At 40.6% G+C, this 54,924-nt stretch overlaps 1 protein-coding gene across 1 annotated transcript; it reads left to right on the top strand.

Moving 5' to 3' along the window:
- Positions 1-1,361: 1,361 nt before the first annotated feature.
- Stil (STIL centriolar assembly protein) lies at positions 1,362-49,118 on the top strand. Its single transcript, XM_057784440.1, has 17 exons — positions 1,362-1,492; positions 4,388-4,472; positions 6,362-6,469; positions 8,475-8,587; positions 8,889-9,076; positions 11,141-11,388; positions 13,709-13,792; positions 15,320-15,406; positions 18,750-18,900; positions 20,488-20,597; positions 24,170-24,281; positions 26,330-27,268; positions 33,110-33,275; positions 35,881-36,109; positions 43,081-43,273; positions 45,348-45,598; positions 48,018-49,118. The coding sequence occupies exons 2-17, from the start codon at positions 4,462-4,464 to the stop codon at positions 48,802-48,804; spliced, it is 3,777 nt and encodes a 1,258-aa protein (XP_057640423.1). The 5' UTR covers positions 1,362-1,492; positions 4,388-4,461; the 3' UTR covers positions 48,805-49,118.
- Positions 49,119-54,924: the final 5,806 nt, after the last annotated feature.

The following is a 54,924-nucleotide window of genomic DNA, read 5'->3' as shown; positions in this document are numbered from 1 at the left end:
TCCACTTTCCCTTATTTTTAGCATCCTATATTAGTATGTACATATGTTTCAGTTAATTCAATATTGATACATTATTACCTACAATCTTTAATGCATTTAGGTTAGTTTTCACCTGCCTTTTAAAAGATAGACAAATCTTTAATGTTACATGAACTAATCGTTAAGCACACGCTTGCTACCTTCCCCTAACATTATAGATGTACTTTCTTCTTTTTGATTTTTAAAGATTTTTACAATGCCTGATCATCTCTTAAAAATAGCCAATATAGAGCCGGGCAGTGGTGGCTCACACCTTTAATCCCAGCACTCAGGAGGCAAAGAGAGGCGGATCTCTGTGAGTTCGAGGTCAGGCTGGTTGGTCTACAAGAGCTAGTTCCAGGACAGGCCCCAAAGTTACAGAGAAACCCTGTCTCGAAAAACAAAACAAAACAATTATCAAAATAGCCAACATGGACGTCTGGCTTCCACGTACGAACGCAAAGGTACACGTACACAAATCACACACCACAACTGTCCCCAATATTATTAGCACTGGAAGTAAGTATAAATTCCACAGGTTTTCTTGTTCAATGAGAATTTCTCAAAATTGATGAGTCTACTTAGGAAACAAATTGGAACAAACATAACCTTCTTTATCTTTATCTCTTTCCATTAAAGGTCTTGAAAACACTTCTTTTTAAATCCTGAGACAGGGTTGTAAACCAGGTTGTTTTTGGATTTGCTACGTAGATGCCTTGAACTTCGTGCAGATCCTTCTGCGTCCACCCACCTCTAGAAGGCTGGGATTATCGCGGTACACTACTACACCCGACGCTAGTCTTTTTGAGGCAGGGTCTCTAAAACAATCCCAATCTGTTTGCCTGGAACTCGCGGCGGTCCCCCTGCCTCAGCCCCTGACTCCAGAGAGTGCAAGAATAACAGGAAAAGAACCACCAAGTTCGGATGAGAGGATCCTAGCCATTTGAGCACAATCAGCGCAGGAAGCAATTCTGACTAGTCAGCTGGGATTTTTTTTTTTTTAATTGCGCATGCGTTTGGGTTTGGCCAACCCATCCCGGAACTTAACCGTTGATGAAATGTAGTTTTAAATCATCGGAGTTGTGATCCGGTTCTTTCGTGGCGCCCTCGGTTCTCCAAAGAGCCTTGGGATTGGGCAATCGAATCCCAGGCCGGGATCCGATTGGTTGTCACAGCAGAGAGCCGCGGAGACGTTGCGTGACGCTATTAGACCGCCCTGTCGCGGGACTGGCCGGGCTTCTAGCCAATCAGCAGGCGCGGCGCGCCCTTCGGTTTCCTGCTGCTGGCATTTGCCGCCTGGGTTCCCGCGACCCCAACGTCCCAGAGGCGGGGCCACAGTCGTCTGGGACGCTTCTTGGAATCGGCCTTAGGGTGCCTAGAAACAAACCCCGGCTTGGCGGCGGCCGTGACGATACCGACGGTGGATCTTCGTGCTCCTGGTCCCCCGACGCGCCCGCCGGGCCCGGGAAGCACGGTGAGTAACAAGTGGCCTGGGAGGGACGGTCCGCGTTAGCGCGCTGGGACTGGTGACCACAGGGCCGCCAGGGGAGAAAGAAAGCGGACGTCAGAACCTTGCCTCTTGTCTGCTAAAGAACGTGAAAGAGGTTTATATTTGTGACGTGCCTCAGATTGCTTTCACTGTAAAAAATTTCTTGGGGACTGAAACCGTGATCCTTGTTCTTGCATTCATGACGTTATCTGACCCGGACTGTTAGTGTTTATAGTCGGTGACCTACAGGAAGTAGACCTATGTCAGAAGCGAGGTGTGAAATACCGTGTCAGAACACAGGGGCAGTGATGTCACCATAAGAGATTTAACATTCGAGGTGGAAGTTGGATAATAGGGTTTAGTAGGAAATTCGAAGTAAAGGAGGAGGACCGCCTGTGCAGTCCCATCGAAGACTGCTGATAGATGGAGGATGAATGACGAGGAATTTCGGGTGCAGATTGGGTAGGCCTTTTTATTCTGTATATGAAGAAAAGCCATTGACTTTCTAAGCAGGAGAAAACCTGTTGTTCAAAGACACTTTTGTGTCTGCCCTGGAGGGACTTGTCCTTGAATCTGGCAGGTGGGAGGTCAACTAAGGTGGGAGGTTGGAAAGAACTTACTCTGGGTAAGAGGGAGAAGAGGTGAGGACGACCTAATGGTTCTTGTTTGCTATAGGATGATAACATCTATCTGAGGAGAGTATTTTTCTACTCTATTTTATATAGCTAGGTATATGTTTTGTGCAGTTTTGGCCATTAGCTTTACATAATACTGTCAAGATAAACTAGTTTATCAAATCTCATTTGATCGTTTTCAAATGAAAAAGGCCTAATGCAAAAAAAAAAAAAAGAAAAAGAAAAAGGCCTAATGCATGAAAAAGGAGAGACAGATAAGGCCTTTAAAAACACTCCTGTTAGTGAAGGAAAATGGCACTTTATATACTACTTTGTGAAGGTAGAGTTATCAATGTGATTACTGTTGCCATGACAACCAAGTGCTAAAGAAAGGCTCTTCCTCTTCTTCTTCTTCTTCTTCTTCTTCTTCTTCTTCTTCTTCTTCTTCTTCTTCTTCTTCTTCTTCTTCTTCCTCTTCCTCTTCCTCTTCCTCTTCCTCTTCTCCTCCTCCTCCTCCTCCTTCTTTTGTTAAAGTTTGTATTTCAAGAAGTTGAAATATCTCTATGGGGGACATTTAGTTGATCTTTAAAGGTCATATCCTGCAGAATTTTGTTCTCTCGGGTATTTTCAGCCTTGGATGTTATGGAAAAGGTATCTTCTAAATGACTTAACTTTTGTGTTAGTAATCCTTTAGTAATTGAGTCAGATAATTCCTTTTAAAATTTTTATTAGAGTTTAAAATTTACTCTCTGTCTGTGTGTGTGTGTGTGTATGCCTGTGTACCGCTCGCATACTACAGTATAATTGGGAGATCTGAGGATAACTTGCAGGAGTTGGTTGGTACTCAGGTTCCCAGTTGTTTTGGCAGCAAGCACCTTTATCCTCTGAGCCATGTTATTTGCCATAGATTTTTATCTATTGTTATTATTACTGTTGTTGGTGGTGTATGTGTGTGTGATATGTGTATGTGAGAGCAGGAAACCGTGTCCCTCAGAGTGTGGTGGGCGGGTGTCAGAATACAACTTCCCAGAGTCTGTTCTTTGTTTCCATCTTGCCTTCTGGGAATTGAACTCAGGTCCCTAGCCTTGTTCAGCAAGTTCTAAGCTGCCTCATCTTCCTCAGACAATATCTTTTTTGCTAAAATTGAAACAATGCACAAAAGTTAAAAATTAAGACTTAAAAAATACAATGAATGCTAGCTGGCATTGGTGGTGCATCCCTGTAACCCAGAACTTGAGAGACAAGCCTCATAACCCCTAGGAAACCACACACACATACCAAACAGGAAAATCTATGAATGAATTTATAAACAGCTATAATGAACTCAAGAAACTCATTCTTGGGACGATAAGTAGGAAATCTCTGTCCCCACAAACTGACTTGTGAAAGACTCTGTGTTCATAGTTTGGATCCAAATACAAACTTGCTGGGTATTCTCACTGATATTTTATGCCTTTTCATTCACACAGCAAACCTTTAGTTTCTGCCTCTCTTGGGTTTCAAATCCATATGTCTAAAATCCTACTGGATAGTTTCATTAATTACTAATGAAGCAAACAAAGTACAGACTGTTTAGTCCTTTCTACATAGGTCAGCATTTACTATTTTGTCTTTTTTTTTTTTTTTTTTTTTTTTTTTGAACAGGGTCTCTGCAAACACTGTCTGCCTTGGAACTCACTGTGTAGACCAGTCTGGCTTCAAACTCACAGAGATCCATCTCTTTCAGCCTCCCAAATTCTGGGATTAAGTCCTGTGCACCGTGAGACTTTGTCTTTTTTGTTTGTTTTGTAAGACAGGCTTTTTCTGTGTAACAGCCCTGGCTATCCTGGAACTCACTCTTTTGACCATGCTGGCCTCAAACTCACAGAGATCCACCAACCTCTGCCTCCCAAGTGCTGGGATTAAAGACATGTGCCACCATCACCATCAAGACCTTGTCTTAAAAAAAAAGAAAATGATTTTGGGATAAAATATGCACCTCATTTAATGAATATGTATACCAAATTAAATATTAAAGTTAGTGTATAGACTGAATGACTTAAGTATGAAAGCAATCAAAACCTATTGCTGACATTTAATCTTTTATTTTTCTGTGTATTGAACATAGGACCTTGCATTTGTAGGCAAGTATAATATATCCCAAGATTTACAGTACTTAATTTTATTATTCCATAGTTACTTTTCATAGAAGCAGCTTAATTTTGTTATTATGTATTTAAGTAATGTTTCTTTTTCTATGTTTAACAATATCCTTTTATTTTTGTAGGATACTGAGTACCAGAAATTGAATAAATCACTCACCAAGTATAGAACCTGTAGTTCCTCTATAAAAAGTACCAGATGAATACCAGGTATAGACACGTTATTTGATTGATTATATATTTAACTATTTCTTTTTATTATATGTATGAATGTTTTGCCTGTATGTATGTATTTGTACCACATACATGCTTGGTGCCTAAGGAGGCCTGAAGAGAGTATCTGATACCTTGGAATTGGAGCTACAGATGGTTGTGAACTGCCATGCATGAGCTAAGAATAAATCTGGGTCCTCTGCTATTTGAAGCAAGTACTCTTAATCGCTAAGCCATCTCTCCAGGTCCTATTTTATTTTTTTTGAGTCAAGGTTTTGATATATAGCCTAACTGGCCTCACACTCACCCAGTTCTCCTTCATTCTCCCAGATGCTAAGATTATAGGCATGTTTCACTGTGCCTGATTGTTTAGTTATTTGAGATGGAGGTCTTGCTGTGTTACTGAGGCTGGTCTTGAAATGTGGGATTCATTTAAATACTCTTTCCTTAGCCTCTCAAGCTTTGGGACCTCAGGCACACGCCACCATGCCTGGCTTTAAAATATTTTTCATGCAGTGTTTTCCTAGAGCTACCCACATTAACTTGGGACAGAACACTGGAAGAGAAAAGAGAACACAGTCTTCGGAATAGGAATATCTGGTCCTACTTTAGTTAGGTGGATCCCTTGATCTAGTTCCTTCACTGTAAGATGAAGATGGGAATCATTTTTTAATCAGTTACCAGGAAGGTATTAAATATGCTGATTAAACTAAAGGATTGGGCATATAGTGAGCACTTAGTAAATATTAGCTCTCTTTTTCTCTCACTTAATGACATTGATGTTTTATTGGTGAGAAATCACTTGAACTGAGGTTGTAAATTGTAAGATTGCTTACTTCTATCCTAGAGGAATGGAAGTGTTGGTTTCTTCTTTCTGAGCACTTAGTCCCTGCAGGTAACCATCTCACATTGGCTATCCCAATTTTCCTCATGTTTCCCTAAGCCATGTTTTCCTAAGTGGAGTAGGAAGGAGGAGCTGGCCACCTGTCCCTGCTTTTCTTAGTCTGTTATTACATGGAGGACCTGACACACTGACTGGGTGATTTAGTTCTTTGGATCATTTTATTGCCCCTAGAGAGGAACAATTAATGGTGGCATATGGATTTTCTTTTTCTTATAAACTACAGTTATGCCCATGGGTAGCTTTTCTATTCCCTGTTGCTTCCTTTGTGCCAGATGTTCTTGATAAAGACAATAGGAAACATGATCAGGGAGGCTATCACATTCCTTTTCATCTTGACCCTTCTGTCGTATCACACTACTGAAGTATTTTTATTCGTTCTTCTCTCTCTCTCTCTCTCTCTCTCTCTCTCTCTCTCTCTCTCTCTCTCTCTCTCTCTCTCTCTCATGTATTTTGAGCAGCTCCCTACATAGCTCTTGCTCTATTGGAACTCACTATGTAGACAAGGCTGGCCTTGAACTCATAGACCTGCTTGCTTCTGCCTCCCAAGTGTGTGCCACCATGCCTGGCCCTATGCAGTATTTTTTAATTATATAAACTACAACATAGAGGTATTGATCAATCTATTATATAGTTAATGAGAGTTATAGTTAGGATTTCAGCTGGCATGACCCTTTCTTTACTGTGCTGAGGAAAGTATTATTATAGATTGATCTTTAAAGGTGCTGTAGAGTGGAAAATGAAAGAAAAAGACATTAAATACTTATCAATGAATTAGAAATTATTTTGAAGCATTTTACATATGTGTTCAACATTCAGCATAACTCTTGAGAGAAAGCACTGCTGTTCATGACCTTCACATTGCTCCCTTCAGCTGTTTTTTAGGCTGGCCTGGAATTTTTAGTCTTGGCCTCTTAAGGACTTGGAATGCCTGGCAAAGAGAATTAACTGTTTCTTTTTCCTTGTACTTTAATTTTTTTTAAAGGTTTTCTTCAAGCAAGATGGTACCTTTTCACTTTCCCCCATCAAAATTGGCTCTTTGGAACCCAATGCCAATTGGAGATTTCATCTGCTTGCATCTCTGTTACTACAGGTATGTTTCTCTTTTCAATCAAACCAGTATAGCATGAATCATTAAAGAATATTAAGACAGACTTGATTGTTATTACTAATTATAAGTTGGACTGCCTAAATCCCCAAGTTCACTGTTTTTCCCTTTGATTTGTGTGTGTGTTCACTTGTGGAAGCCAGAGTTGATGTCCATTGTCTTCCCTCTTGCTCTCCACTTTAGCTTTTGAAACAGGATCTCACTGAATATCAAATAATAAACAGTTGTATACCTGTTTCCAGTTGATTATGTAATCATTTGAATTTTTATTTTATAATTTTTATTTTATGTGCATTGGTATTTTGCCAGTGTATATGTCTGTGTGACAGTGTTGGGTCCCCTGGAATAGGAATTACAGACAGTGTGAGCTGGGAATTGAACCCCAGTCCTGTAGAAGAGCAGTCAGTGCTCTTAACTGCTGAGCTATCTCTCTAGCCCCAACCCTTTGAATTTTTAATCAATTTAATCTTTTATTTCTATAAGTTCTGAATGATTCTTTTTCAAGTGTGTCTAAACTTGGCTGGGGTGTTGCTCATTTGGTAGAGTGCTTTCCTTACCTGCTGAAGCTCTGGTCAATCTGTAGCACCACATAAACCCCCTGCTGGTACATGCCTTAATCTCAGGAGGAGGCAGGAGGATCAGAAGTTCACGGTCATTCTTGGCTACACAGGGAATTTGAGGCCAGTCTGGGGTGTAGATATCCTGACTCAAAAAATTAAAATATGAGAGAAAGTAAAATAAACCCTATAGAGTTCATTTGCTTAGGACAGGGTACTCACTCTGTAGACCAGACTGGCCTTGAATTCAGAGATCTCCCTGCCTAGCAATGGTATATGTAACCACTGCCTGGAGATTTATTTTAATTATGTTAGTGCTCATTTTTAACCCTGTTAGTGCAGTTGCCAGAAGAGGCTAGATCTCTTGGAACTGGAATTACAGGTGGTTGTGAGCCACCTGATGGTGCTGGGATTGAACTCAGGACCTCTGGAAGAGCAGGATGAGCTCTTAACCTCTGAGCCATCCCTACACACACACACACACCTTTTAGCTCTTAAGCACTGAGCCATCCCTACACACACACACACACACACACACACACCTTTTAGCTCTTAACCACTGAGCCATCCCTACACACACACACACACACACACACACACACCTTTTAGCTCTTAACCACTGAGCCATCCCTACACACACACACACACACACACACCTTTTAGCTCTTAACCACTGAGCCATCCCTACACACACACACACACACACACACACACACACCTTTTTTAAAGATAGGAACTACATAGCTCTGCCTGGCCTGAACTTACTATGTAGACCAGCTTGGCCTCAAACTTACAGAAGTCTGCACCTCCTGAGCTCTGAGATTAAGGGTGTATGCCACCATGACCAGCTCTTTTGTTTTAAATGTATTTATTTATGTTTGGTATTCAGGAGTATTGTTACTGGACATAAATGATATGTAAACAAGTGAATGTGACTATTTCTCTTAAACTTTATTTACAGAAACCTGTTGTCCTCTTGGTTTATCAATTTGTGCTCTGGTCCAGGGTAGGCCAGAGCCTGGGGGACATTTGTACCTTTCTTGTCAGTTTATGGCCAATATGGTTTTCAGGTGGCCTTGTCTATTATGGGGTTACTTGGCAATAACTAGGGATCTCCTGATGGTAATCTTTGTGTACATTTTTTAGATTCTGTGGTATATGGTTTTTGTTTGTTTGTTTTGTTTTGTTTTTCGAGACAGGGTTTCTATGTTTCTTTGTAGCCTGTCTTGGAACTAGCTCTTGTAGACCAGGCTGGCCTCGAACTCACAGAGATCCGCCTGTCTCTGCCTCCCGACTGCTAGGATTGATTAAAGGTGTGCACCACCACCTCCTGGCCAAACTCTGTGTTATATTTTAGTCAGTCCTTTATAGAAGGGTTTTATTTTTAGGGCATCAGGTATGCCACATTCTTAAGAGACTTTCTTATTTTTCAGAAAGCCAAAACTTGTGGTAACTGAAAAGGCCATCCGACTTGCTTATCGTCATGCTAAGCAGAATAAAAACAATGTGCCATGCTTCTTACTTGGTTTTCTCACAGTGGATGAAGGTAATATGTTGTAAAAAAAATATTGTGTGGCTATTATAGAATGTACATTTGTTTCAGCCAGCTGCTGTATATGCTTTTGCTAATATCTTTGCTACACACCATGGGTATGAAAATGAGTGAACTACCCATTACAGAATTCATGGTGTAGTCAACTGAAGACTATCAGCAAATCATTTTTTTTTTAATGTAAGATTTTAATATACTACCAGTATGATCAAAGTACTTTGCTGAAATGTGGTTTGGTTTGGTGTTTTCTGTGTTTGGTTAGCATGCTATGTAACAGCTGCTGTTGTGTCTGCAGATGAAGAAGGTGTGACACTGACAGTGGATCGCTTTGACCCTGGCCGAGCAGTCCCCGAGTGCTTAGAAAGAGCTCCTACTGCGTCTCTTCCTGGAGATTTTCTGATCCCCTGCAAAGTTCATACTCAAGGACTTTGTTCAAGAGATATGATAGTTCATAATGCAGATGACTTCAGTTCAACTTTAAAGGTGAAATTCACTCATAACATTTTTATAACAATTTTTATTTTTTGAAATTATAATTGCATCATCTCCCCCTTTCCTCCCTCCCATGTTCACTCCTCTTGCTCTCTCAAATTTATGGCTTTTAAAAAAAATTATTGTTACAGATCCCACACACATAGACACACACAGCTTCAACCTACTCCATCTGTATAATGTTATCTCAGGGCCAACCACTTAATATTGGATAACCAATTAGTGTCCTCTTCCCTGGGGAAGACTTCCCCCTCCTCCCCCCAACATTCTCAGTTGCCTGTAGCCCTTTGTCTAAGGTTGAGGCCTCACAAGAGTTCCGCCTTCCATGACAGCGTGTTCATTGGTGGTGGTGTCATTCTTTGGGACTTATTTAGGCGGCCGTGTTGGTGAGACTTCATTTGTATACCCTCTCTGACATTTCTAGTAGAGACAATCTCACAACAAACGTCCTGTTTTCTGGCTCTTACAATCTTTCTGTCCTCTTAGGCAATAATCCCTGGGCCTTGGGTACAGGAGTTGTGTTATAGAAGTGCCCATTGGAACTTAATCTCTGCATTTTGATTGGTTGTGGTTTTCTGTAATGGCCTCCTATTACAAAGACAAGTTTCTTTGATGAGGGGTGAGAATTACAACTTACCTATTTGAGGAAGGGTAAATATTTAGATTGTACTTGGGAATTATGTAGTTCAGTAAACTTGAAGGTTTTCCAGAATCCATGACTTTTCTAGCCCTGGGCAGTTGGCCATGTTTCCAGTACCGACACAATTTCTTTCTTGAGTGGGTTTGAAGTCCAATTAGAAAGCTGTTGGTTACCACCATGATATGTGTTCCACTAGTGCTCCTGTATGGTTAGTGTGCCATGCGTCCTTGTTGTGGTCCATAGGTGTCACAGGTGGGGAGGACTAATTGCTTGCCTCCCTTGGAAGTTGGCACGGCACCTCTAGTAGTTGAAAGCTAGCCCTCTGGGAGGAGGCTTTGGGTCATGTCTAGCTCAGGGCCTCTGAGTCCTGTGTCTGAAGTGCAGGTGATGTTTTTAATTATGTATAAGAATCGTACTGTATGTGGTTTATAGTATTTTAATAAGTCTGTAATGAGAATTATTTGTAATGATCTGTGATTGAGTTATTGTGGACATAAAAATCCAAGGTAATGTGGTTTCTGAGGCCAGAGATATGCATAATATTCCAGAAGAGGAAGAGATGTGATCAAGACAGGAAAGTTCAGGAAGTGCTCAAGGTTGCTAGTAGTATATAAACTTCTGCTAAGGGCTATTAGACTGGAATAATTGTTTAATCAGATTATAGAGAGACTTTTTTAGGTAAAGGAAATTTTTGTGTAGTTATTGGAGGTTTCTGAAAAGACGATTCTGTCAAATCTGATCAGGAAAGCTGACTGAAGCCAGAGAGAATGGTCCACTAGGTTGGATGTGTGTTGGGTGTGTCTGTGTGTGTGTATGTATACATCTATCTCACATGTACAGACAGTGGTAGCAGTAAGGATAGAAAGGGCATAGTAAAGAAGGATAAATATGCAAGAAGAGTTATTCTAATAATTTGAAAAAGGAACCAAAAAGGAATGATTGAGATTCTCTAAGGCTGAGTCATAATTAATTTACTTACTCCACCACCACCCACCCCCAGTATAGTAAAATTTATTAGAGGTGATAATTGCCCAGCAAGAATTAGAGTACCTGGGCAGTATTAACACATGCCTTTAATCCCAGCACTTGAGAGGCAGACAAACCTCTGTGAGTTTGACAGCCAGGGCTGCACAGAAAAACCCTGTCTCGAAAACAAACAAACAAAAAAAACAAATAAATAAAATTGAAGAGCTGTTAGACATCCAAGTTGGAAACTTATGTTGGAGCTTAAGACTGCTGATTAAATTACTCACATAATCTTTTGATCGTGTGGAAGAAATGAGAATTGAAATGTTAATTAGAACTAATTTAATTTTGTCATTGTAAGATATTACAGAGGTGTCTATAACAATGTTAAGAACTTTAAAGTTATGGATGCATTTCAAAGTTATAATTTTATGATATTGGTTCCTCAGGCTTTGCAGTACCATGTATGTAGCAAAGATTGCTTGGACTGTGGAAAGCTGCTTTCCCTGCGAGCTCAAATCACCTCCAGGGAGAGTTTGGATGGTGTGGATTTTGACTTGCACTGGGCAGCAATAACACTAGCAAATTCCTTCAAATGTGTGCCTGTGAAGCCTGTCCCCATCATTCCTACAGCTCTGGCAAGAAACCTGAGTAGTAATCTGAATATTGCTCAAATTCAAGGAACCTATAAACATGGGTAAGTAAAAAAATCCATTAGTCAAGCTCATAAATATTGATTGAATTAATATATTTCTCAAGATACCCACATAGTACTAAATTCTGTAGTCTTTTTCATGTTAGAGATCCAGCCATTTGGTCAGCAATAGGGGAGATAAAATTACTTATTCCTAATTTTTTTAAGAAGATTTTATTTATTTATTAATTATACTGTTCCTCCTGCATGTATGCCTTCATGCCAGAAGAAGGCACCAGATCCCTTTATAGATGGTTGTGAACCACCATGTGGTTACTGGGAATTGAACTCAGGACCTCTGGAAGAGCAGCCAGTGCTCTTAACCTCTGAGCCATCTTTCCAGCCCAAATTACTTATTTCTAAATATTTGTTCCTGTTTATTCAATCTACGGTTTTGCATATGCTAAGTATGCAATCGGCTGTTGTAGTATAACAGTCTTATTTTTGTTACACAGTTGTGCTTCACCCTATAAAAAGTTGGTAATTAAAAAATTATATTAAAGTATATTTCAGGGCACGATGTCAGACTCCTTTAATCTCAGCATTTAGGAAGCAGCAGCAGGCAGATTTCTGTGCATTTGGGACCAACCTGGTCTACATAGTGAGTTTCAGACATAGCCAGGGCTACATAGTGATCCTCCCCAAAAAAGAAAGAAAATATTGGCTGTGGTGTTAGAATTATGACTCACCGATAGCGTACTTGTATGTGTAAGTCTGAGTCTAAATTCAGTCTCCAAGTCCCCAACACCACACAAAATATATCAGTTGATATATAATTTGATTTAAAAAAAAAAAAAAGTGGAGGGAAAAATAAATTGTATTTTGCCTACCTTATAAGTTATTTTCTTTTTTTTATTAACAAAGATCTGATAGAATCTAAAAAATGCTGAAGAATTTATGCATAGTGTGTGCTTTAGCTGTTGGTAATGGGCACTGCAGGTAGAGAACAAGGCCAGGAAAGATCTGCCGTGCTCCTGCTCACCACATGCTCACCTGCTGAAGGGTGGCCTTGACTTCAGTAGCAGAACGGACTCCTGTGACTCTGTCCCTGAGTTCCCAGGTCAAGATGCATGCCTTCTGATCCTCCGCAGGACTGCTTCCCTGGATTGTCATTTACTTAACATCCACTGGACAGGGTTCCACAGTGGAAGTACCTGGGCTTGAAAGTTTGAGCAGAAGTGGCTGTAAGCATTCGTTACACTTTTGGCTTTATTTCCCACTGACTCCACCCTAGTTCCTGTTAGGTTTCTAGAGCCAAAAACGCTTGCCATGATACACTCTACTCTTCTACAGAAGAAGAAGAAGAAAAAAAGGACTTTTTCCTTTGAGTAGCAAGGATGTCCCATTTTGAATTCACATTCTGACTAGAATCATGCCTGCTGGTTGAAATGGCACAGTAGGAAATGTATTAATTATATTACAAATGATCAAAAGCCACAATGACCAAAAACTACTTGAATGAAGCACTTATATGTTCTGGAATAATAAAGTGTTCTTTAACATGAGAATGTTTTCTTTTAAATTGACCATCAAATTATTTTCCTTTACCTGTGCTCATGTCCATTTGCTCACACAGAATGAACTGTCTTTGCATTACCCATCTGCAATCTCTTGGTATTCTAGTAGCAAGCAGGACATGGGATATTCAGTTTTAGTTTGTTTGTTTTTTTAATTATGTATGTTTGTGTATCTAAGAGTAGGTTATATAAGTCAGTGCAGGTGCTTGAGGAAGCCAAAAGATGTTGGATCCTCTGGAGCTGGAGTTGCAAGTGTTTGTGAGCTGCCCAGCATGAGTGCTGGGAACCAAACTTGGGACCTCTACAAGAGCAGTATGGGCCCTCAATCACTGAGCCATCTCATCAGCCCCTCGCTTAGTCTTAATTCAGCCCAAGGTTTTAGAATGTCCTTTTGGGGAAGTTTTGAGTTTTGTTATCATACGCTTTGGCAGTGGCTGGAGGCATGTGTCTGGAGGATTCATTATCTGCAGTCTTTTCCCAGAGAAGTCACAGTTCTCTTACCAAGTTGGTAGATATTTGCACACTTCCAGTAACAGGAATTTCACTTTTCCCAGTAACTTAATAGGTTCTGAAATTGTCCTTTTTAGTGTTAACATTATTTAAAAGTAGCATGTAAGTAATGTTAAGGAGTAAAATATTTTAAGTATGAAATCATAAATGACTATTAATAGATGCAAAGTTACACATATTGTCTCTGTGGTCTGTCTTTCACCCATTACCTAAAATATGTTTCCGGACTCAGCTTGCCTGTTTTGGGTTAAAAGCATATACTTGAAATTATTCTTACGTAAGTCTGTTCTATTTAGATATATCACCATGGATGAAACACGAAAATTGTTACTTTTGTTGGAATCTGATCCCAAAGTTTATTCTCTACCATTAGTGGGAATGTAAGTATTATTCTCTTAAGAAATCCTTTCAGCCTGGTGTGTATCCAGAGATAAGAAAAAATTAAATGTATTATGAATATTGAGCTCATCTTTTGTTGTTGGTTTTTTGTGTTTATTTGTTTCTTTTCTTTTTGAGGTAGGACCTTTCTATTAGCCCTGGCTACCTTGGAACTCACAGAGATCCTCCTGCCTCTGCTTTGAGAGTGCTGGGACTAAAGGAGTATGTCACCGAGTCTGGCTTGAGCTCATTTTATAAAGCCATAAAAGCTGCTGATTCTTAAGCTTCTATATTTTACTATTAGAATCAATTAAAATATAGTATTTCTGAATTCTAACTGAAGTTGAAGGTCTCTAGCCTTCTCTTATTACCTTGTCTTTATGGTATCTTTGAAGAATCCAGGGCTCAATGTAATAGAATTAAAATTTCTTGATGTGCAGTTGAACAGAAGTTCCCTTTAGTGTTAATACTTTTTCTCTACAGTTACTGGGTTAATGACATTGAGAAAGACGATTCAGAAACTCAATTTTTCTATTACATGCTTTTTGTGAGCATAGCATGTTTAATTGTGTTAGGGTTTAAAAATCTCTTTTCAAGGAATTTATACTCAACTGAAGTACTAAGATATTTACAAATAGAAAAAAAATAGACAATAATACAGTATATGATTTACCTATGAAATGACCACTATACAAATAAGCACAGTGTAAAATAAATAATTATGCCTGGGTGGCTGTGGCACACCTCTAATCCCAGTACTACAGAGCGACTTCCAGGACAGCCAAGGCTACAGAGAAGTCCTAGCCTTTTTTTTTTTTTTTTTTTTTTTTTTAAGGAATTCTTGTGGCATTTGTTTATTTGTTTTTCAAGACAGGGTTTCTCTCTCCTGGAACTTGTTATATAGACCAGGCTGGTCTTGAACGCAGAGATCCATCAGCCTCTGCTTCCCAAGTGCTGGGGTTAGAGTTGTGTGCCACCCTGCCTGGCAATTGTGGGGATTTCCCTATAAGTATCTCTATATTTTGGGCTATTTCTATGTATAGTTATAGCATTTGATCTTCTTCAATTTTAATTTTACGCCACAAACTTTAGTTTTCTCTAATCTCTAATTCAACTCTTTTCTAGTCCAGGCTAATTTATTCTGACATCCTACTTTTATCTCCAAAAACCAGTTTTCTTTCCCACATCCACGAGAAAGAACAAAGAGCATGTTCTCACCTCTTTCTGTATGTAGATGGGATATGTTAATGTTGCCTCTGTATTATCAATGTGATTTCTCATTTGTGAAGCTTTGAATGTGCCGCTGTTGAGCATCAAGGATCAATCTTGGAAATGATATAATCTAAAGCATGTTAATTTAAAAATTTAAAAATAAATTTCCCTTTATTAAAACAATTTTTTTTTAATTTTTATTTTGTTTTTATTTTTAGGTAAGATCTGCCGTAGAATTTGCCTCAGTCTCCAGGTGTTGGACCACAGGCATGTGCCATCATACTTGACTGATGATATACTTTGTCTTTTTCTTTTAGTTGGCTTTCTGGAATTATACATATCTACAGCCCTCAAGTCTGGGCTTGCTGCTTGAGATACATGTTCAGTTCTTCTATTCAGGAAAGGCAAGTGATATTTTATCCTATAGTGTTTTAGTTTATTTCCCTGTTTATTTTGTATTATAGTATAATAAATTGTATAATACATAGACTGTTTTAATCTTTTATAATACTTAATAAATGCAACTTTAAGAAAAATAATCCTTAGACTGGAGAGATGGCTCAAAGGTTAAGAGCATTGCCTGCTCTTCCAGAGGTCCTGAGTTCAATTCCCAGCAACCACATGGTGGCTCACAACCATCTGTAATGAGATCTGATGTCCTCTTCTGGCATGCAGGCAAACATGCAGACAGAACACTATACATAATAAACAGATCTTTAAAAAAAGAAAGAAAAATAATTCTTTTATTAAATGAGACTACAGAGTAGGAAGGTAAGCTGTAGCTATCGTGGGTTAACTCCAGAGGCTCTGAATGAAAGATCACATGTAAGGATGCTAGTGTGGCCAGACAGAAGGGCAGAGAAGCAGGATATGAGCTCAAAACAAGTGAGCGGAAAGCCTTTGTTTACTTTCTCTTCAGTCTTTTGAGACAGGGTCTTAACCTCTAGCCAAAATGGCCTTGAATTCACTGTGTAGCCCAGATTGAATTTGAACTCAGGGCAGTCTTGCTGCCCCGGCCTCTGAGTGTTAGAACTACAGGCATAGGCTGCTGTTCCTGGTGTCTCTGGCTAGTTTGTCTTGCATTGTGCTTCTTTCTCATATATTTGTAAGGTCATGCACTTCCCTCCTTTTTCTCTTTCCCCGTTTCTCTCTGCCCACATAGCATATAAATACTTAGAGCAAACCTTTCTTCCCTTGAATTGTTACTTCACTTCTAAAATTTTAGTTACAATATTTTTCTCCAACTGTATTCTTCTTCCTCATTGTGCTGGGTCTCAAAGCCAAAGCTTTGTACATCTCTGACCTATACTGAAGCTTTTATTTTGTTGTGTTGTATTGGTTATTTTGTTCTAAGTGTGTTTTGCTTATATGAATGTCTGTGTACTATTTGCATACTTGGTGCCCACAGAGGCTAGAAGAGAGCCTTGTAGACCAAGCACTGGAGTTCCAGGAGGCTGTAAACTGTCAGCTGGGTGCTGGGAATCAAGGCCAGATCCTCTAGAAGAGTAGCAGCTGTAGCACGAATTCTAATTGTTTTTAATAGTAAAAGTAATAATAAGAAAGTCAGTTATCAGCGTGAAAGCTGAAGGATCAGAGAAGCAGAGTGTCCAGCCACTAGACTATCTCTACCGATGCTCAGACCAAAGGAGTGATGCTGTCCTCAGACTGCAGCCTCAGACTGCCTCCTCAGACTGACTGCTTCAGACTGTTGCCTCAGACTGACTGCTTCAGATTGTTGCCTCAGACTGACTGCTTCAGACTGCCTCCTCATACTGCCTCCGCAGACTGACTGCTTCAGACTGTTGCCTCAGACTGCATCCATCTCTACCAAACCTCAGACTGCATCTGAGCTTCTTTCTCCTCCTGCCTTATATTTCTTCCTCCACGCAGCCATATCCCTTCCTGTCTCCACCTCCCTAGTGCTGAGATTAAAGGCATGGGACTCCCAAGTACTGGGAGTAAAGGTGTGTGCCACCTCTGCCCGGCCTCTAGTGGCTTAGCTCTGCACTCAGATCTTCAGGCAAGCTTTATTTGTTAAAGCACAAACAAAATATCACTGTAAGCAGTGCTCTTAATGACTGATTCATCTCTAGGCTGAACCCCAAGATTTTTTTATTTTAAGTCAAATTTACCGTTTTTCTTTCTTGCTTAGGCTTTTCCCACCTTTGGAGTATTACTAAAATAAAAGAATTCCTATATTTTTTCAGATGCATTTATAATTATACTTTTTATATGTTCTTCTCCTTTCCAAGTGAATTTTTTCTTTTTTAGGGGAGGAGGGCTTACTAAAACAAGCCAGACATAATGAGGCCTACCTTACCTATAATCCTAGCACTGGGAGGCTAACTAAGGCAGGAGGACCAGTTTGAGGCTAGCCTGGGCACATAGCAAGTTCCAAGCCAGCGTGTATTATGAGTTCTTATCCCAGACAGACAGAAAGAGAAGGAGGGTACTAAATATTTTCTTTTTAAAAAAACTTTTACTATTATTTATTTTATGTCTATGGGTATCTCTATATGTATGTCTATGTTTTACATGCATTCCTGGTGTTCATGGAGGCTAGAAGAGGATGTCCCATCCCATGGGACTGGAGTTACAGATGGTTGTGAGGCACCATGTGAGTGCTGGGAATTGAACCTGGTCCTCTGGAAGGGGAGTGAGGACTCTTAACCACTGAGCCATCTCTTTAGTCCCAGGGTGCTAAATGTGCTTTGTAGGCTCTTTTCTGTAATTTAGTACAATTTAGCTTTATTATCAATTATTCATCTCCCCCCCCCCTCTGTTTTCAAGACGGGGTTTCTCTGTATAGTCCTGGCTAGCCTGGAACATGCTCTGTAGATCAGGTAGCCTTGTCAGATCTGCCTACCTCTGCCAGCAAGTGCTGGGATTAAAGGCATATACCACCACCACCTGGCTATCAATTACACATCTTGTTTTTAAGTTTTGATAGACAGTAAATATTCAGTAAAAGCTCAGGTGGGTGTTGAACTCCTGGACTCAAATGATCCTTTTTCACTCTTCTGTATAGCTATAGGTATAGACCATTGTGTGCATAGTCTTGCTGTGTGTGTGTTCATTTTTGAAAAGGAAGTTTTTTTCCATTTTATACATATCTATTTTAATGTTTTGCAAGGAATATTTATATATTTTATTATAGAATTTTTTAAAATTTAAGAACTTTGGGGGCTGGAGAGATGGCTTAGTGATTAAGAGCACTGACTGCACTTGCAGAGGACCCGGGTTTGATTCCCAGTGCCCACATACTGGCTCTGCACCTCCAAGGGCAACAGGAATGTGCATCGTGCAGGTGCGTACATACTGACAAACACATAATACAAAAATAATCTTTGGGGGCTGGAGAGATGGCTCAGCAGTTAAGATGCTCTTCCAGAAGACCTGGGTTCAGTTCCCATCACCCATATGCAGCTCACAGCTGTCTGTCTCACAACTCCAGTTCCAGGGAATCTGACATCCTAATACTGATGGACATAAAATTAAATATATTATTCAGACCCAAGCCAGCTGGCCTTGGTGAGTTCCCAATAGAACATCCCCATTGAATTAAATATATTATTAAAAAAATAAACAAATTTTAAAAAATAACAACAAAAGGTAAGTGCGTGTACTTTACACAGTTTGTTGACTGGATTGGGAAACTTTCCTGGGAGATCTTTCAGTATAATATTTTTAGCACTAGATTTTAATTCAATGCCTTTTTTGTTTGTTTGTTTGTTTGTTTTTGTTCAGGGTTTTTTCAGAATCTGGAAATTTCATCATAGTTCTTTATTCACTGACGCATAAGGAACCTGAATTTTATGAGTGCCTTCCTTGTGACAGTAGGAAGCCTGGCCTTCAGTTTCAGTTACTAACCAACAAGGAGACTTTGCATCTTTTCAATGTAAGTGCTTAGACTCACCTGTGTGGCTGTTATTTTGCTCATCACTCTGAGCAAAGAATGCGAGATAAATAAGGAAGCAGAGGTTTCTTAGGGCTCCCAGTTTCAGAGAGCTTGGGCCGTGGTAGGTTGGCCTCATGTGCTATAGCAGAACATCATGGTAGTAGGACTATATGGTAGAAAAGGGCTACTCACTTCATGGCTAACCCGGAAGCAGAAATACAGATGCTTCACTGTGTCTTTTTTGCACCCCTTGCTTCAGTCAGGGCTTCAGCACATGCGATGGTACCACCCACATTCTGGGTGCGTTTTCACCAGTTAGTCCTCTCTGGAAACACCTTCACCAATAATATGCAACGATGCCTCATCCGTATAGGTGAATATAAGTCTAGTCAAGTTGATAGTAAAGATAAACCATCATTTCTTGTTTTCCTAGTCACTTTGTCAGTAACTTATACATTGTATTATTTTGTACTGCTGAGGATTAATTTTTGATGTTAGTGTTTTCCTTGTTACCACTTATTTTTAAAATATGTGGGTGAGTTAATATATAAAAGATTTTCATGGGAGCTGGAGACATGACTTCGTGGTGAAGAGCACTGGCTGCTTTTCCAGAGGACCTGTGTTCAGTTCCCAAAATCCCCATGGTGGCTCACAACCTTTTGTAACTTTAGTTCTAGGAGACCCAACAAAGTACATAAAAATGTATCTAGGAACCAGGCCTAGTGGCACAGTCTTTTAATCCCAGTACTCAGTAGGCAGAGGACGGTGAATATCTGTGAGTTCAGAGGTCTACATAGTGAGTTCCAGGACAGCCAGACCTGCGTTTACCTTTAAAAATAAATGCTGCATCATCTAGGTGGTCATTACAGAGAAAGTAGGTTTTTGAAGTTGTCATATAAAAATTGCATTTAAAGGATAAGTCGGATATGGTGTCTCATGCCCAGTACTCGGGAGGCAGAGGCCGAATCAGACAGATCTCTGAGTTAGAGGCCAGCCTGGTCTACATTGTGAGTTCCAGGCTAGCCATGGCTATGTAGAGGGGCCATGCTCAAACAAACAAACAAATAAAAAAGTAATTTGCCCAGGCTGGCTTCAAACTCCTTTCCTCAAATAATCCTCCTATCTCAGCCTCCTTGAGTACCTAGGACTATATGTGTCTACCATTGTTTCTGGTTTAAATACTACTTCTTTAAAATTAATTACTATTTATCTTAAGTCTTAAGTAGCAAAAGTATATTCAGTATTTTATTATTATAAGAGTACTGAATAACTCCAAATAACCATGTGGTTCCACTCAGCTCCACTTGTTTTCTCTGAATTCATTTATAGATTGTATCATTTCATGAGTATGTTTTTTTAAATGTTTTTACATGTTGTTATATTCACCGAATCCATGGTTACTGAGTGAGTTTCATAATACAGGGTTAGGTTTTTATTTTCACGTACAAAGCAGGAAGCCAGGCATTCTGCAGAAGCAGGTCACAGAAACTGAAAGTGTTCCTTCTGGCAGTGATCCAGAGCTACTGTTCAGATAGAATTCTTTGATATTGTAAATCAGATCTCAGAATATGACCTATTCCATTTCAGAATGTTGAACCTTCTGACAAAAATCCAATCCATTTCGAACTAAGTGCTGAAAATCAAGATGCAGAAGCAGAATTTTTTGGCAAGATTTCCAAGAATCTTTCAGTTAAGAGGTAAAAGATAATCTTTATTACTGTGTATATCTTTGTTACTTATTAGTTTTTATTGAGTAATTAAAATATTTTCAGGGCCAGTAATATTTACTCAGTGGGTAAAGTCACTTGCTGTTGACCTGAGTTTGATCCCTGGATCTCAAGTATAGGTGGAAGGAGAGAAGTGACCCCAAAGTTGTTCCCTGGCTTCTACGTGTGAAAGCATGCATCCCTCCCACCCCAAAATAAATAAACATAGCTTTTTAAAAAAAGACCTCCAATTATTTCTGGTAAAGTTATTTGATAAACTCAGTTCAAAGCTGTCTTTGAATGCTGGGGATCATTTGTTTGTTTGTTTGTTGAAATCTTAGTTTGCTCATTGATTCTTTAGTAAGAAACTAATTTTTAAATTATCCTAGCAGCTGTCTTGTCTGTTTCTCAGATTTTTTATTCATTTGTTTAGTAGGAATACAAAATGATAAGATTTATGGATATTTTCACACATGCATACTGTGCTTTGCTCATATTCACATGTACTTCCTTCCCTCTTCCTGTAAATAGTCCTCTAGTGATATTTTGTTTGTGCTTTTACAAAGGTCAGAGTGCAGAGTGCAGAGGTGAGAACACTCTAGTGACTGTCAGCTCTGCTTCTCTGTTCTCTCAGCTTTCACCCCCTAATATCTGACTCCGGGTTTTAATTACTAACAGGAATTAGAATTTGAGCTACATCTTCCCACTTGGTTTTCAGGCACACATGTGTATAGCTAAATCTATGTCCTAATATCAGAGAGAACATGTAACATTAATCATTTTGAATCTGGTTTATTTCAGTTAATTATCCTCTGTTCTGTCCATTTTCCTGAGAATGTCGTTACTCCATTCTTTGTGGCTGAGTAAACTCATTTTCTTTATTCATTCTTCTGTTGATGGACATTTAGGTTGCTTCTTATTTTGACTGTTGTTAATAGTGCTAAGGTAAGTTTTGTTTATAATTTGATGATGATGATACAATACCAGGGATCAAACCCTGGGCCTCTTAGATGTTAGTCAAGTAGTTTACTATTGAGCTACATACTTTTTTTAATTCAAAAGATTTTTTTATTGTATGTGTATGAGTATTTTGTCTGCGTGTCTTTATGTGCACCTTGTGCATACAGTGCCTTCAGAAGTCAAAAGAGGGCATCAGATCTCCTGGTACTGAAGTTGTAAAGGTTATGAGGTGCCATGTGGGTACTAAGATACAAAGGAGCTCTTTACAAAGTAACCATGGAGCCATCTCTGCAGCTTCTTAGCTTTTTAAAATGTAACCTAAACCTGCCTTTCAGTTCTGTTTATGTTGTGTGTTTAGAATACTGCATGAGAAATAAGCTGATACAACGAAAATTTTCATTGATTGTTGGAATGCTTTGGTTTTATTGAGAAAATGGCTGGTATCAGATCTATCTGTGTTCAAGTATTTATTTACAGTTCTGGAGATGAGAAATTAAAAATGGTGTTTGGATCTAAAAACCAAAGTATTGACAGGTTGTGTTCATTCTGGAGTTTCCTTCTATTCTGGGGACAATTTGTTTTTGGTTTTGTTTGTTTGTTTACTTTTTTAGCTTCTAGAAGCCATTTGTATCTTGTCTAAAAGCTCCTTATATTATTTTCAAAGCCAACAGCATATCTTCACATCTCTCCCTCCCTCCTCTTTTCCTTCTCATCTTCTCCCTGACCCTTGAGATTATGTTATGTTGTTAGGCAGCAATGGCACACACCTTTAATCCCAATACTCGGAGGCAGAGGCAGGAAGATCTATGGATTTGAGGCCAGCCTGGTCTACAGAGTAAGTTCCAGGACAGCCAGGGCTACACAGAGAAACTTTCTCTCGAAAACAAAAAAATAAAATAAAATGAAAAATAAAAGAAATGTAGTAAAAGTATTCCACAGAGAAACTCAAGTATGCAAAGTAATATGCCCTGTTTTCCTCCATAATTGAACTCTCTACCTTAAACCTCTATACTACTTGTTCTTTTATTCTGTTCAGATTATAGTCAATTCACCATCTTTCTTCTAAGATTTTATGTAGAGGGGATTAATGGCGTATGGTTACTGGTTAAAAAAAAAGGTGGTGGTATTGAGCCCAGGGTTTGCATGTACTAGTCAACCACTTTACCACTTTACCACTGAACTATATCCCCAACTTATCAGAGTTCCTTTCTTTGGGTGGAGCATGCTCTCTGGGATACAGTGACTACAACTGGCTAAATAGGAGGTGTACTCCATTTTAAGTATGTTCCCACTGTATATATTAGCACACAGGAAAGGGGGATGAATAAGAGCTGGTATAATGACATCTATATGAAAATGCTATAAAAATAAATAAACTATAACTTTGTGTAATAACTTAAAAATTAATTTTAAAAAGAACTTAGGAGCCAGCAAGATGGCTCAGTGGGTGAAACAAATTGTTTTCAACTCGAATAACGTGAGTTTTGATCTCTAGGTTTTACTTGATATGAGAGAACCAACTGCTGGGCAGTGGTGCCTCACACCTTTAAATCCCAGCCCGTAGGAGGCAGAAGCAGGAGGATCTCTATGAGTTTGAGGCCAGCCTGGTGCACAGATTGAATGCCAGGGCAGGCTTCAAAGCTACATAGAGAAACCCTCTCTCAAAAAAAACAAAACAAAAACAAAAACAAAAAAAGAGAGAGCAAGAACCAAATTCTGAAAGTTGCTCTGTGACTTCTGTGTGTTGCACATACATACACATGATACACAAAATAGGTTTTTTAAACGTAATAATGCTTTTTTTTTTTTTTTGAGACAAGTTCTTACCTTGCCTAGCCTGGAAGTCACTATGTAGAGCATAGAGATCTGTCTGCTGTGCTGGTATTAAAGTCATGCACCACCCCACCCACCCATGATTTTTAGAAGTACACAGAAAAACATAATTCAGTGGTTTTCCTTGTTATCAGAGTGGATGTTTAATACAGTGTGTTGAATATTGTTGGAGTGTGTCTTAGTTACTTCTATTGCTGTAACAAATAAAATAACCGATAGAACAGCTATTAGGTAAAGATTATTTTGACTCATTGTTTCAGAGTGATTTCAGTTCTTACTGGGGAGGCATGGTGACAGGAGTGGCTCCACCCAACAGTGATGGGACTTCACATTGGGGGCCAGGAGACGTAAGGCAGGACAGAATCAGAAGCAAAGGTGGCACTCAAAGGTCCACCCTAACTGACCTACTTCCACCAGCCACTACCTCCTGAAGGTTCTGTGGCCTTCAAAAGTACTATGGAGTACATTTCAGCTATAATGCACATTCTTTCTATGTTGTTGAGTATTCTCAACCAGAAGGTGTTCAGTGACCACTGATGTTCTATAGCATTTCAAAAAGTAGGGCTGCTTCGAGTGATTGGGTAAATGGGGCAGTTAATAACTAACCCTGGGCAGACCAGCTTTCCTGGTAAACTAACACTGATCTAAGAAAGTCATCTGCAGCTGTCAGGTACTAAATTATATGTGTTAGTATTTACTAAATGACATTGTCACATTTCAAACAACCCTGGCTGACTGAAGGGTTTTTTCTCTCCTCTTCTACTCTTTAGATCGCCTCAAAAAATATCTCCTGGGAAAATACCCACAAATAAACATGGTGCTGACTTTGAAGATGACTTTTCTCCAAGACCGATTCCCAGTCCTCACCCAGTGAGTGAGAAGGTAGTGCTCTGAAAATGAAATCACCTTCAGCTAGAAATCTTATATAGTAAAACATTTAAATACCACTTCATTCTTATATATGGATCATCCTAGCTATTATATGATTATATCTCTATGTAGGAATGTATGTCTATATCTCACAAATACATATAATTAAGTAATGGTATATACATATATTCACATAAGAATGTGTATGTAAGTGAGGTTTCAGTTGGTTAGCTATTCATGATCCACACACTAGTAAGCAGACAACTGGGATTGCCATTCTGGGGCTTTGGCTTCGGCATTGGTGCTTCCAGCACACAAATGAACTCTGCTTTCTCTCACCCGCTCCTGACGTTAGCTTTGTTATTGTACTCAGAGAAAACATCCTGCTTGCATTTAGAGGTGCCAGTAACTCTTGCTTGTCATACTAGTGAGCTATTTTAGAAATATTTACCTTAATTGGACTTAACTGAAAGGAAAAGAAATGGAAAAGATTTTAAAAAATTAGTATGGTTGGTGACTTTCCCTTGAGAAGTCCACACCCACACTGTTGGAGTTTTAAATTTCTTCCCAAGCATGACTTTCTCCCTCTCTCTCTTTTTAAAGGTTTATTTGTTAATTTTTTTAATGTACATTGGTGTTTTATATGTGTGTGTGTGTGTGTGTGTGTGTGTGTGTGTGTGTGTGTATATTCTGTGTGAGGGTATCGGATCCTCTACAACTGGATTATAGACAGTTGTTAGCTGCCATGTTGGTGCTGGGAATTGAACCTGGTCCTCTGGAAGAGCAGCCAGTGTTCTTAACTATTGAGCCATCTCTCCAGCCCTTTATTTCTTTCTCTTAACCCTCAAGCTTAAAATTTGTATTGCAATTTCCAACACTGCTTCAAAAAAATTGTAACAGAATTTATGTTGGCTCCCATCTCTTTTATTTAATATAAGTAAAAGAACTAGTCGAGTGACATCAGTGGAGAGTATCCTGAAGTATTTATTGGAGTAGGTTTTTTGGTTTGTTCTTCTTTTTTGATTGTTTGTTTGGCTTTTTTGTTTTTGGTTTGTTTGTTTCTTTCTTCTTTTGGTTTCTCTGTGTAATCCTGGTTGTTCTGGAACTCTCTTTGTATACCAGGCTGGCTTCAGACTCAGAGATCCACTGCCTGGCAGAGTGTTATTTCTTTAAGAAACATTACATGGGCTGCTGTATTTGTTGAAGCATTCTGCCTGGTAATTTTTTTGGCAGAGTGAGGGTAAGAAACTGTAGTATAATACACTTTTTCATGTTTTTGTTCTGTAATCTAGATAATGTCAATCAGTGTCGTAATAAAGGAATTCCATTTTAAATAAGTTTAGGAGCCTGGGGTGGAGTAGGGGAGTTGGGGAGGTGGCACATGCCTTTAATTCTAGCGGGAGACAAAGGTAGGTGAGTCTCTTGAATTAGCCATCCTGGTCTACAGAGTGAGTTCCAGGACAGGCAAGGCTATGTAGAGAGAGCTAATGTTTTAGTTAGGGTTTTTATTGCTGTGAAGAGACACCATCACCATGGAACCTTAAAAGGAAAACATTTAACTAAGGTTACTTGCTTGCAGTTTCAGAGGTTCAGTCCCTTCTCATCATGACAGGGAGCATGGTGGTATGCTGGCTAATTTTGCTGGTTCCATCTTGACTTGCAGGGAACAGGAATTTGACTGTGACACTGGGCAAGTATCCTGGTCATAGGAAACCTCAAAACCAGTTCACAGTGACAAACTTCTAGCAAGGCCATTCCTAGCAAGACCATACCTCCTAAGAGTGCTACTCCTTGTGAGATTTATGGGGTTCAAATACATTCAAACTACCACCCCTAGTCTCAAAAAAACTCAATAAGTCGGGGGAATATTCTCCTGTGTTCGAGGGCAACAGCCTTGTTTGTTCTCACAATTGTATCTCTGCTACCCAGAAAATATTTGTTGTTGGTCTAAGTAATGAATAAATCTTCATATGTAATTGGATATCACTTGGGAAATGTGTGTGTAAAGGAAATAGAGCAAATAAGTTTCCTAAGCATTTCCTCTTTGTGTCTATTTCCAGATTTCTAAGATCCAGCCGTCTGTCCCTGAGCTCTCGCTGGTGTTAGACAGCAGCTTCACAGGCTCGAGTTCCCAGTCTAACCCACTGGAAGTGATGACTGTGGAGAATCCTTTGTTGATGAGGCCATTGCAGCCTGAGCTTTGTGATGACAAACACAGCTCAGAGGCCGACGCTGGGGAGCCTTCCTTGAAGGGACAGCCAAATCAGCTAAGCCAGGACGCTGCTCTGAGACAGTCCAGAGGGAAGCAATCGCCTACCTGCAAGAAAGAAAGGCTCCATCTCAGGAACACCAATGTTAAACCGTTTCTTAATGCACCGTCTCCTGACGTATCTGAGAAGCTTCCAGCAGTTTCTGTTGGAAGCATGCAAAAGGAAGACTATCCTGTGAGACCCTCCACAGTGAATTCTAGGCAGCCCTCACTTGCTTCACAAGCCCACCCACACAATTTTGTTTTTTCACCCCATAATTCAACAAGACCAATGGAACTTCAAGTACCTACGCCTTCACTGCCACCCTACTATTCCACAAACGTCTGCAACTGTTGTCAACGTCACGGCCTTATTCAGTACAGCACAATAAATTCTTGGCAGGGAAAGACAGTAGGGTCCATTCAAGACCTCCGAAATGAAGCCCTTCCAAAACATGCTTTATTTCCTTCAAGTGGATGTCCCTCTCTGTGTCATAATGCCATCTACTCTTCCAGCAGCCCTGTGGCCATGAAACCTCAGGGAGGCATGGGTGGTTATTCTCCCCACAACAATGGAGAGCCGTCCCCTGTGGCAGGACCTTCACATGTGGACTCGTGTGTGCCACAGACTTGTGCCATGTGCATGCACACACCCAGCACGGTGCCAGACAATGGCATGATGGGACTATCTCCTGATGCATATCGCTTTGTCACAGAGCAAGACAGGCAGCTGAGACTACTTCAGGCACAGGTTTGTGAAGCTTTCTTGATACTCTTAATTTTTTTTTTAAAGATTTATTATTCTGCCTGCATGTATGCTTGAGGCCAGAAGAGGGCACCAGGTCTCATTATGGATGGTTATGAGCTACCATATGGTTGCTGGAAATTGAACTCAGGACCTCTGGATGAGCAGCTAGTGCTCTTAACCGCTGAACCATCCCTCCAGCCCCCGTGTGCTCTTAAATTATTAATATATTTCCTTAATATCTGGCAATTCTACAGTGAGTTATGCTTTATAGCAGTGTAGAATACTAGGACCAGAAAGGCCTCAGAAGCTGAATTCTAGTCCCTCTTGTTTTACAGATAAAATGAGGATTAGAGAGAATAATTTAACCCTGCTCTGATTTGCTGGTTAGTAGGGTGGGACCAGAGAACAAGCCTTCTGTTTGTAGATCTTAACTTATAACTTAAGCGCATTTTCTTTCCGTTTCCTCTAAAGCTTTAGCTACAGCTGAATACAAAGGCTGGCATGTCTCTAGTTTGCCAGCCTGTATGTGTACTCACCTTAGCCAGTGGGTCTTTAGGGCCTTGCTTGCTACTGTATTGAGACCAGTTAACAACTCTGTGTGTCTGCTGCTTTTTATTTGTGTTGGTTTTTGACACACAGTCTCATGGGGCCTAGACTGGTCTTGGACATTTAATCCCTCTGCACACACCTCCAGGTACGGAAGTTACAGATGTGCGTCACCACATCTAGCTCTCTCTGTGCTCCACTCATTTTGTTGGCAATATTTCCCTTCTTCACGACTTTTATTGCAGGGTTCTTAATATTTTAATATAGCTTTATTCAAAGTTTAGTCTGGGTTTACCTTTCCCCCTCATTTCTCATCAACATCCCTCTTCTACATACATCTTCCAAACCAGTTGTTCTCTTTGCAGCCAGTGCTAGTGAAAATAACTTGATGTTTTTTCTTGGCCCTGTAACTATACAAACACATGAGTGCTCCGCATAATGTGTGATCTAGGGAAATCTTTGTTTTAAAGTCTTTTGAGGCCATCCCAGGCTAATACCCTGTCTTTTAAAAAAGAAAGGTGGGTGGAGAAATGGCTCAGTGGTTAAAATAAAAATAAATAACATTTTAAAATTTTTAATAAAATTGCATTTTACAAAAAAAAAGACAAAGATTTTCAAATTCTACTTCAAATTCTTTGGATAGGACCCCCTGAGAAATTTCTATTTTATTTTTAAATGACATTATTATTATTTTCAAGACAGGGTTTCTCAGTAGCTTTGGAGCCTGTCCTGGAACTAGCTCTTGTAGACCAGGCTGGCCTTGAACTCAGAGATCTGTTTGCCTCTGCCTCCCAAGTGCTGGGATTAAAGGTGTGCACCACCACCACCACCTGTTTTTTAAACAGAGGTGAATTCTTTGAGATTTGCATAAATTTTTATTTTAATAAATCATTAAATACTAAACCAAAAATGTTAATATAGTTAAATAACTAATATTTTTACATTGAAAATTATTATCATTTATTTTGTCTTGTTTTAAAAAAGGTTAATCAACCTAAAGAGATTCATTAAGCTATTTAAAAACATTACCTACTTATAATGTATACTTATAGACTGTGAGCTCTCATCTAGATTATCATTACACAAAATAGAAATTTTCTGTAAATACACATTATTTTCCTCATAATTTCTTTTTTTTTTTTTTTTGGTTTTCCGAGACAGGGTTTCTCTGTGGTTTTGGAGCCTGTCCTGGAACTAGCTCTTGTAGACCAGGCTGGTCTCGAACTCACAGAGATCCTTTTTAAGGAACTCTAGGTATAGGTGCACGTGTGTGTGCATGCATATGGGGGCCTAGGTCAGCCTTTCATGTTTTTCCTCAGGAGCTGCACACCTTGTGTTTACCATTATTAATAATTAGTACTATTATTCTTATTGACCAAGAAGAACAAGAAATATTTTGTAGATGATAGCAATTTCAGAGTAATACATATATGAGTGAATTAAAGCCTTACACAAGTGTCTAAATATTCATTGAAGGAACAGGAAACACACAGAAGAAACATGGAACTATGGATAGTAGCTTCCTCTGGAAAGGATTTGAGATACAGGAGGATAATCAGGTGACGAGTAAATATGTTTTGATGTTGTTGATGCATATAACACAATGTAGCTGTTTAAAGTGTACAACCCAGTGGTACTTTCCTGGTCTACAAGAGCTAGTTCCAGGACAGGCTCCAAAGCCAAGAAAAAAAAAAATGTTTTTGATACAATTGCTCAGTGGGACCTAGGACTCAGCCTGTGAGTGAGCCTGAGGGATCTGCCTGTCTCCACCTTCCCAGTGTTCCCGTTACGGGTGCACATCACACGTGACTCTTACTTGGGTGCTCGGGATCAAGCTCAGGTCCTCATGTTTGCAGAGCAAGCACTTTACCAGCTAACCTGCTTCCATTATGAGTCCATAGAGAACTTTATTGTATTGGGTCATTTTCTCAGAGTACACGTGGGCTTTCTAATTGTTTTGTTCTGTTCTGACAACACTTCGAACTTTGTTCTGTTGCAGTCAATGCACCAGTGGGTATCCCGATACTCGTAGGTTGTTTTTTCTTCACTGTATTTAATTTTATGTATTTTTTACATTTTTTTTGCTTCTTTCACTTATATACTTTATCAGCTGAGCCATCTTTCCAGCCCACTTACTTGCATCTTTTATTCACATTTTAAGCTGCATATATGCTAATAGCAATGTGCTGTAGATTCCTAGAAGTAAACTTAAAATTTTTTTATTGTGTGTGTGTGTGTGTGCACGGGCGCTTGTGTGTGCATGTGTGCTGTGTGTGTGTTCCTGTTGACCATGGTATGCTTGTGAAAGTCAAGAGTTTACAGGAGTCAGTTCTCTCCTTTCACCATGTGGGGCCTGGAGAAGGTCATGAAGCTTGACAGCAAGCACCTTCACCCTTGGAGCCATCTCACTGGCTCTCCAGAAGTAAATTATGAAGTCAAAAGAAATGTTTATCTAAAAAGTTCAGGGATACCCAGCCTTGGCCTAGAACTGTAGCTCAGAGGTGGGGCCCTTGCCCAGTCTACAAAAAGATACCTAAACTTGCTTCTCCTCTGGCATTCACAGTAGTTTGGTATGATACTTAATGAAGTGGGCAAATGAATTGGATGGGCAGATTCCTTAGATTACAATTCAGTTTCCAGCCAATATAAGTTATGTAGCTATGGAAAAGCAACCTTATTGATAATTATATTAGTTCACTAAAACTAACTAGATCAGTTAATCATAATAGTACCATTTATACAGAAATAGAAAATCAAAATATTTAGGGGAAAAACAAAAAAAAAACCAACAACAAAACAAACAAAGGAAATGTTCCTCACTCCAGTACATATTCAAGAAAAGTGAAAAGCCCTGTACACACGCTGCTATGGCGGCACAGCCAGGAGATGCAGGGAGAAGGGAATCAAGCTGGGAGCCAGCCTGGCGGTAGAGTGAGGCTTAGGTCAGCTGGGACTACTTAGCAAGACACTGTCTTAAAACAAGAAGACAAAATCAAAATAAAACAAAAAAATTCTGTGCATAAATGTCCATAGCAATATCATTCACAAGAGGCCAAATTATAAACAGCCTGGTACTCCATCAGCTTGATAGATGGATAAACTCAGTGGTCATATCCATACAGTGGAATATTCAGCACTCAGAAGCATTGATAAATGCTGTAGTTAATGTTAAAAGCTTTGTGTAAAGAGAAAGAAGCCAGACTCGAGTCTTAGTTCTGTCTGTATGAAATGCCCAGAATCAGCAAAGGTAGAGAGCCAGGTGTGTTAGTGCTTGCAAAGGGCAGGAGAGAGAGGTGGTAAGGAATGACCGTGAATGACATAGAGACTTTTAGGTTTGAAAATGTTCTGGAATTAATAGCAATTATTGTTTCATATTTTGTGAATATACTATAAACTTCAGAATTGGTAATTTCTAAGGCTCATAACTTACCTTTCTGTTTGAAAAGGAGGAGGGAAGACTTTTGGTGTTTGGAACTCAGTTTTGCTACTTGTCAAAAATCTTTTTTTAATGATATATTTATTTTTATTTTATGTTCATTGGTATTATACCAAAGGCTGTGTAAGGGTGTCAAATCCCCTAGAGCTGGAGTTACAGACAGTTGTGAGCTGCCATGTGAGTGCTGGGAATTGAACCTTGGTCCTCTGGAAAAGTAGACAGTGTTCTTAACCACTGAGCTATCTCTCCAGTCCCTTGTCATACAATCTCAACAGATAACTGTAATGTTTCAAGTTTTTCACCTGTAAAATGAATTTTAATAATATACTGTTGACCAAGCTTTCTGTCCCACCAGGTCCCACATCTGTTTAGTCCCAAATAAACACACAGAGGCCTACACTAAATATAAACTGATTGGCCTATTAGCTCAGTCTTCTTATTAACTCTAAATAACTTATATTAGTCCATAATTCTTGTCTGTGTTAGCCACGTGGCTTGGTACCTTTTTCATCAGTGAGGCATTCTCATCTTGCTTGCTTTGTGATGACTGTGGACTGATTCTTTCCTCTTCCCAGAATTCTCCTGTTCTCATTACCCCGCCTCTACTTCCTGCTTGGTCGCCTGCCTCTACTTCCTGCCTGGCTACTGGCCAATCAGCATTTTATTAAACAAGTACAAGAAACAAATCTTTACAGGGTAAAACCATTGTCTCACAGCAGTATACACTTCATGGAACTGTAAAATTCACATAAAATCTGTGGCATAGGGCTAGAGAGATGACTCAGTGGTTAAGAGCCCTTGCTGCTCTTCTGAAGGACCCAGGTTCAATTCCTAGTAGCCAGAGGATGGCTCGCAACCATGTTAACTGCTTGTAACTGAAGCCTCAGGAAATCCAATGCTCTCTTCTGGTCTCCATGGACACCAGGCATGTAGGTGGTGCAGACAAAACACACAACTAAAATAAATAACTTGTGGTGCAAGTGTCTTGCAGACAAGAAAGAACCAGTCAGTGTTAGCTCTTGTTTGTTACTATTTTGTTTCAATGTGGCCAAACATGAGAAGTTTTGACTAAACTTCATAGAAAGCATCTTATGAAATATGCTCACTATTTGGTGCATGAAGCTCAGGGTATGCCTCTGTCTCCATTTTTACTTGATGTATAGTGAAATAGGAATAAAATGCATTGATTTGAAGTATTTGAATTAAAAAGTATGATTTGAAGCCATTCAGACTTTTCTGTGTCAATTTATAAATACTAATCTAACCACCTGTATAATATAAATTTATATTAATGAAAGTGGGTCTTAGTAACTAAGGATAATGGCTTTGTGCACTGAATAAGTCTTGTGGTATGATTTAATTGTATTGTTGGAAAACCTAAGTTAAAAATCATCTCTAATGCCGGGCGATGGTGGCGCACGCCTTTAATCCCAGCACTTGGGAGGCAGAGGCAGGTGAATCTCTGTGAGTTCGAGACCAGCCTGGTCTACAAGAGCTAGTTCCAGGACAGGCTCCAAAACCACAGAGAAACCCTGTCTTGAAAAACCAAAAAAAAAAAAAATCATCTCTAATAACTAGAGTATTTGAAATTTGTTACTAAACTCTTCCACCAGCTTTGTTTGTTGCTTTGTTGTTTGTTTAATGCATGTTTTTTTAAATATTTATTTTATTTATTATGTATACAGTGTTTTGCCTGCATGTAAGTCTGCAAGCCAGAAGAGGATATCAGATCTCATTACAGATGGTTGTGAGCCACCATGTGGTTACTGGGAATTGAACTCAGGACCTTTGGAAGAGCAGCCAGTGCTCTTAACCTCTGAGCCATCTCTCCAGCCCTAATGCATGTTTTTTAATTGATACAGATTCAGCGGTTATTAGAAGCCCAGTCTCTAAATTCTGGCTCCCCTAAGACCACCACTGTGGAAGACACTGTGAAAGCGGCAAGACCAGTGGAGCTGGTTTCCATGGAGGCACAGTCTTCGCCTGGCTTGCACATGAGAAAAAGTGTGAGCATCGCTGTGAGCACAGGTAACTTTAGTTTTTAATACTTCTCACAATTGCCTGGAAAGGCACGGAGGAGGGGATAAGGAGATGCTTAGTACAGTGCCTGCCGTACAACCATAAGGATCTGAGCTCAGCCCCCATGTAAAAAACCAGGTGCAGGGGGCTGGAGAGATGGCTCAGAGGTTAAGAGCATTGCCTGCTCTTCCAAAGGTCCTGAGTTCAATTCCCAGCGACCACATAGTGGCTCACAACCATCTGTAATGGGGTCTGGTGCCCTCTTCTGGCCTGCAGGCATTCACACAGATAGAATATTGTATACATAATAAATAAATATTTAAAAAAAAAAAAACCAGGTGCAGTAATGTACATCTGTAATCCTAGTCCTGGGAAGACAGACAGGAGGACCCCTGGGCCTCTCTGGCTGGCAAGTCTTGCCCAGCCTGTGAGCTGTAGGTTCAGTTCTCAAAATACAGGGTAGAGAGTGGTGGAGAAGGACACCGGACAGGGACCTCTGCTATCCATATGTATTTGTATATATGTGTTCACACCTGCATACACACATGTACACACTCATACATACCAAAGGGGAAGAAGTGTAGTGTTTTTCTGTCTTATAAACTTCTATATTTACTGTATTGTAGTTTTGTTTGTTTGTTTGGTTTGGTTTGGTTTTGGATTTTTTAAGACAGGATTTCTTTGTGTATCCCTGGCTGTCTTGGAACCCTCTGTAGACCAGGCTGGCCTCAAACTCACAGATATTCACCTGCCTCTACCTCCCAAGTGCTGGGATTAAAAGCATGCACAACCATGCCACAACCATTACAAAAATCTTATTTTTATAAATCTGTTTTTTGAAGATTTATGTGTATGACTTTTTTACCTGCATATATGTGTTGATGGGGCGGCGGGCTGCTTCCCGCCGCCTGGCTCCCATCTAGCTTTACCTGAAATAATTACACGGAAACTGTATTCTTTTAAACACTACCTGGACCGTTATCTGTAGCCTCTTATTGGCTAATTCTCACATCTTGCTTAACCCATCTCTATTAATGTGTGTAGCCACGAGGCCGTGGCTTACCCGGAAGGATTCTAACCTGCATCCATCTTGGAGAGGAGAGGCATGGCATCTGCCCTCACTGCCCTCTTCCCAGCATCCTGTTCTGTTTACTCCGCCTACCTAATTTTCTGTCCTATTAAAGGGCCAAGGCAGTTTCTTTTTTAACCAATGAAATCAACACAAAACAGAAGACGCTCCCACATCATATTTGTATGTATGTTCACCAGCTATATGTCTGATGCTGGCAGGGATCAGAAGAGGTCATTAGATCCTGTGGAACTGGAGTTAAGGATGGTTGTGAATCACATATGAGTGCTGGGAACCAATCCCATGTCTTCTGTAAGAACAAGTGCCCTTGGGGCTGGAGAGATGGCTCAGTGGTTAAGAGCATTGCCTGCTCTTCCAAAGGTCCTTTCCCAGCAACCACATGGTGGCTCACAACCATCTGTAAAGAGGTCTGGCGCCCTCTTCTGGCCTTCAGGCATACACACAGACAGAATATTGTATACATAATAAATAAATATTAAAAAAAAAAGAACAAGTGTCCTTAACCAGTGAGCCTGTTTTCTAGCCCCAATTAATTTTTCTTATGTGTAATAGAAAAGGAATGACTAACATATCAAACCCGTGACTTCACAGAAATGGTGAAGCCAGGCAAAAATAAAGTGAGTTTATGTAACAAAGTATAAATGAATAGTATGTAGGTTGGCTCGGAAAGCATGTACACATGGCTCACTATGTTAGAGAAGCACTGGGTGTTTGTTTTGGTCTAAGCATGTGTGTGTTTTATATGCATGTGTGCACATGTGTGTACAGGTGTGCTGAACTTTATAGGCATGAACAGATGCCAGAAGTTGACATCAGTCTGTCTTCTCATTTGCTTCTCTGTTTTATTTATTGAGACAGAGTCTTTCTTAGATCTGAAACTTGCCATTTCAGGTAGGCTGCTGGCCAGCAGGTGGCATTTACATGGGTACTCGGGATCCAAATTTAGGTCCTCATGCAAGCAGTTCACACACTGATCTCTTTCCTTATCCCCGAAGCACTTGATCTTTAAATACCTGCCTGCCAGTGTGTGTACTTTGTACACCTCTAACACAGTTTCTTAGAACACTCTACTTAAGGATCAAAACCAGAAAACCTATGAATTTACAGATCTTTCTTTTGCATGTGTGCTGTTTTTTCCTGAGGTATTTCCATTTTACTTTGAGACAGACTACCACTAATGTAACCCACATTGGTCTTGAACTTGCTACATATACCAGGCTGCCCTCCATCCAAGATCCTCCTGCCTCAGTTTCTTGAGTGCTGAATTACGGCGTGCCACTGTACCTTAATTTGAGAAGCAGAGACTCCTCTGGAGCAAGCAGGACACAGGATATTCCCTTTCCCTTTGCCACTGTTTTTCTCTCTTCCTGTCTTTTACCTCTTTCTCTTTGTGGCATTTCTTTTTAAGGTAATTTGAAACAGTGATTTTGTTAAGATAACGTAGATAGTCTTTACAAGCTTTTACATTTATTCTTTTTTCTAGTTGAATCTTTGTTCTAGTATCTGAACTCATTTAACCTGCAGGTGCTAGCTTGTTTTGGAATGCAGACGGTGATGATCAGGAGCCTGACTCACAGCTAAAGCAAGATGACACCAAGATTTCCAGTGAGGACATGAACTTTTCTGTTGATATTAATAATGAAGTGGCAAGTCCTCCTGGTAGCGCGTCTTCATTAAAAGCAGTTGACATTCCCAGTTTTGAAGAAAGCACCGTAGCTGTGGAAGAGTTTAATCACCTGCTTCCTGAGTCTAAGTAAGAGCCTTTCATTAACTGTTTCACCCTACACACACACACACACACACACACACACACACACATTTCTTTTTTGCAGTGCTAAGGATTGAATATATTTTATATTTGGGGGTTGTGTGTTTGTTGTTATTTTTTTTGTGGGGGGGGGAGTTGGTTGTTTTTTGTTTGAGACTGGGTCCCTATGTAACCCTGGCTGTCCTGGACCTCACTATGTATAGACTGACCCTGAACTCACAGAGATATGCCTAGATCTGCTTCCTGAGTGCTGGAATTAAAGGTCCATGCCCCTTTGCCTAGTTGAGAATGGGATTTTTACACTTATATACATAGTATAGAATAAATAAATCAGGCAATCAAAATTATGACCTCATATACTTTTTGTGGTGAAAACGTTTAAAATGTGTTCTGTAATTCTTTTTTTTTTTTTTTTTTTTTTTTTTTTCGAGACAGGGTTTCTCTGTGGTTTTGGAGCCTGTCCTGGAACTAGCTCTTGTAGACCAGGCTGGCCTCGAACTCACAGAGATCCGAGTGCTGGGATTAAAGGCGTGCGCCACCACCGCCCGGCCCATGTGTTCTGTAATTCTGAAATACAGAAATCACTATTATTTATTTTAGTCACCAATATGTACATTTTCTTCCTCTTTGAGAGATTGATATATTTACTATATTTTCATTAATGTCTATGTAATAAGTGTCAATATAATGAGAATTTTCAACTTTCTTCAACTATACCCATAAGTCAGCTGGTGGACATATTAATCTGAATGAATCACAACATCCAAAGAAAGCTTCAGCATTCTCTGTACTCAGACTTTACCTCAGAGATTCTGATAATGCAGGATTCCAAGTGGCAGTGCAATTATATTTGAAAGCGACAACTAAATACTTACATGTAAAATATCATTTTATATGTTTGCTTCAAAATAATAGATGAACTGACTAAATACAGAAACAAAACAGAATTGACAAGATGGTAATTTTTGTTGTTGTTGTTTAGTTTTGTTTTTCAAGACGGGGTTTCTCTGTAACCGTTCTTGCTGTCCTGGAACTCACTTTGTAGACCATGCTGGCCTTGAACTCACTGACATCCCAAGTGCTGGAATTAAAGGCATGCACCAACACCAAGGGCTAGAATGGTAAATTTCAAAACACTGTATATAGTGTTTTGTTAAACAGTTTTCACTTATATTTGAAGTTTTTCCATTATGAAATTTTCTACTAAGTTAGAGTAATTTAGATACTCAGTAAATTTGGTAAAATATAGCAAGTGTTCTTTGAAATAGTATGGGACAAGCAGCAGATTTTTTTTTCAGGTTAAAAGCCTTGTGATACTAAATAGTATTCTAAACTATTGATTATGTAATAGTTAAATCCATGAATTTATGTACTCTAAAAAGCTAAGAGAAATGTGTTTTTATTTTATAACACTGTTTTAAATCAAAGGTTTTAAATTAAAAGTTCATATGAGTAGCAGTTTATTTAAAAACCTTTTGCATACATCTCCCCAGCAAAATTGAATTCCTGGGTCATATTTATTTCTCTGTCTTTGACATAATATCTCCCCACGTTAGCCATTCATTCATTCAGTCAGTCTAGCTGACCTAGAACTTGATATGTAGCACAAGTTGGCTTTGAACTCATGATCCTCCTGTCTCAGCCTCCTGAGGGCTGGGATTATAGGTATACACTACCATGTCCAACTCATGTTAGCTTCTAAATAAATGTTTCCTGACAGAAAAAGCCCCAAGTCTGTATACATTTTATTTTGAAAAATGTTAGAAACTCAAAGAATGAAACGTGATTTACCTTTTATCTGTCTTGAATTAATTCTCTTTTTTAATTAATTAATTTTTATAAGTGAATGTTTTACCTGCATGTATGTATGTGCATCATGTGCTTGCAGAAGTTAGAAGAGGGCATCAAGTCCTTGTAGATAGACATTTCTGTCCCACCTGGTTCCACAGCCGTTCAGTCCTGATTAAACATATAGAGGCTTATATTAATTATAAACTGTTTCCCTATTGCTCAGGCTTATTACTAACTCTTGCAACTTAAATTAACCCTTTTTTTTTTTTTTCCTTTTTTTTGGTTTTTCGAGACAAGGTTTCTCTGTAGCTTTGGAGCCTATCCTGGAACTAGCTCTTGTAGACCAGACTGGCCTCGAACTCACAAAGATCTGCCTGCGTCTGCCTCCCGAGTGCTGGGATTAAAGGTGTGCGCCACCATGCCTGGCTTAACCCATAATTCTTATCTATGTTTAGCCACATGGCTTGGTACCTTTTCTCGTGAGGTATTCTCCTCTTGCTTCCACTGTGTCTGGCCAGTGACTGCCTCTCTCCCTTTCCTCTTCCCAGAATTCTCCTAGTCAGGTTGCCCCGCCTATACTTCCTACCTACTATTGACCAATCAGTGTTTTATTAAACCAATATGGGTGACAAATCTTTACAGTGTACAAGAGCAATATCAGCATTATCAGCAGGTCCTCTGGAATTTAAATTACAGGTGATTGTGAGCTGCCGTGTGGGTGCTGGGAACCAAACCCAGGTCTTCCAGGAAAGAACAGCCAGTGCTCTTAACCACTGAACTATCTCTCCAGCCCCTTCTTTTACTTAATTCTGTAATTAATACTGAATACTTTCTAGATTTAAGGTTTTCAAATCTGAAAATCTCCAATCCTTTGATAGTTTCTAACTTCAGAAAAGGAACTAATTTAACTGATAGAGTGAAGCTAATTGCTTTTTCAGAACAATTAATCAGCTTTATTGATTGTAACACCTAACAAGATGTAGATCTAGTCCCCCTTTTTTCAGCATATAATATATTGATCTAGAATCAATACTATCTCTAGGCCAGATGTGGCGGCACTTAGAATAGGAGGCAAGACAGTCATGAGCATAGGCCAGCACAGCTGGATAGAAAGACCCTGTCTTAGAAATTAATCATTCCCAGCTCCATGCACGGTGGACTTGTGTTTCTCTGCACCCTGGCTGACTGCCGGCTCATGCTGTGGCTTTCGCTGCTGAGGATTCATCGGTGGCACTTAGCTCCCTGTGCTCTGGGCCCCCTTGAACATCTGCTAGATCAGTCTTTGTGGTGTTGGAGCAGTCTCTGAAGATAAGTTTGTTGGCTGTGCAGCTTAATTGGTTATTGATTACTCTTTCCCAATGGAAAGTGATGGTATAAGGCATCTATTTACAGCAGTTTTATGAAGCCATGCTTTGGATGCTTTTGGAGGTACTGACATTGGAATCATCTGTTACATTTTTGTTTTCATCTTACATTTTTTGAGGTTTAAAGTTTTTCGTGGCATTTTTTCCAGCTTTTGTTTTTATTTACTAGTTTAGACACCCAGCTAAATCTTTTTAAATTCTTTTTTTTTTTTTTTTTTTTTTTTGGTTTTTCGAGACAGAGTTTCTCTGTAGCTACGGAGCCTGTCCTGGAACTAGCTCTTGTAGACCAGGCTGGCCTCGAACTCACAAAGATCCTCCTGTCTCTGCCTCCCGAGTGCTGGGATTAAAGGCGTGTGCCACCACCACCCAGCCATCTTTTTAAATTCTTGAGCACACAGTGTAGCCCATTGATTATGAGCACTCTGTGGTTTGAGCTTCCAGTTTGAGCCATAGCGATATGGCCATAGACTGCTTTCACAGTCTCTAGTTGACTGTTTCTCACCTGTAAGATGGGTATAGTAAAGGCATCTGCTTCTGAGGTTATTGTGAGAATTAAGTGAGGATGTATATAAAATGGTCAGAATGGTGTCTGCAGCTCTGCAGCCAGCGTTTAGTGGAAGGTAAATACCGAGGAGCTGTTAAAGGAGAAGTGATGTGGCTCACTGTTTCAGAGGTTTCAGTCCTTGCAGCTGGCTCCATTGTGGGCCTTTGGTGATTCTGACACACATGGCAAGGTCCAGCTGCTCACCTCATGGCAAGTGGGACGCCGCAGGACACAGAGAACCTGAGCCCACGAATAGGCTTTGTCCTTCTGATTTTCTTCACCCTGACCCCCTGGTGCTGTCTACATTCGGGGCACCTAGAAATGTGCTTTAGGAATCTCCTAGGGGTCCCTCAGGCCAATTGGCGGGCAAGACTACGAATACAGTGTGTAATCGTGCTGGCCATTCAGCTAACACTGCAATAAGGCAGATTTGATAGCTGACATGGCTTCTTCCTTAGAATAAAAAGTGTGGCCCTGGATGCCCTAAAAATAAAAGTATAAGCCAGGCCACCCTTGAACTTGTGGCAGGTGTGAGCCACCATGCCTGGCTTTTGGATGGCAATGTTTTTGGGGGTTTGGGGTTTGTTTGTTTGTTTATTTATTTATTTATTTATTTATTTATTTATTTATTTTTTGGTAAGGTTCGTCTGTGTAGCCCTGGCTATCCTGGAACTCTCTGTGGGCCAGGCTGGCCTTGTGTGCACCACCATTGCTCATCTGGATGGCAGTGTTTTTTGGAGAGACAGACAAACCTTAAAGGCTGCATTAGAGGGTTTAGTTATTAGGTAAAGAAGCTACTTAGTATGATTGGTTGCGGTCAGATGTTTGGGGCACAGCGGGGGGGGGGGGAACAGGAGTAGATGAGGAAAACTCACAGTTACAGACACCCCACTATGTATAGCAAGGCCTTTTGCAAATGATCCCTTTCACCTGAGAAATTTTAGCATGACTCTGGATATATATATATATATTAAAAGGGTATACAAAACATTTAGTGATATAGAAACAAAATATAGTAATAAGATGGGTGTGGTTGTTTTATGTAAAGAATTAAATCCTGGCAGAATAGTTGATACTATAGGAGACAGAACCTTCAATTTTTTAAATTTTTTTTTTCATTTATTTTTTGAGACAGGTTTCTCTGTGTAGCCCCGGCTATCCTGAAACTTAATTTATAGACCAGATTGGCCTTGAGCTCAGAGATCCACTGGGATTAAAGGTATAAACTACCACACCCAACATATCTTCAACGTGTTTAAGAGTTGAGTGTTTTGATTTTTAATGGTCAGTGCTGAGAACACCGCTGCACATAAACATATAATATAAAATGACAAGTATATTTAGGATCATTTCAAAATCAACTCTTCCAACACAATACAATCCAAAAATATACTAATTTAATACTTACACGTTGAAGAAGGATAATAAGAAAAGTCTTTGTTTAAACCATTATGTTTCTGTAGGAACAGAAAACCTTGTATATACAATACAAACACTGTAATTTATAACATACAGTAATCTTGGATCTGAGCCACAGCATTTCAACAACTCTGTTGGCGTATCAAGGTGTGAGTGATGAATGTGCACAATGCAAAGTGCGTGTGATCTGTCCAGAACAAAGACCTAAGTGAGGTCACGTGATAAAGAATGGGCAAACACTGCCAGAAACAACTCTGATTTTATCTTGGGATGGTTGTTAGCCACCTGGAACTCTTGTTTCTCTCTTGTTTCTGTTTCTGTCTCCTATGGGACAGGAATACGCCCACGGGGGTTGGAGAGATGGCTGAGAATTTAAGAATTCTTACTGCTTTCTCGAGGATCTGCATTGCGTTCCCAGCACCCATGTCAGGTAGTTGACAAGGGTGTGTGACTCCAGCCCCAGGAGGGTCCAGTGGTGGCTCTGACCTCCACAGGTGACCATACAACATGCACATACCAATACACACATACACATAATGTAAAAATGACTCTTTGGTGGCTCAGGGGTTAAGAGCACTAACTGAACTTGCAAAGACCCTGGTTCTTTTCCTAGCTCAGACACCTAACAATATCTAGAATTCCAGTTCCTTGGGCTTTACCTCCTCTGGCCTCATTGAACCCCTGCATGTACATGGTGCATATAAACTCACACAGGCATACAAACACATAAATAATTAAAAGATTCCAGTCCTGTGCCACCATATCTAGCTGCTTCTCTATTCTTTTTTTTTTTTTTTTGGTTTTTCGAGACAGGGTTTCTCTGTAGCTTTGGTGCCCGTCCCGGAACTAGCTCTTGTAGACCAGGCTGGACTCGAACTCACAGAGATCCGCCTGCCTCTGCCTCCCGAGTGCTGGGATTAAAGGTGTGCGCCACCACCTCCCGGCTTGCTTCTCTATTTTCTGCAAGAGCCACAGGCTAGTGTGCTCACAAGAAATGAGCTTATAATGCTTTTCCAGTCATTTTATTTTTTTTTAAATTTGAAGGTGATAAATGCTGTAAATAAAGTTGAAAAAAAAAGCATAAAGAAGAAATGCTATCAACTAAATAATGTGATTAATAATTGTGGCGTGTGAACCTTGAGTTGGCAAGGATCAATTCTATTTTAAAGTTCAAAGTGAGCAAATTATATATTTAAAATGTTTAGATATTGTAAAAGGTTTTTGTTTTTGTTTTTGTTTTTTTTGTTTTGTTTTTTGTTTTTTTTTTTTTTTCGAGACAGGGTTTCTCTGTGGCTTTGGAGCCTGTCCTGGAACTAGCTCTGTAGACCAGGCTGGTCTCGAACTCACAGAGATCCGCCTGCCTCTGCCTCCCGAGTGCTGGGATTAACGGCGTGCGCCACCATCGCCCGGCAAAGGTTTTGCTGCATCAAATGTAGACGATATCACCTTGTTTCTGGCCTTCAATGAAAGTCATCTTAATTGGGACAACATATAACTTAATAAATTGGTAACAGGTAACTTAATAAAACAGTACTGTGGTCTGGTTTATGAGCAGCCTGTCAAGATGATATTTATTTGTCTTGCTAAGAATTGAATATACATCTGGGCAGTGGTAGGAGCGGTGGTGCACACCTTTAATCCCAGCACTCAGGAGGCAGAGGCAGGCAGATCTCTGAGTTTGAGGCCAGCCTGGTCTACAGTGCAAGTTCCAAGACAGCCAGGGCTACACAGAGAAACCCTGTCTCAGAAAACAAACAAACGAACGAACAAACAAGTTCAATATACAAACCAAGTGCTGCTTAGGTCTTACTACTTTCTTCCCTGCATGTCCTTTCCAGCAATACTTCAGAGCAGAGAAAAGAACCTGATGTGCCTGTGTTCTTCCCAAATGCTTTGCTGGCTGAGAGTGTGAGCATGTGCTTACAGACTGAGCCAACAGAGGGAGCCAGTAGCAGCGCTGAATCACCAGAAGGACCAAAAGTTGAGCCTGACTTTCCAGTAGATAACCAGAAAATTTACCAGGACTTGTTGGTAAGTGTAGCCCATTTCATCTTTTGTGAGGTGGCTATTTAGTATAGGAAATACTCGTTAAGCTTTCCCTAGGTTTAAATTGATTGAAACCTTGAAATAGAATCACTTTAGACATATTTAACAATATGTAATTTTTCAGCTTTTCATAAATTTTGATAACTAATTGTAAGCTTTGTAGTCATTTCTTAGCGAGAAAAAAAGCAATATTTATTTTAAAAATATAAATGTTACTATTCTAGCCAGGCGGTGGTGGTGCACACCTTTAATCCCAGCACTTGGGAGGCAGAGGCAGGTGAATCTCTGTGAGTTCAAGACCAGCCTGGTCTAAAAGAGCTAGTTCCAGGACGGGCTCCAAAGCCACAGAGAAACCCTGTCTCGAAAAACCAAAATAAATAAATAAATAAATGTTACTATTCTGCTAAATTCCTTCTATAGTTGGAACTAGGGGATAAAAGACAAGCAACTTAAGTTCGTGAGGAATTTGAAAATAGTGGAATATTTATGATACTATTAACTAATTTCAGTTCAGGTAAGCAGATAATTAATAAACATTTAGCTTAGGTTAAGGAGACTAAGCTAAGTAGGTATTCTAGCAGTGTAGTCTGTGCCTTTGAGAACAGAGGGGAAATTCTAACAGGGACACCAGTGACGAGCGTGATGGGTTGAGAAGTATAGTAAAGCAAAACAGAATAAACAGCTCTGGCTGTCCGTGAACTCACTTTGTAGACTAGACTGGCCTCAAACTCTCAGAGATTCACCTGTCTCTATGTCCCGAGATTAAAGGCACGCACCGCCACCACCCAGCTGTGAGTGGGTTCTGAAAGTTCACTTCCATCCAGCTGGAAGACTTGGAATGCTTTGTTTCCCTGTTTGCAGCTGGTGATTAGGTAACATATGAGTGGAGTTCTGCATGGTCATCAGCACACAGTATTTGTTGTTTGCCCGCTGGGTCCTAAACTAGTGCTAGTTGTATGCTAGCTCGAATGTCTTGAATTCAGGGTACCTTAAGTCCCTGGTGTTTTATAGAATGTGAAAAAGAGCCTAATTGCAAAATCAGCAAGAAAGTCTGTCTTATAACCTGAAGAAGCATATTGCCAACTTGCAAGTATGTGATTTAAGTATATTAGTAATTTTTTATTTTGCTTTTTTGTTTTATTGTAAAGTTTGAGGCCAGAGGACAGGGTTTTACTATGTACTGCAAGCTGACCTTGAACTTGTGACTCCTGTCTCAGCCTCCTGAGGACTGAGATTATAGGTGTCAACTCCTAGACTTATTTGTTAATAATAATTTTTTATTTCATTCTTTAAGAATTTTATACAAACCAAGTATGGTGGTGCACTCCTTTAATCCCAGCACTTGGAAGGCAAGAGTCCAGTGGATCTCTGTGAGTTTTTGGCTAGCCTGGTCTATATAGTGAGTTCCAGGATAGCCAGAGTTATATAGTTGTCTCAAAAAAAATCAAAATATATAAGTAAAGAACTTCATATAGGTTCATGTTCAGACCTCACTCCCGTCTTCAAGGTTGGCTTTTAAGTGGGTCTCCTCTTTCCTGTAAGACCTGACGAAATCATCAGGATGGGCTCCTATTTAAAAGTAAACAATAGGCCAGCTGCTACGGTGGCTCATTCCTCTAATCCCAGCACTCAGTGGGCAGAGAGGGGTAGATCTCTACCAGCTCAAGATCAGCCTTGAAATTTTGTCTCAAAAAAAAGGAAGGAAAAAAGAAAAGACAAAGAAACTTGTATTTTTCTAGTATACTAGACACTTTATAGAAATTGACAAGATAATATTTAGCCTTCCTTGTGGCATTATCCTAAAATCTTAAGGTGGAAGGCTAGAGAGGGGCTCGGCAGTTGAGAAAGCTTGCTCTCCGAGAAGACTGGAGGTTGGTTCCCAGCACCAGGTCAGGTGACTCACACCCACTGACAGTCTACCTTTGAAGGTGCCCACGCGCACACAGACATACATATAAATTAATGAGTAAATTATTTTTAAAAAGACCTTAAGATTGTTAGTGATTTTTAAATTTTTTAATTTTTATCCTTTTAATTTTTATTCTTTTTCTTTCCACAGGGTAAAGTGAACCACCTACTAAATAATTCCTCCCAAGAAATTGATCAACTACCTACCAAAGCAGTAGTTATCAACCATGAATGCACCAAGACCCAAAATACTCACCATGTAAGGAAAAAAAAGCACAATTCAGGGCTGGTAGACAAAGACTGTGTGCTCAGTGCAACTATTAAACAGCTAAGGAGCCTGGGAGTGAAAATTGATTCCCCCACTAAAGTGAAGAAAAATGCCCAGAAAGTGGACCATGCCAGGTAACCTGAGTTTTAAAGGATGAATGCATGGCAGTGTGTTTCCGCACTCCTGGAGGGCACGTGCGTGCCCGCCCTTCTGTCTGCTGGTTTGTCATTTGTTGAGAGCCCCCTATACTGGAATGCAAATATCATCTTTATATTTTCCACTCTTCTAGTGGGATGAGGTGACATAGAAAAGTCACTTGAGGATGGTTGCTCTAGTGATTCATTCTTTTAGTGCTATCTTTCCTAGATAAAGTTGTCAGAAGAATACTGGAAAAGAGAAATGAGTTTTATTGGCGGTCTGAAAGTCTCCCTGGAGGTAGTGGAGATGCGCCAGTTCCTGGTGTTCAGCCGCACACACTGCTGGTAGAAAGCATGGGCGTTCCTTTGGCAGTGTGCAGCCAACTATTAGACACTTTGTCTAGATTCCACTTTACCAGAGACGACCTCAGCATGTACACACCTGTTAAAAAGAGGTTATGACCAGGTTTTCTCTTGGGCCACCAACCAGCCCCCAAATCACAGCACAGAGACTTACTAGTTATGAATGCTCGGCCTTATCCTTGTCCCATTCGCTCTTATAACTTAAATTAAAATTAACCTGTTTCTCTTCATCTGCATTTTGCCTCGGTGCTTTTTACCTTTCATTCTGTTTGTCCTACTCCACGTCTGAGTGGAGCTGCCTGGTTGGCTGACCCTGGTCTCATTTCCTCCTCCTACTTATTCCCTCTGTCCACCAGCCCCACCTGTTCAGCTTTTATTAGACCAGTCAGGTGCCTCAGCCAGGCAAGGTAAAACAGCAACACACCTTCACTAGTTAAACAAATGTAACACATCTTTGCCTAATTAAAGTAATATTCCACAACAAGGATAAAATCTGGAAATTAATAAGCTAGTAAGTTTTCTGATAATTACTTTTGTTACTAGAAAACTAACAAAATTTCCTAGTTTAAAAAACAAGTGGTTTTTTTTGTTTGTTTGTTTTTTTGTTTTTAAAGCAGTATGGGGCAATATAAGATAAAATACAAAAGCTCCCGTTCCCTCAAACTCTTCAGTCTGTCTCATTCATGGTTACTTTAAGCATTTATTTTGTATTCTTCTAGAACAGTTATTTGGGTGAGGGCTGGGAACCGAACTGGGTCCCTGGAAGAGCAGCAAATGCTCTTGACCACTGATCCATCTTCCGGCCCCTTTCTCATATTTTTGATAGCTGTATAATATTCTGTTTTGCACATGCACTATAAGATACTGAACCCTCATCCTTTCTCACTGGACTTTTAGGTCAAATCTCTTCTGTACAATTTAAATCAATACTAAATAAATATCATTCTGCAAGTACTTGTTCAAATTAAAGTTATAATAATAGATGTTTTACTATTGCTTGCCAAATATTTATATTTATTTTAATACTTGCCAGTATTACAGGAGAATGAAGCTAACATTTTTGAAGGTTTTCATTTTTAAAAAATACATTTATTCACTTATTTATTTATTTATTTGCTCATTTTCTACCCCATGTGTGAATGTGTTTGTGTGTGCTGGTGTGTACTGGACCAGGGAACAGCTTGGAATCAGTTCTCTTCTGTCACTGTGTGGTCATTAGGTTCAGCAGTAAATGCCTTCACCAATGCAGCCATCTCAAAAACCCTGACAGTTTTATTTCTGAACATCTGTGACCTTGTGGTATTTTCTCCAGTTCCAGGAGATCCAGTGCTCTCTTCTGGCCTAGGGTACCAGGCACAATGTGATACACGTATATATATATATACTCACAGACAAAACATTCATACACATAAAATTAAAACAAATCTTTAAGAAAAAAGCATGAGAAAAAAGCTACATATACCCTTTGGAATTCACACGTTTCCCATGCTTTCTGCACAGCTGTGTTTATTTGAGCAACTCTTTATGCAGCCCAGGTTCATTGTTCTCTTGCCTCAGCCTCTTCCTGATTATAGGCATGATGGATACCCCATTAGTGGGTAACTATTAGATAATGTAATAAGGTGTATTTTCTCACTCTTTCTTTTGTTTCTTTCTGTTTTTGCTTTGTTTTGTTATACTTTTTGACAGGTTCTTGTGTAGCCCAAGTTGATCTTGAACTGATTATCCTGCCTCAGCTCCCTGAGGTCTGGGATAGCAGGCCTGCAGCACCACACTTGACTTGGTAATGTGTTCATGATAGTTGTCCTCCGTGCCTGGTGTCGGTGTGAAACACTGAACTGGCCAGCCAGTAGTCTGCATTCAGTCTGTGAACAGGGGTTACCTCCCAGTTATGAGTACCCTGAATGTGTGTCTGCCCATGAGGACTTAAGTCTGGGTAGTCAGTAAAAAAGCCCCAGTAAGCTTAAAGCTGAAACCTTTGTTACTTTTGCAGAATGAAACTCTTGCTACTTAAAATAAGGTTAAAAGCTGCCTTACTTTTTGTGTCTTGCAGTGTTTTGGCATGCATCAGCCCAGAAGCGGTGATCTCTGGATTAAACTACATGTCATTTGCTAATGTTGGCATGAGCGGCTTAAGCCCCACTGGTGTGGATTTGAGTATGGAGGCAAATGCTATAGCGCTGAAATACTTGAATGAAAATCAGCTGTCACAACTGTCTCTCGCGCGATCAAACCAAAATAACTGTGACCCATCTTTTGGCCTTCTACATATTAATTCAGACAAAAGCAAGGTTGGCCTTAGCTTAGTTTCACCAAGCAATATGTCATTTGCAACCAAAAAATACATGAAGAGATATGGGCTCTTAGAAAGCAGCGACAATAGTGAGGATGAAGAGTCTTCTGGCCACACAGATAGTGAGATGGACCATGCGTTGAATAGAAACCCTGCATGCAGACCTGCACAATTTGGTCATCAGAAAGCGCCTTCTCAGAATGCCTGTGAAATAGCTCAGTGTTCTGACTGTGGCTCTGAGGACGTGCACCCAGATATGTCAGTGTTGAGAAATATCACAAATGAGGCTGTGCAGCCAAGAGCAACAGAGCAGCTGAGTGAAGACCCTGCTTTCTCACTAAGGAATCTTAAACCAGATCCTGCAGTGAGCCTCCGAACTGGAAAAGCAGAGTTTACTCGACATCCAGAGAAGGAAAATGAAAGTGACATTGCAGTGTTTCCTGGAACCCTGCAGCCTCCTGAGACTTTAAAGCATCTGAATAGCATGAATTCAGTGGGCACCTTCTTAGATGTAAAGCGTCTCCGACAGTTACCGAAGTTGTTTTAGCTCTGCCCCTCCTTTGTGATGTGAGGACTAGGTGTGTATTGACGGCACTTAAGAAAGCCAGACCTTTGGGATCTCTTTTGCTTGTTTGTTTGTTTGTTTGTTTTTCAAGACAGGGTTTCTCTGTGTAGCCCAGGCTGCCCTGGAACTTGCTCTGTAGACCAGGCTGGCCTCAAACTTAGAGATCTACCTGCCTCTGCCTCCCAAGTGCTAGATAGGATTAGAAGCGTGCATCACTGGCCATGACCTGTGGGACTTCTAATAACGTGAGAGTCTGTTTCCTGTTAGCTGCTAATTATAGTAGCATTTAGAGGACCCAGTTATGAAATGGCTGCTTAGTGGGAAGGCTGGGCCCCTGTGTCACTGAGCCTAAAACAGAAGTAAAATAACCCTAAGATCAGGTATTGCAGCAAATCAAGTTCAAATGTACCCCCTGGACCCTAGGCCCTCCCGTGTACTAATGGGCTCTGTACTGAGCCCCACCTCCGAGCTACATCCTCAACTGTAGGGTTCTTTGAGAAAGGGTCTCAGTATATAACCTAGGCTGGCTTCAGATTTCTTCTGCCTTCCGCATCTGGCCCAGGTATGCATTGTACCCAGTGTCTCCCAAAGAAGATTTCTTACATGGTCATAGTAAGTTTCAAAACTGAGAAATGACATTAGGCACGATACTGAGTGAACCACAGAACTTTTCATTGCCTTTGGTTGTTATTTGGTGGGAAGAGGCAGGCTGGGGGTTGAGCCCAGGACCTCACACCAAGTCTCTTGCACTGAATTTTATACTTGAGTCCATGAGGTGTACCATTGATTTGCATTTTTTTGTGTATACCCATGAAATTATATCACATGGTCTCCAGTAACCTAAAACCCTTCAATCCCTACCCTTGATAATCCCATCATCAGAATGTTTTATCATTTAAAAAAAGTTACATAAAACTGTACTTTTAAAATATCTTTTTATAAAGCATTTTACCTTTTGAAATTTACTGCCTTTCTCTGAATAATGTCCCAAGAGCTATCCACATGTTGAGTGTGTCAGTAATTCTTTACTGCTGCTTCCCCCAAGTTGTTATAAATTGGTATTTCTAAATATAAAGAAAAATATCCTCATTCACTTAAAAGATGGTTTCTGCTGAGGTTATGATGAGGTTGCCTTGTATTAAAGTTTGGCTCTTAAAGGAAGACTTTTGTTCTCTGAATGTTTTTCTAACCCAGCTGTGGCTTCCTGAGACAATACTAACAGAGAACTATTGCTGGTTAGTGGAGCCAGGGAGCAGTTAGCGCCCCTCCCGCCCTCATTGCTGTAGTTTCAAGTCACAGTTAAGACAGAAGTGGCATCGGGATTCCCTCAAGTAGCAGAATTGTCAGTGCTCTTTTTAAATTGAGCCTTCGAGTTCCACCCAAAAAGGGAATGCGGCTGCCATTTGTACTGCACTTTGAAAACAGAATATTAAGCCAGGTATGGTGGCCCATGCCTTTAATCCCAGGGAGGAAAAGGCAGGTGGATCTCTGTCTGTTCTAAGCCAGCAAGTCCAGGACAGCTGGAGCTACAAAGAGAGACGGTATCTCAAGGGGAAAAAAAAGAACAAGCAAAAAGAAAAAAAGTTAATGGATTAATCAACAGCCTCGACAACTCTTACTGTGAATCTCTCGTTTTTATGTCAAACAAGAAGCTGTTTGTTAGAAGAGTCACACAGCCTGAGTTAGGAAGAATTTAATTTCGTCACCTGATTGGATGCTTCTGGTAAGATATTTAAGCAGTTTTCAAAACTGAGTTTAGACCACAGATTACTTCAACAGAGCATCTTTTTCTACTTAGTGCTTATTAGGAAGGACAATCGATAAAGCCTACCCTAGAACGTTCTATAAGAAGCCCTTTACAGGGGAAGTTAATTCCCTTGGGTGTCATTGGCAGAAGCATTAGTACAGGAAAAACTAAATTAAAAGACTGTAGGCGTTTGCCCACCAAGTGGCATTTCTCAGAATTTCTATCTCCTAGCCCCATGGCATACTGTCTATAAGATCATGGGTGCAATTTCAACTGGAATAAGAAAATGGTGGAATTTAGATTATCCAGTTTCTGGGAAATAAACCCACGTCTGAGTTCTGGCCAATAGGCCCATTGTCCCTCTTCAAATGTCCCTCCCTCGACCTCTTAAGAGCCATGCTTGTTGATTGTAGACTGCTCTTTTCACATGTCCTCCCCTGCCCAGTGCTCAGTCCCTTGGAAGTAGGGATAAACATGTTAGGTAAGTCTTGTAAAAGCTGCAGAGATGCTTTTTGTTTTGCGTTTTCTTTTTTTAATAATTTATTTATTTTATGTGTGAGTGCTCTATCTGCATGTATGCCGTTATGCCAGAAGAGGGCATCAAATCCCACTAGAGATTTGTGAGCCACCATGTAATTTCTAGGAATTGAACTCAGGACCTCTGGAAGAGCAGTCAGTACTCTTAACCTCTGAGCCATCTCTCCAACCCTCGTTTTGTTTTTTCAAGACAGGGTTTTTCTGTGCAGTCCTGACTGTCTTAGGACTTACTCTGAAGAATGAGCTAGTCCCACTTACCCATGTAAATTACAGTCAAAGATCTAGGTGTTCTGAAATCATGGGGAAAGAAGGTATCCCTGAAACCAGAGAAATCTGGGAAGAGCTAGCTTCCTACTGGACAGGGATCTGGAGCTGGATTCAGATCCTGCTGTCTGATACTGCACCGTCCAAGCTGGCCCACTCCACTTTCCTTCTGAACGGATTTCTTACCTGCTGGCCAAGAGCAGTAATCACCATTGGCTGAGTGTCCTGAGGGAGGCACCCCTAGCTTTGGGCAAGGGTTCCACTAATGATTACAGCATTGAGCTAGCACTGGGCCTGTTCAGGGGCCGAGATTAGCAGAGTCTGCACTATCCCTGCCCTCCAGGTATGCTCACAAGGGCAGGACCCTTACTAGTCTCCCAGACTGAGGTGTCTTTTTGTCTACACAGTCAATTTCAGTATACTGCCTGGAACTTGCCGACTTTGCTTTCGAATTGTTTCTCCAGGTATTTCACTAAAACCTGTACAGCAGGCCTGATTAAGGCTTTTTTTTTTACTGAAGAGAAAATGTACCAACTAAAACTGAGCCAAAGTCAGCAGCCTCATGTCCGTCCACAGCCTCTAGCAACTGCCCCCTCTGCCCCCTCTACACCAGCAGTCTTCCCCTCAGTACTCACCAGGTGTGTGGATCCTGCTAGGTACTGACCAACAAGGCAACCATGCCTTGTCAGACCTCAGTGATAAGGGGCTGATGCAGCCAGGTAGCTTTTATAGTAAAGCTAGAAAAAATGTCAGCATGGTAGAGAAACAGAGGGAGGCTGTTTTCAGATTATTCTGGGAAAGTGGCATTTTCCCAGACTCTTTTGGTATCGATAAGAAAGAGAATGGGAAACATTCTCTGACAGCGTATTGGAGAGGTGAACAGACCGCTTTGGAGGAGGGGACTTCGGGTGGGGAGCCAACAGAAGGAAAGGCTGCCCTGGGAGTCAGCAACCACCGGTCCTTGTTCCTGTGCCCCAAACTCAACGCTAGGTAGGTAACTTAGAGGTTTTAGTTCCCTGATTTTGTAGACAGTAGCCCTAAGTGACATACTGTGCATGAAATGTTGGTACAAAAAAAGACATGAGCCGGGTGTGGTAGCGCACACCTTGCATCCCGGCACCTGCCAGGCAGAGGCAGGTAGATCTCTGGGCTTGAGACCAGCAGGTCTACATAGCAAATTCTGGGACAACCAGGGCTACTTTTTAGACCCTGTCTCAAACAAAACAAGAAAAAAATCCATGAGTAGAGCCAAGAAGGTCCAGAGGGTGGAAGGGCTTTCTATATGAGAGCAAGTGGTATCAAGTCTCACCCTGAAAGATCCTAGAGGGTTTGCCCAGGTGTAGATAAGGAAAGATTTCCCTCATTTTTAAACTAATTTTTAATATACTTTACAATAAAAGAAAAACGAGTTACTTTTTCCCAACAAAGAAATTGTGGAGGAATGCTGACTGAAAGAAGGCCACCATGTTGGCTCCACATCTCACATATTTCCAAGTGAAAGAAAGCCTCATTAAAAGGTGCCTGGGAGTGTGCAGGCCTGGGTGATGCCCCTACACCCCCATCTCCCATAGCTGGAGCCATCTGGGTCAGGGGGAGCATCCTCAGAGGAAATCCTGCTTTTCCATTTCCTGGCCAGAGGCTGAACTCCAGGAAAAGGATGGATTTGGGGAGAGCTGTGTCCTGCCTCTTCATGGGAGGTCTGGGGCCAGGACAAGGGTACTTATCAAAAACAACGGGAAGGATGACTTCAGGCATTCGTGGGAGTCATGGTTGTGGGGTCCTAAAAAGTCACTTGTTCTCCATTGTACACCTGAGGACACAGCCAGAGGAGAGCAGGGATTTGGTCTGGATCACAGTGCAGGGTGCACCAAGATGAATTCAGAGCTGCAGCCTCCACAGCATGCCTTCATCTGTCTCAGTCTGAGCAAGTTAGCAATCAAGCAGTCCAACCCAGGCCCTCAACTGAAGCCTGACATTCCGGAAAAGGAATAAAGGCAGTACACACAGTTCCATATTTCTATCTCTGCTGTCGCTTCCAAACCACTTTTGGAGAACACTTCAAAACCCGGCTTATGTACTCCCCTTGCATCCTCTCCATCCTACAGGAAAGCTGGAGGCCTCACGTGGGAGTACTGTTTTCCCTCCTTTGTTGAAACTCCATAGCTCTTTCTCTGATCCTCTTGTCCTCTGGAGCCATCTTGCATGTGTGTACTCATGGCTATGGGTACTCTGGTGTATGACCGCCTTGTCCAGTGAAGAACCACAGGTATGGTAGAGGGCTGAGGCAGGCATTAACCTAGGTTCCCTAAAGCTCATGCCCTACCTTGATAAAGTGGCATCAGGACTTAGCTGAGGTTGGGAGTAGGCCACAGATGAGTCACTGCTGATGAGTGACTTCAGATATCCCACCCGGACCTCCACCAGCACAAGACTGACTTGTGGAGTAAGCGTCTATGCCACTCCACGGAAACCTGCATTTCACAGCTACAACAGGGGGCACCATTCAAGGCTAGTGTGACCACAATCTGAGGTCCGTTTCTCTGTCTTTCCAGGGCAGACAGCGTGCCCTTTTAGACAGCTCTGTGGCTGGTTTTAGAGCCAAGACAACTAGACAGTTCCACTTCCTCCAAGTGGAGCCCAGGTTCCTGCTGGGTGTTTACCTTCTTTATTTCTTCTCTCTCTGGCTCCATCCTTCATTGATTTCTTCAACACATAGTCTGTGATATGCTATATAAAGACAAGCCATGGGCACGATCTTATCTTTGGAGGGTCTTTGTGCCTAGCACCATGCTGGGAATAATCAAGGGACGCAGGGATTTCTGCTCTGCAGGGAGTTCAGGCCAACGTTGTTGCTGCTGCTGCTGCTGCTGCTGCTGCTGCTGCTGCTGCTGCTGCTTCTCCTCTGTCCTAGAAAATTTGCTTGGTGCTTACCATCCTCTTCCTGCCCCCATCCCAAATTTGGTAAGGCTGATTTCCTCAAGGCCTGGGGAAACAAGATAATGATTGGTAGCCTAGGAGAAGCAAAATGCCCACTTATACATCACAAATTCCCTTAAGCCTGTAGCAGGCAGAAACCATAATGGGTCCTGAGAACAGTCCAGATGGACTCAGTCCTCTCATGCCCCTGGTGGTCAGCACAGAGCACACTACTGCTCAGAAGAGAACGAGAGAATGAGGAGACCATTCCAAGGCAGGGGCAGAGGTTGCCCTCCGCCACCACTGATGTCAAGGTTGGAAGGAAGCTGGAATTTCTTTTCTCTTTTCATTTAGACTGGGTCTATATCAAAGGCTGACCTGAAATTCACTCAGCTGAGGGTGACCTTGACTGCTGATCCTCTTGCCTTCACCTCGCTGGTCTTAGCATCAGAGGGTGTTCTATCATTCTTAGTTTATGGGTTGCTGGAGATCAAACCCAGGCATTCAACATGCCAAGCACTCTGCCAACTAAGATATTTCCCATCCCCAACCAAGGACTAATTTTCCTACATAGCCTGTTACCCAAGAAAGGGGAACTTTCATCCTTGATATGCAGGCACCAGGACATTGTCTGGCAA

Source organism: Chionomys nivalis, chromosome 11 (assembly GCF_950005125.1).
Source record: "Chionomys nivalis chromosome 11, mChiNiv1.1, whole genome shotgun sequence".
NCBI classification, from domain to species: domain Eukaryota; kingdom Metazoa; phylum Chordata; class Mammalia; order Rodentia; family Cricetidae; genus Chionomys; species Chionomys nivalis.
Note: the sequence above shows the minus strand (reverse complement) of the source record. Positions and strands in the feature narration are given on the sequence as shown.

Coding starts and splice junctions, on each gene's coding strand:
- Stil (XM_057784440.1), top strand. Junction 8,588..8,888: donor TTTTCTCACAGTGGATGAAG/GTAATATGTTGT, acceptor TTGTGTCTGCAG/ATGAAGAAGGTGTGACACTG. Junction 36,110..43,080: donor CACCTGCTTCCTGAGTCTAA/GTAAGAGCCTTT, acceptor TGTCCTTTCCAG/CAATACTTCAGAGCAGAGAA.